The sequence below is a fragment of the Nomascus leucogenys genome, chromosome 3, assembly GCF_006542625.1.
Source record: "Nomascus leucogenys isolate Asia chromosome 3, Asia_NLE_v1, whole genome shotgun sequence".
Lineage (NCBI taxonomy): Eukaryota > Metazoa > Chordata > Mammalia > Primates > Hylobatidae > Nomascus > Nomascus leucogenys.
In genome coordinates this window covers 119,037,871-119,109,959 of record NC_044383.1, presented here as the reverse complement: position 1 = coordinate 119,109,959, position 72,089 = coordinate 119,037,871, and the positions used below count along the sequence as shown (strand labels likewise).

The following is a 72,089-nucleotide window of genomic DNA, read 5'->3' as shown; positions in this document are numbered from 1 at the left end:
TTCTAAGATCTATGTCTTAGGGTGGATAAAATTAAATAAAATAAGAAAATCACTAAAGAAACTTGGGTAAAATGCAAAAGACATCAATTTGATAGTCATTAAATACATTTTGCAAAGCACTGCTTGAAGCGATACCAATATTTAAAATGTAATTCAACTATAAGGATAAGTTAAAATTGTAGCAGATTAGTTAACAAATAATCCTTAAGCAGCTATTCATGCCATGCACTGTTGTCATAGCTGCTGGTGATTCGGGCAAGACTCCCTGTCTACAATGGAGTTTATATTCTAGGATTGGGGTGGGAAGCACCAAAGACTAAACATTAGTTCAGGTATTGGTAAGTGCTACTAAGAAAGCATGCACAGTAACTTGATAGAGTCTAGCTAGGGCAAGTGCAGAAGGAATTGCTATAGATCATTGTTATAGAGCCCTTCTAATAAGGTGACTTCTGAGTAGAAACCTCCTCAAATGATTAGAAGAAGTCATGCAAAGATTTTGAGAAAAAGAGTTTTACAAGGAGCCAAGAACAAAGGCCAAATGTCTAAGCAAGGAGCAACCTAAGTATTTCTTAAAATAAAATAGAGCAAAAACTATATGAATAGCCAAGAAGGTTGGAGGATGCTGAAGTAAAAATGTTGATAACACCCTGTGGTCCATGGCCATGATTCTGGATTGTATTGAAGGCATGTAAGCAAGAATCAAGTCATTCCTGGGAGTTTTCATCGGATTTTGGGTGAACTACCTCTTAACAACCACAAGACCATCAAGGACTTCTGATTTCTTCTTGAAGTTCCTTTATCAAGGGCAAATTCATCTTTCTCTGGTTGTTCTCCTACTCCTTCTTCTGCCCATAGGCATCAGTGCTTTCTTTCTAGTAGCCTTCTTGTTAGAGTCTAAAATCATCCATGCCACCGTTTCACACTTAATGGTCTACAGGATGATCTCACACATTCTCTGGTCTGACAAATTTCAGGAGTGCAAATCTAAACAGAGCTACCTCATCTTGGCTCCACAATCAAAGTAGCTAGCCCAACCATCACTCACCTTTTAGAATTTTTTTTTTTTTTTTGCAGATCCAAATACCGACCCAATGCAGGGGTCAGAGAGGGTCTTATTAAAGCCCTTTCCTTTTGAATTAAGGTGAAGGAAGACTCACAGCTTATCACTTCCTCTCTTCATATCCTGTCTAACCTTTACTCTTTCTACCTTCTATGTGGGTGACAGGTTAAAAAGATCTAGTTTTTGCCCATCATCTTTGAACATTTGATGTTATTCAAGCTTCTAAATCATATTGTCAGTTTACAAGAAACACAGAGGGTCATACTAAACAAGAATGCAATCAGTAAAATCCAGAATGTGAAAAACTACAGGACAAACAACCCAATTTTTTCAACAAATTAATGACAAGGGCAAAAAATAAGGAGGGGAAAGAAATCTATAAATTAAAAGAAACTGAAGAGACACACCAACCAAATATGAGTCATGGACTTTGTTTAGATCCTGAGTCAAACATGCTAACTATAAAAAAGTTATGAGACAATCAGGGAAATGTGAAAACTGCTGGATATACGATGATATTAAGGAAACACAGTTAAACTTTTCAGAGGAATAATGGTATTTTGGCTATGTTTAACACTGAAGTTTTCTTATCTTTTAGCAATACATACTAAGATATTTATAGATGAGGTGATATGATGTCTGGAATTTGTTTTAAAACAATCCACTAGTGGATGGAGAAGCATAGAGATGAAATAAGACTGGTTATGTGTTGAAGCCCAGTTATGAGTACAAACGGATTCATTCTACTATTCAACATACTTCTGTAAGTACTTGAAATTTTCCATGAAAAGAAAAAAGAAAACACTGCTTATGGTCTCATCACTTTCTTTGAATTGTGGCATTGATTGTCTTGATGCCTCCATTGAAATATCTATTTAAGATTTTTCATATGATGTGTTACATATGCCTACATGGCTAATTTGTGGGCTGCCTTGTAGGCTGCTCACTTCTACCATACAGTATTGCTTCTCCTTGGAAACTCTCCTTCGGCAACTGGTCCACTTTCTCCCTGACCCCTTCAAAACAGTGTTGGACAGTCATACCATAATAGAAGCAGCATGATATGGAAAGGAACTCCCCGGATTTTTGGTCTGTAAATCACTTTCTTCTACTATAGAAATTCTGAAATTGAAAAAGTTCTATCATGAAGTTCTGTGTAGGAGACAGCTATGGTTCTTATCAGTCTCAAGGGAGTGACCCCATTTTGAGACCAGGCACTTTAAATTACATCCATTGATGCCTCCACTTTATAGCCCGTTAACATAATATTTTAATGTAGATGATTTATGAAATATCAGTTGCACCTCTGGAGTACGCTGGAATTAAATGTCATTTAGTCTTTTCCTATGATGACATTATGCCACTCTAGACCCTTTCTCTGTAAAATCGCTTCTCTTTTTTAGTATCTGCTGTAAATTTTATGATTGATTGCAGATTTTTGTCTGCAGGGCCCAAAGTCTTTACCCTTCTTTCTTGTGTTGCATTCCTTATTAGGTCACCCAAAAATAACAGTGCCAAAAGCCGTTATGAAGACAGACATTTAAAGGAATTTTAGGGTGAAGCTCATGAAAAGCAAATGAAAAGAAGGAACTACATAATATGCTCTGCTTAGTGTTTCACTTTCTCTAAACTCAAATAGTCTTCTTTTTATAACACGGGTAAAAGAGAGGGCAAATTAAACTTTCTCACCACTATTAAACATTACAAGTTACAGATGTATTTCAACTAGGCATCATTAATATGTCATAAATTATTTAAATTCTCTTTCCCTTCTTAGCAATGGCAAGGAAATCACATACATACACACACAGAGATACACACACACACAGCCTCCAAATGATAGTGAATTCATATCACTAAGTAGAATTCCCCAATATCCTCATTGTATTTCTTTGCACACTAAAATAATGTGTTTGTGGACATGAAGAAGAGACAAGGAGCTATAATCTCATTTAACCAGAATATGTAGATACTTACAACTTAATCTCTTATTAGCAATTGGGAAAAAAGATCAAAGGTTGCCATTGATATATTCGCCAGCTAAAAGAAGGACACAGAACAGGTCATTAAAATTATAGACAAAGTTCGGAAATATAATAAAACTCGCTACCCAAATTCCATTTATAAAGAGCAAATTCATTGGATTAAGTAAAATCTTAACGTGATGAGTGAGAACAATACACCAAATTAGCCTGGTAATACTTTTCTTAGAATTGCAAATCTAACAAATCAGCAGAGGAAAATAGGTCTGATTAGTGAACTCTGAAGAACAATGATCTAAGTGTGTCCTCTAAAGACATTGAGATACCTGGGATAATGTAGTTTTGCAAATTACGAAGGAGCATACATCTGAGAGGGTGCCTGACCAAGGAATAACTACTAATGCTAGAATATCAGCCAGAAGGGGAGAAAAAGAGCACATGTAACAAATGCAATTGAGCAAAAAATAGAGATTACCTTCAGTGACTCACTTTTTTATGGATTGCTTAGACTTTCAAATGATACTATTATAACATTAAATGAATGACCAGCTCTTCATAATAACTATATTTACAGTGCTCTTTATGTATTAGAAACTGCTGTAAGCACTGCACCAATTTTGTAATCTTCACAAAAATCATATGTAAAGGTATTGTTATTATGCCTCATATTACTTGTGATAAACTGAGGCATGAAGAAGTTACTTAACTTGCCTCAGGGAATGGTTGAGTTACAGCTACCATTCCTTACTACTCCTTGCCTTTGAAAAGACAAGACAAACTTACATTAAATAATTAGAGGACAATTATAAATATATTCCAAAAGCTATATGTGCATAACAAGAAAATGTTGAGAACGGATATGCATACATTAGAGAAGGGGCTTGGTAAAGGAGTGAAAAAAATCTAATATGTAATTAGGATAATTATAAAATAAAGTACTTTCACATTTGTCATCTGATTCAGGGGAGAAATAAAACAACCTGCATAAAGATGGTACAGAAAAGAGATATGATAGACCGCAGTCTCAACCTGAGTTAGCAAAATAAATTAAAATAAATGAAAAATGTATACACAGCACCCCAAGAAGTAAGAACCATGAGAATGTATCACCATCGCACTTAGTCCATTTATTTTTTGCCACCATGTGATCTCTGGATACAGCATCTGGAGCTCAAAAATGCTGGTAAATGGCCAGCACAGTGGCCCATGCCTGTAATCCCAGCATTTTGTGAGGCCGAGGCAGGAGGATCACCTGAGGTCAGGAGTTCAAGACTAGCCTGGCCAACATGGTGAAACCCCATCTCTACTAAAAATACAAAAATTAGCCAGGTGGGTGGTGCACACTTGTAATCCCAGCTTCTTAGGAGGCTGAGGCAGGAGAATCGCTTGAGTCTGGGAGATGGAGGTTGCAGTAAAAATTTTCATTTTTACTATAAAAGATCTATTTTTTTCCTCGCTGTGGTCCAAAATCAGTATTAAAGTAGATAAGGTAAGCCCCGAAGGAATGCAAAGGATAGGCCAGCTGTAGCCAGGGCTGTGTTGGGAAACACAGGTTAGAAAGCCTGCGGCGATAATGATCCCATTCATTATCTGACAGGAGAGAATCAGGGCCAGCTAGTGTTCCCTAGCGTGAACTTTTTTCTATCCAAAGTTCTTTTCAAAGTAGTCCGCATAGTGGAAAGTTGTGAAGAATATTTTATGGCCGATGTTAAAAGCTTACTTTAAAAAAAAGTTTAATGAAGGAAAGAATGAAATGTTGTTTTTAAAAAGATAGGATCTAGTTTAGATTTAGGAAAAATTTCTTGGCTATAAAAGCTTTCAATCTCTGTAATAGCATAGCAACGTAAATTATGAACTCACCTTCTCTTAGCATTTTTATGGCTGAAGGAGAAAATGATATTGCTGGCCTGCCTGCAATAGAAAGATGGACTAAATAACTTCAAGGATTCCTTCATGCTAGTTGATTTTGGGATAACTTCAGGGAAGAACAGACACTGTCTACTGTTAGTTTTTTGGCTTAGTCTCAAGTGACTGCAAAGGTTTAAAAAGATCTGAATGAAAACATTCAGATACATGAAGTCATTATGATATCTTAAATATACTTACGTCAAAATCCTTGAGGATGTGAAAATATGTTTCTACTGACCTTCTTGTATCTAGTATCTGCTGGTCCTCAGCAAATTTAGCCGTGGTGTATCCCTAGCACTGAGGCAGAGGTTTCAAATTACTGATGAGGTCTTCTGCCTCTTTAAAGGTGGTATTAAGAGTACCTAGGAGTTCTGAGCAATATCGTCCCTTTTTAGATCTGTCCATTCATCATGATCCCGTGCCAGAATTTGTTAGGTAAACATGATTGACAGACAGCCATCTTTATCCTTTTTATGGCTGGAGGTCAGGCCTGGTGGAAAGTAATGCTTTTTTAATTAGCTGTTAGAGGATTGAGTTTCCTTTGTGTGGATTGCATGCTGCTGCTCTCTCTCTCTCTCTGAATTGGTATCCAAAGTGGGTATCTCTTATGCCTTACATGCTCAGTATAACTCAGATGACTGAAGAACAGTCATAAAAGATTCATATCGGAGCTGTTTTATAAAAATTTTCACAGCTGGCAAAAAAAATAGAGAAAGAAAACATACTTGAAATAACAGAGTTCTCAGAAAGGAAAATGAGAGATTTTTTTAAAGGCTATCTTGGTAGATAGTAGCTGCAAGAGAAAACTGTTCTGTTGCAATTCTTTGGCTGCAAAAATAAAATAAAATAAAATAAACATAATTTTTAACTGTAATGTGCAAAATATAATTTCCTCCTAGGAACTGGTCCTTCCATTTAAAGGTAAAACGAACCCCTGAAACAGTTCTGGTTTGGCAGAGTTTGCAAAAAAAAAAAAAAAAATCAAAGCAAGCATTCGTGACTAATTCAATGGCACTGTACTTCTTCTGCATCTTTTGTGAGGCAGGATGTTCACTTCAGAAAAAGCTAATGATTTTTATGCCTAAAATAACTAATTCAGCAGTATGTGAAACCACTGTGAAATGAAAAATGGGTGTGCACAAAACACTGATACATATTCAAACCACATGCTTTTTATTTAAGTGTAAAATTGTTGGGTTACGAAAGAAACACTCCAGCTTATAATACGAACTTCTAAGTAGTTTCTAAATATAGTGACTAGATACGATGGTCTGGTATCAGGGCTGAAGTTATATAAAGATCCTCAAAGTGAATTTTCAACCTTATGAATCAAAAATAAAATCAATTATTTGTTTGCAATGTATAAATAGATCCAGACTCTATCTCTTTTGTCTGGTTTCATGTCTAAACTAGTCTATTGATTTTCTATATGGCTTTTTGTTTTTAATTTCATTGATTTCTATTCTTTTATTTATTTTCCTCTTCTTGCATTTATTAAACCCAAATATTTCTTATGGTTTCTGAAAGTGAACATTCAGATAGTTGATTTGAGTGCCTTCTTCTTTTGAGATCTTTCTTCCATCATGAACTTTTCTCTCTCTCTCTTTTTTTTTTCTTTTTTTCATTAAGAGGTAGTATGATATTTAAGAGAATGAGATCTGGATCCAAACTGCCTGAGTCTGAAAGTCAACTCTGCCACCTACTAGCTGTGTGATTTTGGGAAAATTACTTAAGCTTTCTGGGTCTCAGTTTCTTAATCTGTTAAGTGGGCTTAAAATACTTTTTGCTTATTAGATTGTTTTAAGGAATAAATGAGTAAATATATGCAAAGAACTTAGAAGTTTTTGCAATATGTGCAATTTGCATGCTATTACTACTGCAAGTGGCATGCGTTTATAAAATGTATATGCTCAACAAGCATATTTTACATTAAATAACCTAACTTCCTTTAAATAACACATCATCATTAGTAAATAATTCCTTGTTTTTTTTCATTTGTGATTCATTTCTCACTGTATAAACAAAATATTGGGTTGTATTTAGGAATGAGGAGGAAAATCTACTTATGATGTTGATGGCGTCTATCGCTCAGTGAAGGTCTCTAAGCCAATCATATATAGTTTCAACCCAGATAGTCTTGGAGAGGTCTCTGCATGTCTTGTTTATGGCAACCAATGATTAATTATAATTGTCTTTATTACCTAACTAAGCTCCAGGAAATTAATTCATTAGTAAGCTATGTTTTTTTCTCTTTTGAGTGACATGGTGAATACATTGTTTAAACAAACAATCACAAAAGCAAATGTTAATCATTCATTAAGAGTCACGACTATAAGACCAGATGAACTGCACAATTTTTTAAAGAATCAAGAATGAACCAGTTTTAGATGTCCCAAAATGATGTAGCTTTGCTGGTTTCATGTGTGACGTTAAGCAGGCAAATACTTCTTCCTACATCTTTCAGCTTTGGACAGAAAAACCGGTCTGTATGATCTGAAACATGAACCACATTTGATGTCACTTGAATTTTTAGCTTGGTAAGGTTGAGTTTTTCCCACAAAGGGTCATAATGGCTGTCAAAAAAAATCCACATATAAAATTTGTTTACCACAGTGTAAACAAGCCATTTAATCTGCAACTGGTCTGGCTGCATGTGAGGACGCTAAGCAAAGCACCAGCAGAGTTGAATGGTGTTCACAGTAGAGATTTGTGTAATTACACAACTTTTAGCCAACACCTGGCATCTTTGCTTGTAATGTGTGTATATGGGAGTAGCAGCCAGGAGTTGTGGGCAAAGACAATCAAAATGAGAAAATCACTATTATTGAGCACTTATTATATGCCAGGTAATGTGCAAAATAAGCCCTCTACGGACCATCTCATTTGTTCTATTGAATGAAAGCAGAATTACAAAAACCTTCTAAAATGGACAATTGTGTGAGGGTTGCAGGTAACAAAGATGAGCTGTTTTGGTCTGTTGGGATATGCATCACTGAATATGATTTTAAAATGCTCATTTGTGGCTGGACGCGGTGCCTCATGTCTGTAATCCCAGCCCTTTGGGAGGCTGAGGGGGACAGATCACCAAAGGTCAGGAGTTTGAGACCAGCCTGGCCAACATGGTGAAACACCGTTTCTACCAAAAATATAAAAATTAGCTGGGCATGGTTGTGGGCACCTGTAATCCCAGCTACTCAGGAGGCTGAGGCAGGAGAATCGTTTGAACCCGGGAGGCAGAGGTTGCAGTGAGCCAAGATCACGCCATTGCACTCCAGCCTGGGTGACATGAGTGAAACTCCGTCTCAAAAAAAAAAAAAAAAAAAAATGCTCATTTGGGAAGGGTTTTTTATGCCTCTGTTTCTCTCTGTGTTATGCTATTGTAGTGCCCTACCTAAAATAGCTAGAGTTCTCATTGTTTATAGGCACACTCATATTCAAATATTAATGAATGTATGCAGCTTAAAATGTATTGCTCTCATTGAAAGAAATCTGTTACAGGGACAGGTTTTAGCTACACATTTTTATTAATCTTAATTTTTTTTGCTGCGATCTAGTTTTGAAGGGAAAATGCTGCCCCTCTGGTGTTTCATCTCATTAAACTACTCCATGAAAAGGGTTTGCTAGAAATGTATAAACAAATGCAGCATTATAGGTCTAATTAGCTGGAAGCATACCTGTATAAATGGAATTTGTCAGTCACAAAGCAGGGACCCTTCCCCCACTTACTTATATAATAATCCTGGCTTTCAGAAGACTAATCTCTACACACCATCTATACAGCATCTAATTTCCTCATCAAATTTCTCTGCTGGGTTTAGCCATGCCTGTCAACTTCCCAGCTCCTTCTTCAATAACTGAGTTTATTCTTAGTGTCTCGCCAATAAACATTCCTATGAGCACACCCATGAAAGAATGAAGTCCAAATTTCTTTATTGCTCCCCCTTTCAAGAAAGAGTTTTCGGCTCACACTCCTGGGAAAGGTCACAGGTAATTTTGGCTGGTCACTTTTGGGTGGCAGATTGCAGCCAGCACTTTGGGCTCTTTTGTTTAATGGTCTCACTGACCACCAAAGGCGCTCACAAGCTGGAGTGAGACCCTTTGGAACAGCGAGGAGGCAATAATGAAGGCAGGACCACCTGACTCAGTCTCCCTTTAAACACAAAGTAAATTGCTTATCTTTCATTTCAGGACAAATGTAGCTGTTCTGCAAACAAACTTATATTCCTTATTGCTTATACACTAACTTTGTTGAATGTCTGAAGGGTTTTAAGGCCACTTTTTGTGATGGAAAAAGGGCCATGGCTTGAAAGCAAACTCCTTTTCATGTTATTTGACAGTAGAAGTTCATTTAAATCTTTCACACTGAATCTCTTTGAAATAGCTGTCTTTCTAGATGCTCAAAAGGAAGGCAGACCCTCAGTAAATTGTAGAAATTCATAGCCACGGAACTGACCATTTCTAAAATAGTCATCATCTATGGTGCTATGAAAGTTGAATCGTATGCCCCCCAAGCAAAGATATGTTGCAATACTAACCCCCAGTACCGCAGGATGTGGCTTTATTTGGAGATAAGGTTTTTACAGAGGAATCAAGTTAAAATAAAGTCAATAGGGTAGGCTGTAATTCAACATGATGGTGTCATTATAAAAAGGGGAAACTGGACACAGGGACACACACATATACATACCGTATGAAAAGGAAGACAGAGATCAGGATGATGCAGCAGAAGCCAGACTGCCAGCCAACCACCAGATGCTAAGAGAGAAGCAGGAAAGAGACAGTCGCAGCCCACAAAAGGAGGCAACCTTGCCAACACCTTGATCTTGGACTTCTAGCTTCCAGACATATGAGACAACTTCTGTTGTTTAAACCAACCAGTGTGTAGAACAGTACCTTCTCAGAGCAGCCCTAGGGAAACTATTAATAGCATAAATGTTAATGATATGTTCAAGGATTTTTTTCAAAAGATGGGTGGAACTGAAAATTCATTCTTTGCCCACAAATAAATCAGTGGTAGTTCTAAAGGTGTGGAATAGATTCTGCTGTTTCATAGGCTTCTTCTTTAGCAAATTAGACATGCTCTTTCCCTCTACCTACATGACTATCTAAATCGGATAAGTGGGCTGGGCACAGTGGGATTCATGCCTATAATCCCAGCACTTTTGAGAGACGGAGGTGGGTAGGTCGCTTGAGATCAGGAGTTTGAGACCAGCCTTGGCAACATGACAAAACCCTGTCTCTACTAAAAACACAAAAATTATCTGGGCATGAAGGTGCACACCCATAGTCCCAGCTACTAGGCAGGCTGAGGTGGGAGGATCACCTGAGCCTGGGGAGGTCGAGTCTGCAGTGAGCTGTAATCGTGCCACTGTACTCTAGCCTGGGCAACAAGTGAGATCCTGTCAAAAAAAAAAAAAATTATTGGAGCAACAAAAGGAAATATAGGCAAATTGGGCTACATCAAAATGTAAATAAATAGATTGCATAAGTCCTCTTATTGCCCTCAAAAGCTAATAAAACCTCTGAGCCAGAGTTCCTCAACCTCCACAATGCTAACATTTGTTGTGGGGGCTGTCCTGTGCATAGTAATATATTTAGCAGCATCCCTGGCCAGTAGATGCCAGTAGCAATTTCCCCTGGGTTGTGACAATGTCTGCAGACATTTTCGGCTGTCCCTTCAGTTGAGAATTGCTGCTGTAAACATATTTCCAGGGAGTAATTGTGATCTTTTAACACACACACACAAAAAAAGAATTATAATTGGCATGCCCTAATTCTCAGGTTTTGTGGCCTTCAGAACCTTTTTCCAAATCTTAGTACTAAAAACCTTGTTTTATTCACAGGCAAACCAATTCTATTCAATTACATTATTTACTAAAGGCCTCTCATTTACATCTCTACGTTAGGATGGAAACTACTTGCCACATGAATTTCTCAAACTGACCTCAGAAAGGTATGGACTAAAAGTTCTTGCCTAGGAAAGCTTGGTGAGCTGAACGGTCTCTGCCTCAAATACTCACCTCTGCCATTGTATTATGAAAGCAGTCATAAACACTATGTTTTCAAATGAACGTGACTGTGCTCCAATAAAAGTTTATTTATGAAACCAGGGGAATGGCTGGGTTTTGACCAGGCTGTAGTTTGCTAACCATTATTCTAAAAAGAATAAATAGCTTTATCTTTTCATGTGTCACTACTGATGCTTTATATGTTGGTGCTTTATTGAAGTCACTTCAGATAAAAACTATGCTGATCTTTTTTCATTAAGCCTTTATATTCCTGTATATGATTGAGAATAGTAATAATCACATTGGATATCTCAATCATGGGATAAAATCAGGTCTGAGGACATCAACCATTCATTACAGTAAAGAGAAAGATGGTTGGTTCTTATGTTTCACTTCTGCTCAGGAGGGCAAATTGGACCTGCCTGGGCTGTAGGCCTACTGTACCATCCTATCCATGGCATGGCTGCAAGGGCCACTGCTAGAGCCTGTGGGTCTTTATGGGCTGGCCCTTCTCCTGCTGACCTAAACAACAGTAAGGACTGATTTCCTGGTCTGACTGCATTGGAAGCCCTGAAGGCAAGGCCTGCATTGCATTCATCACTGTGTCTCTAAGGGCCCAGTACAAGGAATGTCAGAAGCACTCAAGGAATTGTGCTCAATTCATGCTCACAAATCTTTGATCTCCCTGGTACAGACTTAGTGGTATCACAAAAGAGATTTAACCTCAGTGAACAGAATACAGTTTGAAGAACAGAGTTTAGGACACAAAAGTAGTTTCAAAATAACCTCAGTTATTTATTTCTATTTTTAACACCATAATGGGATTTGTAGAACAGAGATACATCTTTAAAATTCCCCTTTTTCCCTGCCATCCATGTCTTTGTTAAATTTAGTTTATTTTAAAAATACACATTAATACCAACTACATGCAGGACAATGTTCCTAATACCAGGAATATGGAATCCTGCCTTCAGTTCAGGAAGATCTCTCATTCTCCTACAGCAAATTTCCCAGAATAAAATCCCCCCAACCCTGGCATTAGTGCCTCCTGTCATCCTTTCCCTTCCCTTTCCTTCCAGTTCTTTGTTATTAAACCAAAAGAGCAGTCTGCTGACAAGCCAGACTCCTCTTTAGAAGGCAGTGCAAATGAAAAACTGGGAACTCACAGGAATAATTATTTAATTGCAGAACAACACATCCTGCATCTTGATGTATGATGTTGTGTTTTGAAGCCCCAAATCAGAATTCAAACAAACTTCTGTTCCTTTTGAAAAACAAAGGACTAGCTACTTGCCCTAAGGCAGAAGAGAAAATGAGATGTTTGACAAGAAGAGGAATATAACAACCACTACTACCATTTGTAATTTGATGTTCTTTATAGTAGGTAATTTGTGGCATGCACAATTTGGACACACTTTTCCCTCTCTTGAGAATGCCAGTCCTGTTGATGTTCAAAACCTAGACACCATTTGTACTGAGCATGAATATATTAGTTTTCTCTTTCTGCATAAAAAAATTACTACAAACTTAGCAGCTTGAAGCAACATCCATTTATTATATAATTACACAGCATAGCAGAATTTCTGTCTGAGGACTCACCACACTGAAATCAAGATGTCAGCCAAGGTCAATATCCCTAGATGGGATAGAAGAGATGATGGGATAGAAGAGGACTCCATGTCCTCTTTCAAACTCACAAGATCTTGACTGAATTCAGTTCCTTGCTGCTGTAAGACTGAGGCCTCTACTTTCTTTCTGGATGCAAGGTCAGCATCTCTTAACTCTGAGAGGCTCCTGTAGGTCTTGCCGTGTGGTCCTCCCAAGGGCTGTTTCAGTTTCACAGCATGGCAGCTGACTTCTTCAAAGCCAGCATGAGCCTCTCTCCAACCTCAAGGAGCACTCAGTCCCTCTTTTATAGCGTTCATTTAATTAGAATAATCTCTGGGGTTGATCTCCCATCATATTCACAAGTTGCCCACATTGAAGGAGAAGACAGTATACAGGAAGTATGCACTGGGGACAGAAATCCTGAAAGGCCACCTTAGAATTCTTCCTACCATTACTGCTGTATGACATTGGCAACAATTTATCCCAAACCACTATATATAAGAGTTTGAGCAGGTTGAGCATCCCAAACCTGAAAATCCGAAGTCTGAAACACTCCAAATCCAAAACTTTTGAGCACCAATAGGATACTCAAAGGAAATATTCATTGAGGCATTTTAGATTCTGGATTTCTGAACTTGGGATGCTCAACTGATAAGTATAATGCAAATATTCCAAAATCTGAAAAAACTTGAAAGCTGAAACACTTCTGGTCCCAACCATTTCAGATGAGGGACACACAGCCTGTATATATACTCTGTATGCATATAGACTATGTATATATATATAGTGCATATACATACAGAGTATATATATATACTCATATATATACTCATATATATACACACATATACAAGTTTAAATATATGCTACTTTTACTATATATAAGATTTCATATATATGTATATATGTGTATGTAGAGTATGTATATATATGTGTGTGTGTATATATATATTATATATATATATTCTGTACAAATACACACTAGCACACATACCCTTAGGAACTCACTTTTAAAGATAGACTCCCAAAATATATAAAATCATGCACATAAGATCCTCAACCATCACACAGAATATTTATTATGTATTTAATAAGACTATTCCACCAAATGGCACATGCATTTAATGCTCTCATTCCACAAAATGAAGTGTACTGTTGAGATAACTATGAAGATGCAGACAGAAACCCAGATGTGCCTTTCAGGCAATGACTTTCTCTTGCCTGGAAAACTACAAAGTAAATTTGAAACCATGGGCAACACGGTGGCAGTCACATGGATAAGATTAAAAAAAAAAAAAAAAGAGGAAGAACAGAAACATCAGGAGCCTTTAAGCTGTTTTCTAAATCCAGAATCGGCAGAATATTTTTGTTGGCAGCATCCCTTATCTCTCAGCAGGAGATTTGACAGAATGTACTCTATACATAACCCGCACAAGCCCCAGATCAAGGGGAGAGTATTTGCATAAACAGAATCCTAGAGACCATGTCATCACAATCTTTCTCTTCCTGCGTCTTCCTTCTCTACCCTACAAGCCGGTTGTATTGAGTTTCCTGGGCTACCTTCCATGAACATCAAGGAATGCAACAGAGATGAATGTTACATCGACACCAGCAGTGCCACCACAAGAGAAACTGTTTGTACACTCTTTTCATTTCTCAGTGCAAGCAAGCATCTAAAGACTTTGCACCTGTTCTAGTTAGCTCTGGCAAATGCAGTCTGTATTTATATTAATAGAATGATGTTTTCATAACAAAATGGACATGTAGGGATTGTGGCATTTACTTTGGATGCTCTCATATGTGTGCAGATTGGGAGAGGGATGACTGTTACATAAAGTCCCATGGCAAGGGAAGAAGACCCACACATCCCACACTGAATCATCAGGGGACAGTTTGAGAACTTTTTGTGGAATGACCAGAAACTCAAGTATTGGAAATTAAATTAGATACTCGATAACGAGGGAAATAAGCTGGATATAAATGGGCTTTTCATGGGTAGTTTGAAGCTATGAACTCTTTCGTGTTCCATCTCCTGTTTCTGTAATTTGTGTCTTATCTCCCCAGAGCAGAGCTGAGAACTGGTGAGATCATTTTTGGCTCCATTCCTGAAAGTTTGTTTTGAGTCACCAGTGTAAATATTGCCCACCCAATCTGTACATTTGCACAAATTAACTGAAACCAGCTACCCAATTCCTTGTTCATATTTGGATCTGTTGATTAACCCTGACAGCTGTAACCTCATTTGTCCAAGCTCTGGCCATAGCCGAGCAGCTGTCAAATTAGGAGGAAGTGGACTCACTGAGGTTGCCTCTACGGACCAGGCATGTTAAAATCAATAGCTGCTCTAAAAGGTTTCAGTTATGATTCTAATTCTAATTTATGTTGTGTTGTGGGCTTTTCACCTAGATCTATAATATGGGCCTGAAATTGGTTGTTTTTGAAGAAAGCAGGGGCTCTCTCACAAAGCGGGAACATAGGTTTTACCTGGAAGACATTGGATCTGCATCGGTTGGAAATGGGTTTTTAGCATGCATTGCAACACAGACATTTTAATATATTTTAAAATATTAGTTCCTAATATTTTTTGGAATCACTTGCCAATTTTTTGGCAAGAGTGATTTTGTTAGTTTTGACAAGGGGCCAACAGTGTCCTGACTAGAGGAATAAGAAAGATCCTCTGACTAGTACTCACTAGAAAATGGAGATAAGAAGGGAGGAAAGAGTTAGAAAACACTCCTATAGGAATGAGGTTTTCCTAATTAGAACACAAAGTTCTTGGGGTGAATTCTGTTCATTTCTATATGAATCTGTAAGGAGGAATTGGGAAGTGAACATTCACAATATCTACTAATTAAAACCTGGATGTTCAGGGAAGGAGATCATTTTCCATCTGCCAAAGTGTTGAAAAGGACCCTGGGATAGGGTCAAATGCAATGTGTGAACTTTCTTGGCAGCATTTTCATCACGGGGCGGTAGCAGGTTGGAGCAGAAGATGGTCTAAGAAAAATCTGGAGACCTCAGTCCTGGTCCCAGTTCTGCCGCAGTCTACTAGTAAGAGTGTTGGAGGAATCCTGTCTCTCTGGATCTCAGCAGACTCATTTATGAAATGAGGACGTTTCTGAGATGATTGCAATGGTCTTGTCCATCTGCAGTGATTAGAGGCTCTCAGAACAAATACATTATTATAAGAATATGCTCCCTCATGGCCCAAAGTGGGTCTACATTCTAATTTTCTAGCTTCAGGGAATTCTAGTCTTTCGTAGTGCCCTGTAGCCTATTATGCAGGCAGGTACTGTCCTTTGGCACCCCCTGGTGGCATCTGCAGCTGTTACACCTGCCTTAATCGTGGGGGCCTCACCGTTAAGAAGGCTAACTGCGGGGACTGGTAGGAGCCCAGGCGCTGTTTACAAGGGAAAAAAGCAATCCAGAATCTCATTGTTCCATTTTAGCTTTTAACTCATCGCATCTTAGAGGCTTAGATAAGCATGTTGATTTTAAAAAGGAGCTGTATTAATCAGACGCTAATAAAGCATCTAGCTTGCTTTAGGTTGAAGGATTTTGCAAATGACCAGGACTTCGGTTTCTATTATTGTGAGAAAATAGACTAAGAAAAGAGGAAGTATTTAGGTATTTAGTGGAAACCAAATGCTTCCTGTGCACATGACTAATTTAAAACTCCCAGAAAATATTGGATAATGTGTACTCTGACATTTCCTAGGTATAGATTAAAGCAATAAAAAAGTATTAAAAGGTTACTGAGCTTTTTCCTACCCCTTTCCTTCAATTTAAAAATCATTTACAAAGGAAGTTCTGAAAGTCAGAAGTTAGATTTTAAAAAAAAAAGGGAGAGAAAGTAGGTTCCTAATGTTATGGAATGACAAGTAAATATATTTTAACTATTGTGAGTCCTTATAATCCAAATTCTATCCTCAAATCACGATCATCTACATGTAACTTATTAATTAGATTATATTTGCCCTAATTGCATCAGTTCTACTGCTTTTGTTTACAATTATCCTCTTGCTGCCACTTTGGAAGGGTATTGAAACTTTGTAAAAAAAAATTGTCTTTGATTTACTCTAAAAGCATCTACAACATTTTTAATTTAAATGATTTCAAATGCCTAAAGTTGTGACTATGCAAAGAAACTAAGCAAATACAGTATAAAGAAAAAGGAAAAAACCCACAAAACTTTAATTATTCTAAATTACATTAATTTAGTTTGATATGATTATAACAACTATAACTATTTCCAGGTAGGGTTAAAAGAAAAAAAAAAAGTCATAGGAAAGAGAAAAGTGAATACTCCCTAAAGGAGAAAAACATTTCTTTGCCATGTTTACTTGACTCCTTCTGGCAAAAGGCTGTTAACAGTTGTACCACACGGTTCAACCAGAGCTTGTCTCCAGAAAAAAAATATATATAATTGCATCTCAGAGATTTGGTTTGGAAAATCTGCTTTTGTTTCCAATGCCTTGTCTCTTTTCAACCACGTTTATAAGCATTTTCCAAGGTCTTTACGAGCACTTTGCCTGCCTCTCCACGCTCCTAAATATCACCCTCTCCTCCTTATGGCCAGCCACGTTTTCAGCCTTGGCCAAGGAATAAAATATCGGTTCACCTCAAAGGCTGCCATTAAATTTACCTCATTTATTGACCAGCAGGAGGTGCACCACCCTACTGAGGTCAGCCTTAGCTACAATGCTGCAGAGCCCATTGGCACCCCAGACTGCTACCCTGTTAAATGACTGGCGGGCCCCCTGGGCCAGGTAAATCCTACTGTTGACATATTGGTGGCAATGCCCTTGGAACACCTTTGATCCATTAGTATACTCTCTCCATTCAACGGTTTATTTTACTGTGTGTTGAATAAAAGTAACCAGGTATAGAGGAGTGAAGGAAACAAAGTGAGCTCCTACTGGAAGAATAAGCCATTTATACTTCTCTGCAGTAGATATCAGGCCTACTAGGACATCAAGTTTAAGGCAAATAAAGACTTGAGAATTCCACTCTTTGGATAGAACCACCATGGGGCCTCTGCTCCCCTTGAGGTGGTCAGTAGTAAACTGCCTACGAACATGAAAGCTCACTAAAAGCCATGCTTTCACTGCTGAATTGCCTTTTGGCATGGATTTCTTTGCTTTTCCTCATCATCGCTTTGTCATTCTGTAAAAATGTGAGCTCTGTCGGCACAGCGAGTGTTTAAAACAGCCTTGAGTACTTGAATACACTGTTACATAGTAATAGTGCCGGTAGTATCTGCTTGTATTTTTTAAGAGGCTGATAAAAGATCATATTCAATATAAGGGGGTGGGGGATTTCCTTTTCTTGATGCAATTAAGTACATAAAAATGTGCCAGATGGGAAACGCTAGATATCTGAATAATCATTTTATTCATAGACCATCAAATGGCATCAGGCAATAATCCCTTAAATGTTCCCATTTTAAACCCTGCAAACATGCCACTCTCAGCCCTGACCTGGAGTGACCAGGTTAGATGGTCAGGGCTCTCAAATCCGAATGCTGATTCAGGCCTTCTCTCTCTGCTGCCAATAATAGTTCGTCTAGGTGCCAGATTTAGTGGTGGTTTCTTATGATGTGGATACCTGTCCAGCAGGAATTGGACTGTGACCACAAGCCATTTTCCTTAAGCCACAGAATAACTGTCAGATGGTAACTGCTGATAGTCACTGCTCGCCAGGCTCAGCAGTTTCCAAGTAAAAGACTTTTGCACTCCCTATTAATCCCACAATTAAACAAATTTTGTCGTTATGTAGAAATTCCCTGGGGTGATAATTCAGTGTTTGATCTTCAATTATTTCAAAACAAAACAAACAGAGCAACAACAACAAATTCCCTTCTTTTCTCCCCCATGGCTTGGTCCTTTTCTTCTTACTCCTGTGTTAATGATTTTCTGTTAAGCCACATCAAATTCTTTTGGGCATCAGTGAGAATTAAAGTTTTTCAAATTACAAGTTTCATTCACGCATTGCGTTCTTCTGAGAGCGAAAAGTATTTTTGAAATGTTTCTTGTACAGGTTCTGTCTTGTGTAGGCAGAGTATAATTTTCCTCTCATTTTGTAGAAGAGGGATCCAAGATACCCTCTCTGGAGTAGTACCATGCTAAGCAGAATGTCATACCAGTAGTAAAGTGCCAAAACAAGAAAGCAAACAAAATCAGAAAGATATTGCATTGCTACTAATCATTTTATGGGATGCTGAGGCCTCTACATGTATTTGTATTCTTGAGTTGAGTCCAGCAGACTTGGAGAATGTGTTTCAGGTTAAGTGTTAACATGAACAGACAGAAGTTTACTCTGGGTAAGGCTGACTTCCTGAAGTAAATTTCCTAGAAACCCCATATTGTACCAATTTCTGTTTCATTTCCCATAAATGAATAGCAAGCATTGTCATGTATGCTAATACCTAAAAAAAACAGTGTTCCTGAAGGTACAAAGTAGCATAAGTTCTTAGTAGTTAAAACGTTTCAAATAATAAACCAAATATAAATATGCAAATATAATTTGTATATGTATATGTATATGTATGCATGTGTGTATGAAGTGTGTATGTGTGTATGAGTGAAAGTATGAAGGAAAACAGTAAAATATGTTTGGAATGATTCACATTTGGACTCTGAAGTCTAAAGCACACTCAGTGAAGAAAGTAAACAGTACATTAAGCTTCCCCAAAATGCAAAGGAAGACTGTTAACCATTTAGAAGCTATTGTACTTTCCTTTGACTGAAATTGGCAGTCTTTCTTGAAAAAAAAAAGTGTCACTATTTGTTATTAGAATAAGCTTGAATCTTCATGATATTTTCTCTCAGAAGCAAATGTGTAATTGTAAAATTTCTGTATGTAAAGCACCCTGTCTTCCTGACCTTGTAGAATTTTGGAACTGAGAGGCCTTGGGCTTCCTGCAGGCTGACTCATTCATCTTACAAAAGAAGACTATGAGGCACAGATGGGTGGAGAGAACTCTCCAAAATTCCATAGCTTGGGTCAAGACCCTGCAGGTTATGGTGGACTTCAGCCTCTCCACTCTTCCCTCACTGGCTCACTATTTCAACAACATCACAAATGCTAAGATGTTGAGATTTCTCTGTCCCTGTATAACACTCATCTGGCCTCTTTTCTTGCATCTTCCCTGCAGAAAACCCCAATTTTAAAAAATTATGAACAAGCTCACTGGCTCCATAGATTCCTTGCTTGTTTCCCAAACTGCTGACTATAATTAATGTCTACTAATACTAACATTGTCTTAAGCATAGACACCCACAAAAAGTTCTTCAAAGTTCTAAACCATATAATGTACATTTTACCTGACAACACTGGAGTAATGAAACAGGGAAACAGATCGAGTTACCATAGGCCAAACTAGAGAATACATTCCAAGTGTTCTGAAAGTTTGAAGACTAAGAATGGGCTCCAAATGCCCTCTCTTCATCCTCCTCTAACACACCAAGACTGTCTTGGAAATCAGTCTGATTTAGAATGAAAAACACAACCAGTTTCTGATAATCATTTCAATTGCTAAGTTTCCTTGGACACATTTTCAAAGTACTTGAATGGAGCCCCACATGCAAATTATCTTCCCTGAAAAGAAAGCCTTTGCCAGCAAGCAAGCTGGCTGTTGAGCTTTTGTGGCAATGGCATAGAGACACAAGGTATTTTTAACATTCTTGTTTTGTTCTTGTCTCAACTGACACTAGTAATTTGAGAGATGTTGAGGGTGTTACTGAATACAAATTTGAAGAAAAATAACTCTTCCATCTATATTATTAGAAGTAGAATGAATATTCAATCAAAGATGAATCAAAAAGCTTAGATTCTGTATATGGGCACTTACCTTCCTGAACACAGACTCTTCCCATGATCCTCTCCTTACATGGAACACCCACAAGAATCACACTGCAATTTGCAACCAATTGTGCTCTGGATGATAGAAATCTGTCCCCACATTCATTTGAAAGCTCCTTTGATAAAATTATTGCATTCAGAGCTAGAGATGACAGCTCTTTTACAGAAGAGAAAACTGAGGTCCTGAGAGCAAAGCTATTTGCCTGAGGGTAAAGAATAAGTTAAGGCTTCATTTAAAGACCCAGATTCTAAACCCTTAGCTAAGAAACCACCTCTCCACCTTTTTAAATGGTTAACACCACCCATCTGTCATACTCAAAAAAGTTTTCTTCTATGTTTGTATTGAGTCGTTCATTCTTAAATTCATTCCTCTTCCTTCCTTCTTCTTTTCCACCTTCTTCTCTCCTTTCCTTCCTTCCTTTCCTCCTAGCTTCCATCCTTCCTCTCCTTGGATTAATATTCATTTACCATATGCCAGTCATTATGATGAGCTCTGGAAACTAAGAAAAGGATATGATCCATGACTCAAAGAACTGTTCATTTTTAGAGAAGACTGACCTGGTTACCAACAGGTCCAAACTCTTTAATGTGGCTTACACGGCCCTTCACTCTCTGATCCCTAACCCATCATCTCTAGCTACTCTCCCTCTTCTCTATACTCCAACCTTACAGGATCCTTTGTGATCACTGAATAAATTCTTCCCAGCTGTGCCATCCCATATGTTCACTTCCTGGACATATGTGATGTCTCTCCCCTACCCTCCTCAATTGGCTGGCACCACACCATCCTTCAGGTCTTAGTCTAGATGCTTATTCTCGGGGAGTTCCCTGAACCAAAAGACCACATTAAGTCTCCCTGTTAATTTGCAAACACTTGCATTATGCCTTTCTATTTCTCTTCACTGGTGAGTTCAATAAGGACAATGATCAGTAACTGACTTATTCACTCTTATATGCCCATTTTCCTAGTTCAGGGCATGGCACCTAGTAGAGACTGAATAAATGCTTATTGAATGAAAGAATCTGTTTAGCATACAGCGAAAACACAAATGAGAAAGTAGTTAATTCTATGTGGGGGAGCAGTCAGTCGGTGTCATCCATGTTTAATTCATTTGAAGGTTTAGGATGAATTTTATAAAATCAAATGGATACATAGCATGCCCAATTTCCCATCTTTCTGTTTTGGTAAAAATAAAAACCAATAAATAAGGTGAGGTTTTGTTTACACTAAGTGCCAATGATTTCACTAATATAGGAATGCAATCCCTTCTCTACAATTCTAAAATCCAAAAGAAAATCTGAAAATAGAAAATTTTTCATAAGTATGGGTAACAAACTTGCTGTTAACTGACATGCTGCTACAGTCTTTATTCTACTTTCTATGAATATTCATGCTTTGCTGCAGAAATATCAATGTTATTAGTCTGTATTTATCCCATTTTGTATGAATGTTTGTTCTGGGCAGAAATGTTTTATTTTGTAGCTCCCTCAGGATGTCATATAAATCCAAATTTGAGACATGCCTGGCCCCCAACATTTCTGAGATGGGAATGTGAACATAAATTGCTATTACCATCTTGTGTTGCATTCAAATTTAGCCCATTGAAATTATCTCTCTTTTTCCAATTTTTTCCCTGATTAAAATGTTTTCCTACTGAGTATAACAGAAGTAAGCATTACAGAATTTTAGAAGCTGAAAGCCCCAGTAATAAGGCCACACATAAGGACCGTTGCTGGAACTGAGGTGGCCTAGGGTCTTAAATGAAGGTCTGGAACCAAAAGGTTCTCTTCAGGCTTCATTTTTAAAGTTTATGGGATTAGTGAGGTGGAATGTTCTTGCCCAACTGCCTCATTTTATGGGGAAAGAAAATTGAGTTCCATGCAGGAATAGTGACTTAAAAAAACAGCGTGTTTACTGGAAAGAAATCATACCTGCTAGGTTCATTTCTTACTAGGGAGGTAACTCATAAACAATGGAAATTATCCTATGAACAAAATGGATAAAACTTGCCTGGATGCTTTACAATGAAGTGGATTATCAATCAAATGAAATATCAGCACTTAGCAATAGCACCGTGGAGGGAGGCCAGGGCTCTATTCTTCAGTCTGTCGTTTTTCACATTTTTATCAGAGGATGAAGTGATGAAGGTAGCAAATTTTCATTTGCCACAAAGCAAGTCAAATGATACAGAATAAAATATTTTTGGGAAAGGAAAAATATGGCTTACAAAAAAACACAGAACTATCTAGTGGTTTAATTAAGTGGTTGGCAAGTTTAGCATTCCCCAAAAGGAATTCATGCACCTTCACACAATTAGCGCCCCCGAATGAGGGAGATATAATCCTTCACTGCTTTATTCTGACCAGACATTCCTGAGTCCTGTGCTGCTTTCTACGAGCCATGCTGTAAGAGAGGCTGAATTCAGAGGACCATAATTAGGAATAGAGACGGTAGTCAAAATTATATTTACTGGATAGCTGAGCAAGGTGGCTCACACCTGTGTAATGCCAGCACTTTGGGAGGCTGAGGAGGAAGGACAGCTTGAGCCCAGGAATTTGAGACCAGCCTGGGCAACATAGGGAGACCCCATCTCCACAAAAAAGTAAAAATCAGCCGGGCATGGTGGCTCACGCCTGTAATACCAGCACTTTGGGAGGCCGACGTGGGCGGATCACAAGGTCAGGAGATCAAGACCATCCTGGCTAACAAGGTGAAACCCCATCTCTATTAAAAATACAAAAAAAGAAATTAGCCGGGCGTGGTGGTGGGTGCCTGTATGCAATCCCAGCTACTTGGGAGGCTGAGGCAGGAGAATGGCGTGAACCCGGGAGGTGGAGCTTGCAGTGAGCCGAGACCACGCCACTGCACTCCAGCCTGGGTGACAGAGTGAGACTCCGTCTCAAAAAAAAAAAAAAAAAAAAAAAAAGTAAAAATCAGCTGGCTGTGGTGGTGCACACATGCAGTCCCAGCTACATAGGAGGCTGAGAGGCTGAGGTAAAAGGATCGGTGGAGCCTGGAAGGTCAAGGCTGCAGTGAGCTGTGATCATGCCACTACACTCCAGCCTGGGTGACAGATCTTGTCTCAAAAAAAAAAAAAAAAAAAAGCAAACAAAAAATATTGGAAATTCTTAACCTCAAGGCAGGATTTCAGGAGGCTGTAATCACTGCCTTCACATAAGGGTTTGTCATGTGAGAAAGGGATTAGATTTGTTCCATGGTGTTCCAATTATCAAAACCTCAAAGAGACAGACCTGGTTCAATACAAGCAAGTTCTCCAAGGAACAGAGCCTTATTGCCTATTGTCATCTCAGAGCCGGTAGCTGAACAGATCACTGGCTAAATGTACAGGAGTTTCAAACTGCAGTAAGTTACGCTTTGAGCAAAGATTTTTAAAGGATGATAGAGAATTGTATCTCAATAAAGCTATTATCAAAAAGAACACGATAGAAGCGAAGAATTTGTCACTTTATCTTCCTTCTCTTCAAAACATCATGACTTAGTATAAAGAAATGAAACAAAATTATTACTGAAAAGCAAACAAAGTAAAAACAAGGTAGTCTAAAAATGGAGTGTTAATGTTAGGCTCTCAACTCTCTGCCCTCAACATGGAAACTGAAAACATGAACTATTGCTTATATATATTACTCCACCAGAGAAGCACAGAATGATTACTAGTCCTGTTGTTTGCCAACTCGTTTCTACAACACACAAAACCAAAGGCTACAAGAGTGTAAGTCTGATAAACCATTCATCCAAACTCCCTCTACACATAACTCTGAGTTACCTACACTAAATTGTATTCAGATTTTGGCAGGCAAACATCTTGGAAATAAAATCGTTTTTAAAAGCACTGATTTTTCCATTAATCTCAAAGCATAAATGGAATTTTTAAATATGTCAATCGAATGTCCACAGTGGGAACTTAAGAGCAACCCACACGTTTCCTTTAAATATGTATGTAAAAAGGGCTCCACGAATAAATGCATAATTCAAGAAATTCAAAGACAGTGAATTTTAAAAAATTTTTAAAAACTGTAGAGAAATAAAAGTGACAAATAATCTGCTCTGTTTTGTACAATTTTTAAATGAGACTGAATAAAAAACGCCACTTATTTGACATGCAACAACTACCAAATCAGTTCCAACACTAAGAATGTTGGCGAAGAAGATCATTTCTGCATCTCAGTCAATTTCTAAAAGAAAAACAGAAACTCTACAAAGTTCATTCTACCCTGACATATTTTTAGATTGTGAAAGATGGCTGAGGGAAAACAGGGCAGCCTTACCGTTATTTGATGAAGGTCATGAGTGGTTAGTAATTCTTTGTGGGAAACGTTATGGAAGATCCATTAGAAAAAGAACAGATTACCATGTTCCTGTTGCCTCAAGATAGGTCAGCAATAATCTGGCCATATTTCCCGGGAAGAGAAGAGAACAGCCAGGCAGAGCCTTCTCTAATGGCAGTGTTTTCAGATGGCCAGAGAAGTGTCTGGGGCTTTCTGTTTGGCTGACGGCGGGGGTATTACAGAGCAGGGTATGCAGCCATGGATCATTACCGATTGGCACACCTATAGAGCGAACTACTGCGGTTCCAGATACGCTATGTTTGCTCAAAGATGTGCTCTGCAATATTCAGAACTGAGGGAGAGGTAATTTATGGCATGAATCCATGTTTTTTGGAATCACTAAATTAAAAATTCTCCAAATATATTATGAAAGTTCTGTAATATGTACTACTAGTTTCCCAAATAAGACTATGTAGGTTTTTGTGTTTCTTTGTCTGAATGATATTTTTTCCCTTTTTTCTTTTTTTTAGTACACTGGGCCAATAATGATAAAAATACACTGATAATATCTCTCCATATTATAGTATTAATTATAGAAACAATGATACTCCAGAAATACATTAGTGAGATGGTCATTCCCAAATACCAGGCCAGACTGGTGCAAGACTATGATAATATTTTTTCTAATACATTACAAAATAAGAAAAGGGTAGAGAATGTAATGGCTTGTTTTAAACGCTGCATATATTCTAAGAGTTTGTTATTTATTCTGATCATATGTCAGTGCTATTTTGTTGGTATTTTAAAACAAAATCCCTCTAAGAATAGAATGATGGGAGTAGGGTGGGTATGATCTGTTATTTTGTGGTCTGAGGTTAGGCATAGCCAGGAAGTGGCAAATCTGGAATTCAAACTCAGGTAACAACATTACAGAGCCCACATTCTTAGTTAATATGCCCTTCTATCTTTTGTACCTCAGTTTCCTCATCTGAGAAATGGAGAGTGATCAAAGATCTCTCTCCAGGGTGTGAACATGACATGAATTACTATCTATAAGGTCCCTAGATAGTGCATGATACAATAGTGCAAGCTCTGTATCACTGATTGTATTAAAACAACAAACAAATAAGCATTTTATCCAAAGTCACACAACTAATAAGAGTTAGACCTGGGACCCAAACCCATTCAGTTTAGCTACAGCCTACATCCTTAATGTACATGCACTACTACCTTGGAATCACACTGATTCACACCATTAAACACAAAATGAGTGTGAGAGGCCACTACTAAATTAACTTAGTAGCATACCCAGTTTCAAAAGTATCTGGGATAGAGATAGTCAACCATGGAAATGGGTAGTTGTCTTGTTAGCAACTAAGAGACTAAAATTTTCATCTGGGTGGGAAGAAAAGTATGGAACCAGGTGGGCTGTATTCCCCACGGGTCCCAGCACTTGTGCAGCTGTTCTGTGAGGCTAAGAGGCTGAAAATAGAATTGAGCACAATTGCCAACATGGCTCAACCCTGCTTCAGCCCCTGTAGAAAAGACAACGTTTATAGAAGGAACATTTATTGATGATTTTTTTAAAACGCTAGATTTAGCATTAGTCATTGATTTGCTTCTAAATATTCAGTCTTAAGAGGGAGAACGTTGTTTCTCAAAAGCAGGTACATACACACAAAAATCATTTCAATCGTCACTGAGGAGGCTCTGTTCATAACAAAAGAGTAGAAAGCATGTTCCTGCAGATGTGAAAGGAAGAAACGAGGTTTTGAGTTTTTTCCCATTATCTTTTAACTTGGGAAGCAAACTGAAGGAAAAAAAAAAAAGATGGACTTTTACAGGTTCCTGGTCCCACATCTCTCTGTGTTTTGTCTATTACTTGAATTTCATCAGCTCAATGTAAACACCACTGCCCTTGCTCCTGCCAGGTTAGGAAAAACAATTTAGCCTTCCAGGAAATCACCAGGACTTTGAACTTATATCTTGATGAGTGAAAATTTGATGGAAGAATGAACCAGAAGGGCTGAGTGAATGTTTTGGAACCCATTATATTTTGTTATTCATACAGTTGATCATACTGGAGAATGATCTTGCCAATTAGCACAGCCCTTGCAAGGCATCCCACATCAGGGAAGCTGGCTGGTTAGCATCCTCTCCTGCAGCCTCAAACCCAAAATACGGCTCAAGTCTTTCATCACTTGTCGTACTTTTGTAAATAAGTCCAACCATATGAAAGGGTTTTCTTTCTTTTGCTGGTAACCATGTTTACTCTATATATACTGTACAACATAAGTTATGACTTTTTGTTTTGGGTTCCTTTTTTAATTAGTTTTTCTGACCAGGGACCCTCTGTTGTTGAAACAGATGTTGTGGGGCCCAATAATAGCTCTCAGCTGCCAAAAGCAAAATATGAAACTGTGCCCAGACCACGCAGAACAAATGACTGTAACGAGGGGATGGTCAAGTCCAAACAATAGAGCAAGTTGACATTTCATATATATAGCAACTTATGTGTGAGCATACACAGGCTGTACTCTCTTCTCTCTTTTGAGTAACTAGCCTGAAAGACAGGTACAAATGAACCCCAAGGGTATTCCTCCCCAGAACAAGAGCACTGATATGTTCGCCCAGGAGCTACAGCTCAGCTAACTCACAAACTGAGACTTGAAGACCTTCCCTCACACTCTCACCCAGTCTATAAAATCAGACAAAGATAGCTCCATGAAACTAGTTCTGTGTTTTGGAATAACAACCAGCTTAAAAAAAAAAAATTAGTAACCTAAGATATAAATGCAACATAGGTTCACCAGAGGAGTGTGATAGTACATGTTTTAACAACAGGCTCTCTACGGGGTGGGGGTGGCGGGGGGACAAAAGTTGTGATGTGTAGCATTTTCCCATTTTCATGGTGTAAATATTCCCACCATGATCAATTTCAGGCTTTCAATATGACATCACTTAATGCGAGTTGGGAAGAACCGTGCAGTAGGACACTATGTAATGGCATCAAGAGTCAGTAATTGAGAAATGTAGTAGAGTAATTAGTAAATAATGAGGTTGAGCATTTATTGCCTTTGTTTTTAATACAGTTTGCTTCATTGCCAGGTTATATAAATTAATTGTTAATTGACTGTGCTTAACAACAAACTCCCAAGACTCCTGAATATTAGGCAATTGGCTCTCACAATCCAGTAGAAGCGGATTCTAGCACATAGCAAGATCACCACCACCACCATATAAAATGTCATTTAATGCTCTTCTATTCTGATTGTAATCCTCAGACCAGCAGCATGGGCATCTCCGTGGAGCTTGTTAGCTCCCTCCTCACACCTCCTGAATCAGAATCTGCATGTGACAGAATCCTCAGGTATTGCTGGGCACATTAACATTTGAGAAACACTGAACTAAGAACGATGTGAGTGGATACTAAATTAGGGAATTTTGAAAATATATACACAGTTGACCCTTGAACAACATGAGTTTGGACTGTATAGGTCTAGCTATAGGTTAATTTTTTTCAACTAAACACGGAGGGAAAAATATAGTTTCAGGGGGTGCAAAACCTGCATACACCAAAAGCTGACATTTCCTATATATATATTATATTTTGGCAGGGCAGACTGCAGACTTTGAGTTTTCAAGGATTTAGGTATACACAGAGAATCCTGGAATCAATCTCCTGAGTATACTAAGGGATGACTGTGCTCACTTTTGTACATACTAGAAGCAAATGGATTTTTCAAGAAAGCCCCTAATAATCATGATGTTTCAAAGCAGCTGCAAAGAACTACTGCAAAATCCATAATGTCCTGATAGTTTTGTTTGGGTGAATTCTGGATAAAAAGTGTATTGGTCTCCCTGTGGCTTTGGAGGCAAGGATTCTGCTGTTAAACCCCTTGAGTTAAAAATCCTCACTTGCTGCCAAATTTAACAGCTGAGGGATAGCGGCAAAATTATTTAACCTCCCAGTACCTCAAATTTCTCATCTGAACAATGGTATGATATTAATAGTACCCATCTCATTAAGTAGTTGTAAGGAGCAATTAAAGTGCTTGCCCCAGTGCCTGGCATATAGTAAGTGCTCATCAAACTTTAGTAATTATTTACATTTCCCACAGGGGAAAAAATTTCAAACCATTCTCTATGTATGAACCCACGTTTAAAAATAGAAAGGTGTGTTTTCCTTGGTATGCTTTCTGAGAATTCTGATTTTGGTAGGAAACTTTTATACCATTTTTATTTCCTATGGTTGGTCATCGAAAATAACAATTAAAATTACTTCTAAAATATGTCCAAATTTCAGAGCGATTCTTTCCAACTGCAAAAGTCACCTGTAGTAGTCCTAGGAAAAGGTCTTACATTCATAAAAAAGAGACTCAAAGAAGGTATGGCCTCATCTGCTCAATTTTGTCTCAGCTGCATGTGCTGCCTTGAACTCTGTAACTGCAGGAGAGTTCAGGAGGGCAAAGAATAAACTGTAAGAACCTGGACTTTAGTGATGCCACTGAGCTCTGCATTACCAAACTTGGACAACTTGGAGCAGCTCCATGTGGGACCTTTTGTTATTTGAGATAACAAATAGTCCTTAGTGTTTAAACTGAATTTTGAGTTATCTGAACTTATGCAAATTCCATCTTGTTAAGGCGAGTTTCAAAGTGGCAGAATGACTTGCCCAAATTAGAAGTTCCAAATGGAGCCAGGCTTCACAATACCCATGTGTTTCAAGGTGCGTTTTTTCTTTTCTCTTTCTTTCTTCTCCTCCTCTCTCATCTCCTCTCCTCTCCCTCCTTTTCTTAATAAACTCACAGATTTTTTGAACAGCCAACATGATCCATTTGTATATGCAATATGTCCAGTGGTATGATCGAGGCCAGAAAGTCCCCAGGAAGCTATAGACAGCTAAGCAGGCATTCATTCCAAATTCTGTGATTTGAGTAGACTTGCCTTGGTAACTATGGGGGAGACAGCAACTGTGGTATAAAATTACACCAACACAAATCAAAAAATTACTCAGTTATTCAAGAAAAGAAATCTATTAAACTGTTTAGTATTAGGAAGGAAAAAACTTATTATTTTTGAATTGATTTGAGTATTTGCAATATTCGGCCAATATTGTTGGTATAACCTAGCCTTTTTTTCCCTGAAATATGCAACCCTGGGATATTTGTTCAACAAAGAGTTACAAACAAAAGCTACATCAATGAAGTTCTAACCAGGAAAAAAAGAAATTAATTCGAGTGATTTTTAATGCAGGGAACTGTTTCCACAGATGATAAAGAACCTGAGAAACCATGCTGAGGACAGTGAGGAAATCCAGAGATTAGTGACAAAAAGGATGTCATTGATTCAATAGACAAAGAAGATGCTATTGTAGAAGCCAGGCCACAAAACTGTTCAGGAGAAGCTGGAATAATAGCAGGCAAGTCCGATAGGAGATAGAGCCATGGAGGATATGCAGTCATTGTTGAAGATGCCACCGGAGGCAGAGAGCTGTCCTGAGAAACACCCTGGCTTTTCTGGCCTGCCCTCAGCTATCTCATCATAGCCACCCACTGGTCGAGCCCAGCTGGAAGCCAGCTGATATCTGCACCCGGGAAATGTTGCTTGCAAAAGTGTCAGGAGCAAGGTCAGGAGCAGAGCACAGCACAGCAGAGCAAGAGTGAGCAACGGATCTGAGGACCACGGACCCAGGACCCTCCCCTCCCAAGGGCTTTAGGTAACACTTTTTTGTTTGTTTGTTTGTTTGTTTGTTTGTTTGTTTGTGACAGAGTCTTGCTCTGTCTCCCAGACTGGAGTGCAGTGCCGCGATCTCAGCTCACTGCAACTTCTGCTTCCTCGGTTCAAGCGATTATCCTGCCTCAGCCTCCTGAGTAGCTGGGATTACAGGGGCACACTGCCACGCCTGGCTAATTTTTGTATTTTTTTAGTAGAGACGGGGTTTCACCATGTTGTCCAGGCTGTTCTCAAGCTCCTGGTCTCAAGCGATCCGCCCACTTCGATCTCCCAAAGTGCTGGGATTACAGGAGTGAGCCACTGCGCTGGGCCCTAGTAAACATTTTAAAACTCCCTGTAAGAAAACTTCTTTACTGATTCAATTTGCTATTACACTTCCTGTCAATGCAGTTGAAAATGTTTCAGAGGAACATGTAGGTCAAAGATATTTTTATTCTACCTTGTTAGGTTTCCAATCAGAATACTTAAGAATTCATTCATTCTGAAGATGATGGTAACTAACTCTAGTCAGCAAATAACAATTCCATTTAAAAAGAAGATTTAGTAATGAGACTATTTTAATCAGACACCAACCTTCCTTCTGGTGGGTAAGTGAGTATTGTCCCAGGCTTAAAAACAAAATAAGGGCAGACACGGAGCACAATTGAAACCATGAACTCATTCTCACATTCTCTCATCAAACCAAAAGGAGTTTTAAGAGAGGAGGAGAAGGAGAAGGAAGAAAGAAAATCTGCATTCAAATCAGGAGCATTTTATCTACTACACAAGTCACAACATGGAAGTTACTATTGAGCTTTGAATTCTCCAATAATTCACATTCTTTCAGTATTTTGCTCTCTGAAAGAAACCTATTTATTTTCCATGGTCTAAATAGATTTCTAGTATCTGGGTTGAAACAAGTGGCCATAAACTGTATTTTTATATATTTGAAGACATCATGTACCTTTTCTGTGTGATATTTGTCTGAAAGCATAGCAACACATTTTCTGAAGATTGAGAATTTTCATTCCTCCCATTTTTCTCTTGCAGGGTGAGTTTGCTGGCTTATAGTCCCACCTTAAAAAGACAGATTCCAGACTCATTCTCGGTTGCAGACTGTGTGGAGAAAAGTCCAATTTTAATTGAAATTTAAATCCCACAATTAGGCTAGAAGAGCACTTTCTCAATGGATTGGAAGGTTATCTTTTTCTAAGTTGTATAACTAGGAAATGAAATGGATCATCAAGCAAATTCCTTAGTTTTTTTCATTGCCCATCAAGGAAATGTTTAGCTCATATATCAATTCACTTTTTTTTTCCTTTTTTTTCTTTTGGTATTAAGTGATTTTTATCTACAAAACAAGATGACCCAAGGCACTACAAAATGACTTGTAAGTTGATATTAGAAAGTAGGGAAAAGAAGGAATTTTAAACAAGATGAGTGGAGGAGATTGAATCCCAATTACTTGAATAAGGCACATACTTTTTATTCTACACAGAAAATCAACAATGTGTGTGTTAAAAAAATATCCCATGTATTTAGTGAGTGTTTGGAAATGAAATGAGAATATTAAACTTTATAAAGTGTTTGGTTGGTTGCATTAGATGGGTACCACTATTTCATGAGATGGATTGATGAAACACCTTTATTGCTGTCAGAACTCAATACAACAGTTCTCATCGAGCAAGAAACACTACAGAAGTATTGTTTGGCAAGAATTTGAAGTCGTGTTTCATATCAATAGAAATTATGCCTAAGGGCTTGTGTGTAGATTATGTATTAATTCCAAAAAAAACGTGTTATAGCTCTAGCTGGAGAAGACACTCAAAACCAGGATATTGAAACACTTGAATGTTCACAAGAATATTAGTGTATAGATGATTCCCAAGTAGATTGAGAAGAGAAATAAGGAACAGGCCTCCTGTAACACTCTGAGCTCTTTTCTAGAACAGCACATAATGTAATGATCTATTGTTTGTCTGTCTCCTCTACTAAACCTTCAATCCCTTCAAATTAGGAGTCATATCTTTTAATCTTTATCCCTAGTGCTGGCATACTCCAAGACACATTGGGAATTTTAATCATGGTTTTGAAATAATAGAATGACAAAACAGTATAATGTTCACTTGCATTAAAACCTTTTATAAATGTAATTGGAAAGGAGTAATGTCATGGAATCTAATTCTCAGATTTGATCTGAAATATTGGCCTAATAAGGGAGTGTCTACATTTGTTCTATTTGCTGAGGGAGTTTTCACAGCATTATTGACATTGGCCATGCAAATTAGCACCATGGATAAATATACAAAATTTGATTTTGCTTTGTTCAAGGAAATAATCAAATTTATAAATTGGGGCAAAATCTTTACTTAAATTTCTTATCTTGGTTTATGAATCAGTAGGATTCATGACTTGTAATAAGATATTTGGAGCCACATTGTAAGTCATAATAATTGGACAATGCAGATCATTGCCATTTAGAATGTATAAGTAATTCAAACTTTTAAATTGGTACAACATGGAAAAATTAATATTGCTATAAATTTTTATTCAAAAGATTTAGACTACATTATTCAAATTACAATTCTAAATGCTATTTTCCTATCTTCTTTGATGTTTAGTTTCCTAAAGATTTACATATTACATTTCTTGAAGCCAAAATGTATCATATTGCCTATGCTGTGAAGAGTTTCTCAATGGCTTTTAAAAATGCACAGCATTGAGTGCCCAATGGTGTGGGTATTTATTATGCACCTGAAGGTCAAATTTACTATTGTTATTTGGTTATTTCAATGCCTAACTTTTCCTAAGCTGAGAAAAATAGGTTTCCCTATTTAATATGGTCTTATTTCCACTGCTTTCCAGATTTCTGATGTTACAGTTACACAGTGGAAATTCTGTTGTTTTTCCATATTTTTTCCCCACTACTGTTTTTCTTTTTTATTGAGGTAAAATATACATGTATAATTTACTACTTTATTTTTTTTTGTTTTTTTGTTTTTTTGTTTTGTTTTGTTTTGAGACAGAGTCTCACACTGTCGCCCGGGCTGGAGTTCAGTGGCACGATCTCGGCTCACTGCAACCTCTGCCTCCTGGGCTCAAGCGATTCTTCTGGCTCAGCCTCCCGAGTAGCTGGGATTACAGGCACGTGCCACCACACCCAGCTATTTTTTTGTATTTTTAGTAGAGATGAGGTTTCACTACGTTGGCCAGGCTGGTTTCGAACTCCTGACCTCAAGTGATCTGCCCACCTTGGCCTCCCAAAGTGCTGGGATTATAGGCATGAGCCACCGTGCCTAGCCCAACTTTACCATTTTTAAGTGTACAGTTCAGTGGTAATAAAATCATTTATATTCTTTTTGCTGCCTGCATGCCCCACTGTCTCCTACCCTTCCCAGATTCTGGTAACCACCATTTCACTCTTTATCCTCATAAATTTTACTTTTTTAGCTCCCACATGTGAGTGAGAACATGTGATATTTGTCTTTCTGTGCCTGGCTTATTTTAACATAATGGCGTCCAGTTCCATCAGTGTTGCTGCAAATGACAGGATTCTGTTCTTTTTCTCTATGGCTGGATAATATCTCATTGTATATGTGTACCACATTTTCTGAATCCATTCTTTTGTTGATGGGCACTTAAGTTGATTCCATATTTTGGTAATTATGAATAGTGTTGCAATAAACATGGGAGTGCAGATATCTCTTTGATATATTGATTTCCCTTCTTTTGGATATATACTCAGTAGCGGAATTGCTAGATTATACAATGCTTCTATTTTTAGTTTTCTGAGGAACCTCCATACTGTTCTCCATAGTGGCTGTATTAATTTACATTCTCACCAAGAGTGTACGAGGGTTCCCCTTTCTCCACATCCTTTTCGACATCTGTTATTGCCTGTCATTTTGATGCAAGCCATTTTGACTAGGGTAAGATGATAGTCCATTGTGGTTTTGATTTGCATTTCTCTAATGATTAGCGATGTTGAGCATTTTTTTCATATACCTTTGGCCATTTGTATGTCTTCTTCAGAGAAAGGTCTGTTCAGATCTTTTGCCCGTTTTCTAATCAGATTATTTGTGAGAGTTTTTGTTTCATTTTGTTGAGACAGAGTCTTGCTCTGTTGCCCAGGCTGGAGTGCAGTGATGTAATCTAGGCTCACTGCAACCTCCGCTTTCTGGGTTCAAGCAATTCTCCTGTCTCAGCCTCCTGAGTAACTGAGATTACAGGCGCCTGCCACCATGCCTGGCTAATTTTTGTATTTTTAGTAGAGAAAGGATTTCACCATGTTGGCCAGGCTGGTCTTGAACTCCTGACCTCGAGTGATCCATCGGCCTCCAAAAGTGCTGAGATTACAGGTGTGAGCCATTGCGCCCAGCCTATTTGTGGGTTTTTTTGTTTTTTTTTTACAGTCGAGTTATTTGAGCTCCTTATGTAATCTGGTTAATAATCTCTTCTCAGATGGGTAGTTCGCAAATATTTTCTCCTGTTCAGTAGATTGTATGTCCATTTAATTATTTCCTTTGCTGTGCATACTACCAGCTTTTAAAATGATTAAATCAATAGTCATAGGAAGTAAATACAATAGTCACTATATGATAGTTTTAATTGCCAACTGTATGGAGAGTTGATCATCTCTTCCTGCCTGCCTTCTAGGAAGCCATTGTAAGGGCATTGGCCTTGCTCCTAGCCCCTGGTTGAGAGCTGGCCTGGGTGACTTGGGTATCATGATATTCTAATCTGCCTCAGGTAATTGTATGAAGTGAACACCTGAGCCAAGGATAATTAAGTCATATGCCTTCCAATAACATTTGACATGGCCTAGATTGAAGGGAAAAAATGATGGCTATGATCATTCAGATTTCTTTTCTCAGTGATTTTAAGTAAGAAGAAATTCCCAGAGAGCAGCTAAGTCCATGAGCCAGTTAACATAAATTCTGAAATGGCACCAGGATGCTGTGGATCACGACCAGCCAAAGCCATGTGTAAGCCAAAGTAATGTTAGAGCAAAATATGTGAGCCATAAAAAAGACGACAGAGTGGTTGCCCAGCAGGAGCAGAGATGGCCCGAGACTGCACAGCCTGAAGGAAGCCTGGAAAGTACTGGCCTCAGCATTGCCTCCTTTCCATTTCCACTTCATTAGTTCCAGCCCATGCACGAATGTCTTTCCAGCAGTTTCCCACAAGGAAAATAGCTTTCTTACTCTTCCGATGGTAAACATAAGACATCAAAAAACAAACAAACAAAAAATTTAAATACAATAAATAATTTTTAAAAATAAAAACCACTGTAATGCTGTGATTGTTTTATTGACTAGCCATCTGGGCTTTTCTTTAGATATATTTTGTTATTCACATATGATTTTTCACAGCTGGTTTGTAGCTTGCATTTTTGACTCAAATGTCATGAACATATTTCCATGCTCATAAATACAGCTTTGCAGCATTATTTCTAATAGTTCATAGTATTCCACTGTATCCATATACTATAATGTCTAACAGAAATGGCTTCATGATAGACATTTATGTTGTTTCCAATTTTTCTCTACAATAAATAATGCTGAAATAAATCTATTTGAGTATTTTATATATACATATATATCTTATAGATTTATTTTTGTCTATTTTTGTAATTTAAAATTTTCAAAGTGGAATTATTAAGGTGCCCACTCTTTTTTATTGTTGATTCAATGATATGATTAGCAATTTACATTATGAGCCATTCACTTTCCTAAACCATTGTTAACACAAAGCATTAATCTTTTCCAGTCAGAGAGGTGAAAATTGCTATCTCTCTTTTTAAATTTGCCTTCCTCGAATCATTACAATGGTTTTGACTATTTGTGTTTCTCCTCTTGTGAGGTTATTGTTCATAAACTTTACCCACTTTGCTACTAGAGTGTTATTTTCTTATTGATTTAAAGGGTTCTGTATATATTAAGATCATTAATACTTTGTTTAGCATATATGTTGTGAATATTTTCTTAGTATGCTAGTTGGCTTTTAAATGGTTTAAAATATATTTTGCATTCAAAAGTTTAAGATATTTCATAGTCAAAATTATCAATCTTTTATGATTCCTGGTCTTCTTGTCATACTGAGAGGAGCCCTCCCAAGAATATAAAAATACCCATGCTAATTTTCTTTGAGGATATTTATGGATTCATTTTTTATGTTTATATATTTGATCCCATCTGGAATTTATCTTCGTATGATTGAACTAAATATTCAGTTTAATTTTCCCACAATTTTATAGAGTTAGCCCTGCATCACTTCTCGAATAGCGTATTGTTTTTCCACTGGCTGATTTAAAATGCTACTTTTATCATGTACTAAATTCCATGATATACTGGAGAGACTGTGTAGCATAGTAGCAAAGCAGTTTGACACTAGAATTAGAAAGGTTTATGTTCACACTGACTAACTGTGTAACTTTAGGTGAGATACTAAATTTGTCTAAGCCTCAGTTTCTTTGTCTAAAATGTGGGGATAATAACGACTCATAGGACTGTGTGAGGAATAAGTGATAAAAGGTATGCAGAACACCCAGCCCAGAATTGGGCATTATGAAAATTTCAGTAAAATTAGTTACTAGCTGTACCTGAGCTTATCTCTCTCCGTAGTCTAGGCTGGAGTGCAGTGGTGTGATCATAGCTCTCTACAGCCTCCAGCTGCTGACCTCAAGCAATCCTACTGCCTCAGCTTCCCAAAGTGCTAGGATTACAGGTGTGAGTCATCACACCCAGCTTGATTCTTCTTTTTTTTTTTTTTTTTTTTGAGATGGAGTCTCGCTCTGTCACCCAGGCTGGAGTGCAGTGGCGCGATCTCGGCTCACTGCAAGCTCCGCCTTCCGGGTTCACGCCATTCTCCTGCCTCAGCCTCCTAAGCAGCTGGGACTACTTTTGTATTTTTAGTAGAGACGGGGTCTCACCGTGTTAGCCAGGATGGTCTCAATCTCCTGACCTCATGATCCGCCCGCCTCGGCCTCCCAAAGTGCTGGGATTACAGGCGTGAGCCACCGCCCCCAGCCGATTATTCTTTAGAAAACTCTTCCCTTGAAGTAATTTGAGTGGCCTAGTTAAAACAGTAACAATTACTTTAAGCACATACAAATTTGGTATAATATCTACTTCTTAGAGTTATGGTGAGAGTTAGATTCTAATATAAATAAATTGCCTAACAGAATATCTGAAATATAGAAGATATTCAATAATTGTCAATATTTTGATTGTTATGATCTCAATTTATTATCTATCATGGTATTCAGGTAAATTATTACCATAATAACTTCATGTTCTAAAAAGTAGCAAGCAGAATTCTGCAGTTACTAATTACTGTACAAAGGATGAATTCCAATAGTAAACTTAAACTTAACTACACACAAAAAATCTTAAGATCATTGTGTTAGTCCATTTGCCTGCCTATAAAGGAATACCTGAGACTGTATAATTTATAAAGAAAAGAGGTTTATTTTGGTTCACAGTTCTGCAGGCTGTACAGGAAGTATGGTGCTAGCATCTGCTTCTGGTAAGGGCCTAAGGAAGCTTCCAATCATGGCAGAAGGCCAAGGGAGTGCAGACCTATCAAATGGTGAGAAAGAGAACGAGAGAGAGAGGGGAGAGATGCCACACTCTTTTTAAACAACCAGACCTCATGTAAACTCATTGCCACTCATTATTGTGGGGTAGGCACCAAGCCATTCATGAGAGATCTGCCCCCATGATCCTAACACCTCCCGCCAGGCTGCACTTTCAACATTGAGGATCACATTTCAACATGAGATTTGGAGAAGACAAACATACAAAGTATATCATTCTGCCCCTGGTCCCCCAAATCTCATGTCCTTCTCGCAATGCAAAATACAATCATTCCTTCCTAATAGTCTTCCTCAAAGTCTTAATTGGTTCCAGTATGAACTCAAAGTCCAAAGCCGCAAGCCTCATCTGAGACTCAAGACATGTTTCTTCCACCTATAAGCCTGTAAAATAAAAAATAAGTCATTTACTTCCAAGATACAAAGGTGGTACAGGCATTACACAAACATTCTTGTTGCAAAAGGGAGAACAGGCCAAAAGAAAGAAGTCACAGGGCCCACACAAGTCTGAAACTCAGCAGGGCAGACATTAGACCTTGAAGCTCCAAAGTAATCTCCTTTGACTATATGTGTCCCACATCCAGGACACACTGGTGCAAGAGGTGAGCTTCCAAGGCCTTGGGCAGCTCTGCTCTTGAGGCTTTGTAGGGCACAGCCCTCATCACTGTTCTCATGGATTGGAGTTGACTGCCTGTGGCTTTTCTAGGCTCAGGGTACAAGCTGCTGGTTGCTCTACAATTCTTGAGTCTGGAGGATGGCAGCCCCATTCCCATAGTTCCACTGGAACATGCCCTGGTGAAGACTCTGAGTCAGGGTTCTAACCCTACATTTCTTCTCAGCACTTCCTCATAGAGGCTCTCTGCATGGAATCTATCCCTTAAGTAGGCTTCTGTCTGAACACCTGTGCTTTCCCATATATCCTCTGAAATCTAGGTGGAAGTTGCCAAGCCTTCTTCATTCTTGCATTCTGTGTACCTGCAAGCTTAACACCATATGGAGGCTGCCGTGGTTTATGGTTTGCACTCTCTGAAGTGGCTGCCTGAGCTGCACCTGAGGCCCTTTGAGCCAAGACTGGAGCCAGAGAGGCCAAGATTGGGGGAGCAGTGCCCAGAGACTGAGCAAAGCAGCAGGGTCCCAGGCCTGGTCCCTGAAACCATTCTTTCCTCCTCGACCTCTGGGCCTGGGATGGAAGGGGCTGTCTCCAAGCCTTCTGAGATGCCTTCAAGGCCATTTTCCCATTGTTTTGGATGTTAGCACTTTTAGTTATGTTAATCTCTCTAGAAAGTGGTTCCTCCATAGCCCTCTTAGATTCTTTCCTTGATAATGGCCTTTGCTTCTCTGCCACAAGGCCAGGTTTTGACTTTTCCAAGTTTTTTACACTTTACTTTCCTTTTAAATATAAGTTCCAACTTTGTCATTTCTTTGCTACTATATCTGATTCTATGTTGTTAGAAGCAGCCATGCTGTTTCTTGAATGCTTTGCTACTTAGAAATTTCTTCTGCCAGATACCCTAGGTCATCACTCTTAAGTTTAACCTTACACAAAGCCCTATGGCATGGACAGAAGGCAGTCAAGCTCTTTGCTAGAGTATAACAAGGGTGACCTTTGCTCCAGTTTCCAATATATTTCTCATTTCCAACTGAGACTTCATCAGCCTGGCCTTTGTTGTCCATATCACTATCAGCATTTCAATCACAGCCATTCAATCAGTCTCTCAAAAGTTCCAAACTTTTCCTTTTTTTCGTGTCTTCTTCTGAGCCTTCCAAAGTCTTTCAACCTCTGCCCATTACCCAGTTCCAAAGCTGCTTCCACATCTTTAAGTATCTTTATAGCAACACCTCCTCCTTGGTATCAATTTTCTGTATTAGTTCATTCTGCATTGCTATAAAGGAATACCTAAGACTGGGTAATTTATAAAGAAAAGAGGTTTATTTTGGCTCATGGTTCTGCAGGCTGTATGAGAAGCATGGCACTGGCATCTGCTCCTGGTGACTGTCTAAGGAGGCTTCCAGTTATGGTGAAAAGTAAAGGTGAGGCAGGCATATTACATGGTGAGAGAGGGAGCAGGAAAGAGAGGGGAGAGGTGCCACACTGTTTTTAAACAACCAGATCTCACATGAACTCACTACCACTAATTACTGCAGGCAGGGCACAAACCATTCATGAGGGATCTGCTCCCATGACCCAAACACCTCCCACCAGGCCCCACCTCCAACAATGCAGATCACATTTCAGTGTGAGATTTGGAGGGAACAAACATCCAAACTATATAAATCATACTACTAGAGATGCAGGTTTAGTACCACAGTAAGTGCATTGGAACACGTTGCTGGAGTAGGCAAAAGATGAGGAGAGTGGACATTTCAACTTTCATTACTTCGCTGGCCCAAGATAAAATTAAAACTTAGTACTAAAATTACAAAGATTTAGGTGGTACTTTTACAGACCTTTATCCAAAGATATGTACACAAGGATGTAGATGGAGGGAAGATGTGCAGAGCATTTGTTATTTTTTTTGATACTATGTCTAAAGGGGTAAATAAGAGTTTGCATACGGCCAGGCACAGTGGCTTACTCCTGTAATCCCAGCACTTTGGGAGGCCAAGGCGGGCAGATCACGAGATCAGGAGATCGAGATCATCCTGGCTAACACGGTGAAACCCCGTCTCTACTAAAACTACAAAAACAAAGTTAGCCGGGTGTGGTGGCGGGCATCTGTAGCCCCAGCTACCTGGGAGGCTGAGACAGGAGAATGGCGTGAACCCAGGAGGCAGAGCTTGCAGTGAGCCAAGATTGCACCACTGCACTCCAGCCTGGGTGATAGAGCAAGACTCCGTCTCAAAAAAAAAAAGAGTTTGCATACTTTTTAAGGATGCTGCTGGACTCCAAATTAAACTTTGAGAAAACTAATCAATGGGCCATTTTCCTGGGAGTAAACAGATCTCTGGGCCCAATAATGAATATAGTTTTTTTTTTTTTCATTTATTCGTTCACTCACTAATACATTCAACAACCAGGGTCTCCTCTCACAAATTATTTTCTATCATTAGGAAAAAATAAAATTCTACTGTCCTCCTTTACCTCTGATAGAGGAGAAAGGAAATAATTTCAGAAACCTAGTCAAGATAAATATAAATTTGTATTATTATTTTTAATGAGTCTTCCAGGGGAGGGGAGTTTCTCATCCAAACCTCCCACACAAAATACCTAAAGTACAGTATCTTCTCACTACAGGCATAAATCTACTAGTTAAAAGGGAAAAATGCATAAACAAGAAAAAAATGCCAAATTATTTTTGTTTGGTAATTTCCTATTTTAGCAAAAGCATTATAACCAATTGGTGTCTGATTTTAAGAGTTTAAAATGCCTATGATACACTGCATAATATGCCATCTGGGTAATTCTGAATGTTACAAGCAGTCACCTTACTTTTTGGTTCTGAGGTTATGTTCATGAAGAGAACTGCAGTTGGTATCACATTGCACAAGCTCCCGGAGCTTGGGGGAGAATAATGACACGAATCAATAATGCTGTCTGGGAAATGGCTTAGAATAAAATATTACAGAAGGGCACGAACATCACCCAGGGGGAGACTTTGGTGCTGATTAAATATGGCTGCCTCAGCTCTTGTCCATACAGTGACAGATGGGGAAGGAGTGCTTACTTTGGCTTTTGCTACATTTTTCTGAACTAAGGTTACTCAGGTAGCATGAAAATAGGGTGGTGCATGCCAGCTTATTTAGCTTTGCTGCACCTGGACGCCCCCTGAAGGTCAAAATTGCACACATAGGAAAAGAATTTCTTCAGCACTTTTAACTGAAACCATTACTTACAAATCAGTTTCCAACTCTATTTTTTTCAAGGCATCTTTGTAAAAAGTAGTTAATACACAAAATAAAGCATTCACACCTAGACTTCTTCTTTTCACCCCACACCCCAAAGGAAACAAAAAAGATAGTTCATTTGTTCAAGCTAACAAAATAAATCATGTATGAAGAATTAACAAAATACTCCAAAAGAAATTTGGATTTTAAAACAATCTAGATAAATGTCAACTTTGAATCATATTTGAATGCATGAAAAAAGAAATAAACAAACAAATTTGCACTGCCAGGGCCAAGAAATCATTCTTTCTTGTTTTCTCCATGTGTGAACTGCTAAGTTTTGGAAACATATGTTGCCACAAAAAAAGAAATACAATGTTCTCCATTCCATCCAACTCTACTATGAACTTATCATAGTGCTAAGCTCAAAAATTCAATACCATTTATCCTACAATAAAGTTTATTTTGGCCTTTCACAGAGGCAAAACAAACAAACAAAATTTATTTTGTCCCTGAGAGTAAAAAATGTGGGTGGCAGAGACATTAGCCATTAGTAGTACAGACACTGAACTTACTCTGTATGTAAATGCCTGTGTCCCTGGGTACTCTGTGATTGGAGAGACAGGTCCAGGAATGCTTGCTGCCAACTCAGCTCTGTTATAAATTTGATTGAAACCATTAGCTAGAATATAATGAATTCCATGTGTCAGTCTTATTTGGCATTTTTTTTAAGATAAGATTTTTAGAACACACAATTGTGATAAATCCATTCCAGATAATTTATGTTTTTCTCTTTTTCAACTAGGATTTTTTTCTCACATACATATTTTAAACAGTCAAATATGTACTTACATATTAACTGTCTGTCGGTTATGACCTTGCTCTATAAATTTACACTTCAGATCACATTTTCCAGTATCTTTCTCCTTGGGAATGATTGAAGCATCTAGGAAAATAGATAACTTTTTTAGGCCACTGATACCTAAAAATTTTTTGTTGAAAACTAGAGTTACTTGAAACTTTTTCTCAAATGTATTCCCTGAATTTTTTTTTTTTTGCTCTGTCACCCAGGCTGGAGTACAGTGGCACAGTCTGGGCCCACTGCAACTTCCGCCTCCCGGGTTCAAGTGATTATCTTACCTCAACCTCCCAAGTAGCTGGGATTATAGATGTGCACCACCATGCCTGGGTAATTTTTGAATTTTTAGTAGAGATGGGGTTTCACCATGTTGGCCAGGCTGGTCTCAAACTCCTGACCTCAAGTGATCTGCCCACCTCAGCCTCCCAGAGTGCTGGGGTTACAGGCATAAGCCACTGCACCTGGCCTGAAATGTTTAACTAATTGAATAGAAAGTATTTTGTGCAATCTAAATCCTGAAAACTCAAGCATAATAAGTGTGTATTTCAACATTTTTATGTTCTAAAACCTTTATTTTAAAGCAATGACCAGTATTCAAAAGTTTGTTTCAGCCAGTACCATATATGAAAACTGAAGAAGAATCTACTATAACTTGTAAACACTAAAGTATCCTAAATCTAAATTAAATCAGCCACTCCCTAATGTTTCCAATTCAGATAGGTAAAGATACTAAATCACATCTTTTCTTTTTCTTTTTCTTTTTTTCTTTTTTTTTTTTTTTGAGACAGAGTCTCACTCTGTCGCCTGGGCTGGAGTGCAGTGGCACGATCTTGCCTCACTGCAACCTCTGCCTCCAAGGTTCAAGCAATTCTCCTGCCTCAGCCTCCCGGGTAGCTGAGATTACAGGAGCCTGCCACTACGCCCAGCTAATTTTTTGTATTTTTAGTAGAGACAGGGTTCCACCATGTTGTTCAGGCTGGTCTCAAACTCCTGACCTCGTGATTCACCCACCTCGGCCTCACAAAGTGCTGAGATTACAGGTGTGAACCACCATGCCCAGTCTAAATCACATCTTTTAACAAAAGATTCCCTCCAAGCGTACGGTCATGGTCTTTTAAAATATGTACACACATACGTACACCAATAAAAGGAAATACAGACCTCTCCTGCACAACTTCCATAATACATTCTTGAGAAACAGACATTCTTTGAGAAAACAGTAACTGAAAGTCAATTTCCCATTATTTGTAGTGGAAAAAGTTAAAATGTGCTATATACTAACCCCAAACCACCAACTAAAGTATTAAAACACAATAAGACTCCTCTATGTAAGTAACAAGACTCCTCTATATAAGTAACAAACTAGTAAATTAGAATATAAACTGCTTAAAACATCAATTTTTAATTATCAAAGAATTAATATTGCAGTTAACACATGCAGTTGCTTTGTGTGGAGTACCATGGCCTTAACACCAGCAGCCTTTTACATGCCATTCTGTTACCAATGGTCTTTGGAATATAATATGAGTTTTTCCCATAGACTAATGAGTTTAGGGGAACAATTATTTTTCCTTTACAAACATCAGCTAAATAATGTTGTTCTGAGGAGATATGCATGTTTGGTGATTGAAAAACAGAGGTCTTTTAGGAAAAATGATCATCAGGGAGACCTCTGACAGAGTGTGCCTATGTGGCCATTGTCACTCAGTAATGCAATCAGCTGCCTCAGGAGGAACCGTTTTCTCTCTTCCTGGAGAGCAGCAAGCCCAAAATGGATGACCCCACGATTGCAACAGCAGCCAGCCACTGTCATCAGTCTTCGTTTCCCGGAGTAGTAGTAACACACTGCTACAAACTTGATGGCTGAAAACAACAGAACTTTATTCTCTTACAATTCTGGAAACCAGAAGTCCTAAATCAAGGTGTCAGCAGGGTGGTGCCTTCTGAAGCTGGGAGGGAGAACTTGATCCATGCCTGTCTCCTGGCTTCTTGTGGTTGCCCACAACCCTTGGCATTCCTTGGCTTAGGAACACATTCCTCCAATCTCTGTCTCTGACTTCACGTTCCCTTCTTCCCTGTCTTCTCCCCTCTCTTCTTTAAAAAGGACACTGTCCTTGGATTTAGAGCCCATCCTAATACATGATAAGCTCATCTTGGATTCCTTAATTTAACTACATCTGCAAAGACCCTTTTTCCAAATAAACTTGCAGTCACAGGTTCTGGGTGGACAGACCTTTGGAAGGGAGAGGGACACATTTCACCCGCTCCACCGTTCAAGGTTGAGTTTGTCTGATGTCACCTCTACTGGAAACCAGACCTGCAGGGGCAAGGCCGTCATTTGCCACAATTCTCCTTCCTCTACTTCAGCTACTTTAGCTCCTACCTCTGTCATAATTATCATTAGCTGAGTTTCTTTTTAAAGGAGAGAGCTGAACTTCACTTACATCTTTACAGGAGATAATCTGATATAACTAATTCTGCAGGATTTCTTTAAACTACCATAGTCTATACACCTAAAAATTAGCTGAAAAGGTCAGGGGCCCGAGAGTCTGGTATGAGTGACCCTGTGTCAGGCACCATGCAGGGGTCTCTGTGGAAACGTGTCAAGAATTCTTGTGGTTTTTCTGATTTCCTTGCCTAAAAACTGCTTCTAATTCACCTCCATTAAAGTGGTTAAATAGAAATCATTCTGACTGAGAAATAATGTGTGGAAAAAAAAAAAAAAAACAAGGAGTGATGCAAAGAAATGACATCTTTGATGGCACTGCAGATTTTATCACTTGCAACTAAGATGACAATTAGAGTACTTGTAGCCCACCAAGAAAATGAGCTAACAGGCTTGACCCAGTTTTTATTCATGTGTAAAGTAAAATTAGTTCATGGTGTTTACAGATGTGGATGAAAAGTTTATACATTTTCACAAGCACATACATTTATGTATATACTATCTGTGTATAATTTATAAACAAATATTCAGTGATGTCGCTGTCAAAGCATTTTGTTCTTATCAACTGATTTTCCCTTTCTGAGATTCCCCTGCCCCCGCTTTTCTCTTTTTCCTCTTTTTTATTTTTTTTAAATAAAGTTTTCTTTCAAGTCCTCTACTGTTACAGTGTTTCGGCCATCAAAGTCCTCTTCTAGCCATTTTCATTTACCTTGTGACTCTGACCCTTTGTGAAGCTGAGCATTTTCGGAGTAAACTGATCCCGCGGGTCCCCAAGGATGTTATTCTCATTTATTCACTCAGCCCTTTGAATGGAGCAGCCTTCACTTGGCAGGCGTTCAGCAGACCAAGATTCAAAGAGCACACAATCCTTTTTCTTCCATGGGCCTTTCAAAACACGGCCCAAGGTTTGTCAAGGAGCTTTAATGGATGTCAGTCATTTAGCATGTTACATTTTATTCATGGCTGCCAGTGAACGTGGTGAGTAGAGAAGGAACAAAAGAAAACAGACAGACAATAGGGGAAAGGGATAATTTTCTGAGCCTTTTGTGACGTGACATCATAGAGGGCATTTCTGAGCTGCCATTACTCATGATGGGGGAGTTAAAATAGAAGAGTTAATGTACTTGTATTTAAAGCCCCACCGAAGCCTCCCAAACAACTTCAGAGCCAAGGTTTCAGGAAATCAGGGATCAATTTGAAACATAGATGCTCTGGATCTGAGACAGCTGCGGTGTGGGGCGGCCCTATTTTTTCTCCCCAGGTGGAGTGATGGAGGGACGGAGTCCCTCTTGTGCCATCTGCGTGGTCACCTCTGACACCTGCCTCTCGTTTTCTGAATTTCAGGATGTTTGGAGGACCAGCAGTAAGACAGGGAAGCTCAATGACAGTTCCAGCGGGCAGAGAAGCAGGGACAGAGGCAAAGGCTTGGGGCTGTGCACCTCTATACCTGCCAACTGGTGTGTCATAGTTGGGCTAAAATTACTGGCTGGTCAGTTATCTGATTAAAGAAAGCCTTTCATTTCAGGCTTTAAAAAAAAAAATCCAGACTGAAATTTAAACCTTCTAGTAACTTACCAAAACTTTTTTTTTTTTTTTAACTTGGGCATAATCAACATTTGGGGGGAAATGATAAAAAGGCACAGAGAGAAACATTTTGTTACTGGCTACAGGCCATAAATTGTTCTCAGATTCTTTTTCTTCCTTTTTTTTTTTTTGTTTTTGGTCCAAAAACAATGTTATGTACGTGAAACTAACTATTGGCATCAGATTTAATCTTACTTATCTTCACACACATACACATACACATACACACAGACACATGCGCACACACACACACAGCTACGAGGCCAACTGTATTTTTAAATTAGTGGAATCAATTGATTAAATAAGGTACCAGTGTTCCCCAAAAGCAATTCATTTTTTATTAGTTTTACAATTGCATTGAAATCCCTTTAAATTATAGAGTTCATGAATTATGCCTCTGTCAGGCAGCATCAGAACTACATTTTTATGGCTCTTGGATTCCACAGAGGCTGTTGTGGTTTGAAAATAACAGAACAATGTGCTGCTGCTTCACCAGCCAGTTAATGACCTGCCTCATAGTTAAAGGCCTCAAACCACACAGGGCAAGCTGGGCTGAGCCACCCGGGCCAAAGCTGCCTGGCTGGATCCAGGCAACAATAGGGAAAACATTCCAAATTTCATTATTCAGCCCATGCTGAGTTGACTTCTTGAAATTTTATTAATAATTTCTCCACAGGTTAGGCTGTCCTGTTTGCTTTACCAAAAGGACATTGCAAAGTTGTAGAGTCAGTAAACAGCAAAGCACAGGAAAAAGGTGAAATGCCAGGCTGAAACCAAAAGCACTCTCAATCTGTACACTGAAGACTGGGGGGTTTCAAGGGTAGAAAAAAAGCGTTCCCCTTTGTTGGGAAAAGAAAAGAAGAAAATGAGGAGGAAGAGAACAGATGGGGGAGCTGGAGAAGGGAGGAAAAGGAGGAGGAGGAGGAAGATGACGATGGAAGAAGGGAAAAAGCAAAAGAGGGAGGAAGGGAAAGACTTGTCACCATCTCTCAATTCATAAATGTAGGACCTATCTTTAGATATCAGCATGAGTGAAGGATTTACAGTAAAGAATACCATAGTCACTAATATATATACAGAAAAAGCTTTAGAAAACTGTACAAAGATGGATGCTGACAACAGCAATTTTTAATCTGTTCTTTTCATGTAATGTTTCTACCCTACAATTCCCAAGAAAACACAACACACCTTTGCAACACGATTTTTGCCATCAAGGCAAACATTATTAGTGTTTACCTCTGACTCTGTTTCCAGTACATCTTTTCCCAGGCAAGGTACAAAGCAACAACCTGGTTGACGCATGTCAAGCTAGATCACGAACTATTGCAGTTAGAATCAGAAATAAACTTCGGGAAAATATTTCTGCTATGGTTGCTGAATGTGACTTTGATTCAAATGTATTTTACTGCCACTTGGCTACCGATCTTGACCCCTTTTATCCCAGTTAAGAGATGGTAAAAGGAAGAAAGATATAAAATACATTGTGTGTGTGTGTGTGAGAGAGAGAGAGAGAGAGACAAAGAGAGAGAGAAAGAGAGAGAGAGAGAATTTTTCTAAATGCATAAAAGAATCCTGAGTGGGTCATCGCGGATATGAAGATGGACTTCAGTTTAAATTTAAAAGAGAAAATTTTGCCCTAGATCCTGACTATGCCTCTTACAGGGAGCACACGAAAGGATCATCATAGATTCTGTCTCAGACTCCCAACAGCCAGCAGCCCTCACCCTCCCTCCTGCTGCTCAGACAGGTGGGTACACAGGTCACTCCTGGTGGCCAGCAACTTGCTACTATTGAGTCAGCCTGTTCACGAATAACTGTAATTGTTAGAAAAGCATTTTCTTCTGGGAGCCTAAACTTACCACTCTGTGATTCCACCATTCATTTTAGTTCTGTAACTCTGTGGAAAAGTCTACCCCCTCCTCTACCGAACAGCCTTTGAAATTGTTAACACAGCTTGTCATTTTCTCTCGCTAAATGAACACATTCCCCCAGTTATTCCTTATATGATATGGTTTCCAGACCCTTCACCGTCATTCCTTTGAACATGTTCCAGTCTGCTGTCAACTTCTCCCTAAAAATGCAGTGCCCCAGAACTCAGTAGAGCACTTCCTGTGTGACCAGCAGCAAATGAGGTTAGACTAATAATTTCCTTGATGTGGACACTATATTTCAACTAATAGACAATAAAACTGAGTTAGGTGTTTAGCAGTAGGTCCACACTCTTGAGTTAGATTAACTTGCTTTAAAATATGTAAATTTACCTTCCATATGCTACCAAATCAAATATTCACTATTCTCCACACAAGAAATTGATTATTTGAAACTAAATGTAAGATTTACGTTTATCCGGTTGAATTTCAACTTCTTTGTTTCAACCACTCTTTCTAGCTTATAAAGTTATTTTAATGAATTATTCTTTCCCAACAAATTAGCTAATACTCCTCATTTTGTATCACTTGCAATTTTGATAAAACTTCCTTCTTTGTCTGAGGCATTGAACAAAAGAGGGGAGTACAAGTGCTTTTACAGATAAAGAGTTTCAATAAAGAGCCTGACACCTAGCATTCAATAAATGTTAGCAATGCTTATCATAAAAACCTTTCAGAATCCTTCCTCTGGCAGGCATCCATTCCTTCTCTCAAAATAGTAACTTACTGGCCAAATGCGCTGGCTCACACCTGTAATCCCTGCATTTTGGAAGGCCGAGGTGGGCGGATCACTTGAGGCCAGAAGTTCGAGACCAACCTGGCCAAGATGGCGAAACCCCATTTCTACTAAAAATATGAAAATTAGCTGGGTGTGGTGGCAGCCACCTATAATCCCAGCTACTGGGGAGGCTGAGGCAGGAGAATCACTTGAACCTGGGAGGCGGATGTTGCAGTGAGCCGAGATGGTGTCACTGCACTCTAGCCTGGGTGACAGAGCTAGACTCTGTCTCAAAAAGCAAACAAACAAAAAAACAGTAACGTACAGAAACTTGGAAAACAAACAACAGCAACAACAACAATAACAACAAAAGAAATCTTATAAAGAAAAAGGAGAAGCAGGAACATGAAAATAAAGACTCTCCCAGCATATTTGCCCTTGAGAAGGCAACACTGCCGTAGCCCATGGCTGGGCAGCTGGTGACAGTCAGGAGTCTGGGACAGCTCGTGTCCTCAGAGTTCCCTCTGAGATGTTCTCTCATTTGCTCCTGGCTTTTCTTCTCCACTATTTTAGTCTAAAAAAGAAAGAGCTAGTAAATTTGGAGTGTAAGTCCAAGAGTTTGCATTTTATTTCAATGAACAATGTTTCCATCGTGTCCACATCAGTAAAATGGTGGTTAGAAACAAATGTTATAAGAATTATTTATTTGTGGCTTAGGAAAATAACCAAATAACCAAATATGTTTTACGGTGGCAGGACAACATACGATAGAAGGTTTCCTGCTGACTCCAGTTGCATCTATAAGCATTTGCTTGAAGGCAATTCCCTTCAGTGAAATATACAAAAGGATAATATTACACATTTTTGAAATATATGAAAAAGTATTATCAAATCCACTGAAAAAGACAGTTCTGAAATCTGGTAACAGCTGTAACTTTTTTCTTCTGTTTCCTCAATATATCTACATGTATTCTTTACTTATAAAGTAAATAAATCAGCCATGCACAGTGGCTCACACCTGTAATCCCAGCACTTTGGGAGGCTGAGGTGGGTGGAACACCTGAGGTCAGGAGTTTGAGACCAGCCTGGTCAACATGGTGAAACCCCATCTCTACTAAAAATACAAAAATTAGCCAGGCGTGGTGGTGCACACCTTAGTCCCAGCTACTCGGGAGGCTGAGGCAGGAGAATCACTTGAACCCAGGAGGCAGAGGTTGCTGTGAGCTGAGCTCACACTACTGCACAGAGCGAGACTCCATCTCCAAAAAAAAAAGTAAATAAATAGTCTTTATAATGTAGGCTTCTGGTGTACATTAAATGATTTCAAATAAATGAGGGCTTTATAAAGCAACATACTATCTCTTCTTTTCTTGTCTATGTTCCCTAATTGCCTATCTGTGTTGTGGAGAAAGGCAAAAATAATAATCATTTTCAGGAAAACAGGATTTATAAAATAGAAGAAATATAGATTTTATATTTATAAATTTTAGTCCTTCAAAAATAGCCATATATTCTATAGCAAAATTAATGTAATCTGGATGCTGGAAGCAAATTGAGGAGGTGGATGATTTTGCATATCCGATGGTAAGTGTAAAATTTACATTTCTGCTACCTTCTCATATTTTTTATTATTTTAAGGTACTCAAGGAACTCATTTTTAAGAGACTGATATTTTTGCTCATATCCATATTTTCCATATGAAAAATAATTTTATATGAAAAAGTTCTAATTATGTTACATTTGAATTCATCACAGTGACTTCTTAATCAGTTTATGAGAAACAAACAGGCATACATCAACACCCTCAGGTCTGATAAAATAATGTTAAAGAGTTGTAAAAATACAAGGAGGTGATCTTTTTAAGAGACCCCCTTTGACTCTGGAAATATTATGTAAATAGAAAAACAACTTTAAAAGATCCCCATAATAGAGAGATATGGTGAAAAGGGCCCTTAATCAGACCACGGCCACATGTCATGTACATGGGGAACAGGCTGTGCCCTTGTTCTCTGCCCACTTCTATAGTCCATGAGTGACCAGGCTCCCCACTGTGACTTGAAGGTCATTAATTGTGTTCTGTCTTAATCACCAACCCAGGGTCCTACAGTTACTGAGGCATGAGTGAATGAATGGGAGTGAGTGGAGAACAGGAGTCCTCACTGGCACAGGTCCTTCCCCGCAATGGGAACACCATCAACTGAGAGATGAAGCATCTGACAGATGAGGCTGTTCACTGCACTGGCTCCTGCCTTCCCTTTCTAATGGTTTTGTATATGTGTGAGTGACTTTGGTTATTGATTCTTTGAAGGTTAGCTGACATCAGATACTTTAAATATCTGCCCACACAATGATGGCTGAGAAAACCAATGAGAAAGAAATTTTTCCAAGTTAAGACACTTGTCAAACACAACTAGCATTAACTAGACATCATTGCACTAGGGGACCACTTTGGTTTTTAAGCCTCTTTGAGAGACAGAGGACAAGCCTTTGTTAGCTCTACTTCTGCTAGAAATCTGCTTCAGACCTGCTGATGTTATTTTTTCCCTGACTCTTCTGTAAATGTTTTAATATTATCAAAAAAAAGCTTTCTGAAGAATTATTTACATTTTTCTTCATGAAGATAAGGGACGTGATTTGTTCATGACTTGATGTTTACTTAGCAATTTCTATATTCTAAGCATTTTATTCTAGAGTTCAAAAACCTCTCCTATAATTTTTCTAAATGTTTCACATGTACTTTTCTTTTATTCATTGGAATATTCCCTTCTTTTCATTTAACATAAAAACAGTCCACATACCCCACCCTATCTCCCAAAATAGAATAAACATTACTTTTTTGAGAGTTTGCAGAGCACGGAGATGCTTCTATTTATTACTGCAATGATTTTATAACATAGATACGGTATTTGTACTCACATCATGAAATAGGACCCTGTGTTTCAGAGGGTTTGAATAACTTTCCCAAGATTACACAGCTAAAATATATGGAGCTAAGAGACAAAGTATAATTCTGTTCAGAGTAATACTGATTCCCTTCTACACTTCCTCCTGTCAAAACAGCTTCTCAAGCTCTAACATGAGCCTAGATTTAACACCAGCTTTCCTTAGTACATAAGGATCCTCAACTCATCAATCAAGGCTACAGTGATCATGCTCTACATAAGAAACACCTGTATCTTCCACTGATATGGTCAGGGGTGTGCGTGTGTGTGCGTGTGTGTGTGAGCGGGAGGGGTAAAGGGCAGGTGTTATTTTGGTATTACTTAAGTGCACTGGCACTGATGGTTACGTGCATTAAAAAGCACACACAAAAAAGTGAAAACATATTTTTCTTCATTGTCAGAAGAAAAAAGAACTATCCATGTTACCTCAAAACCTATATGGACATTACAATGTCAAACTCACATTTTTTTTCTAACATCCATTTGATTAGATCATTTTAAAATTTATTCTGACTACGGCACCATGCTTTTATGCATCATTGTATATTTGAAATTAAAGGGTTTACTGAGTTGGCAATTATAGGGAGACTTTAGGCAAAAAACTAAACTATTATACAGAAGGCCCAAATTACAGTAGTGTCCAGTTGTACACCGATTTTATCTAGACCTCAAGGACCAGCACTAGACCTTAAAATACCAAACTTTTGGCAGGGCGCGGTGACTCACGCTTGTAATCCCAGCACTTTGGGAGGCCGAGGCGGGCGGATCACGAGGTCAGGAGATCGAGACCACAGTGAAACCCCGTCTCTAGTAAAAATACAAAAAATTAGCTGGGCATGGTGGCAGGCGCCTGTAGTCCCAGCTACTCGGAGAGGCTGAGGCAGGAGAATGGCGTGAACCCGGGAGGCGGAGCTTGCAGTGAGCCGAGATCGCGCCACTGCACTCCAGCCTGGGTGACAGAGCAAGACTTCGTCTCAAAAAAAAAAAAAAAAAAAAAAAAACCAAACTTTTATTTGCATAGTCAGTTTTGAGTTAATAAGAAAGATCAAATATGCACTGTATACAATAAAATCTAAGAGAATGTTTGCATAATGTCAGCAAAATGATTGTCACAGTGACAGAGTAAAGCTACTATTAGAAGAATTGTACTTATTCATTTAACGTTTAAAGTTGTCATATGAGGTGAGTATTCATATACGCATTTTATAGGTGAGGAAACTGAGGCACCGAGTGTGTTGATAGCTTGCTCAAGATCACACAACTAGTAGGTAGTGAAGCCAGGATTTTGACCTAAGTAGCTTGTTGTAGAGTCCCCGTGTTTAACCACTACACTACTTTGATAACACTAATATTGTTATTATTATCCTTTTTTTTAATACCAAATCTCACTTTGTTGCCCAGGCTAGAGCTGAGTGGCACAATCATGGCTTACTGCAGCCTTGATCTCCTGGGCTCAAGGGATCCTCCCACTTCATCCCCCTAAGTAGCTGGGACTACAGGTATGTGCCACCATGCCTGGCAAAAAATAATCTTAATAAAAATGTTCAGAGTCCACATCGAAAAAACATCAAAATTCCACTTAAAGATGTATTAGACTTGAATAAATAGAATCTTAACACATTTTTGGTGAGTTTTTGGCTGGATGTTTTACCTGTGTAACTCTTTTATGTTAATGACTTCAATGTATTTTACATTGAATGCCATATGAAAATTGCTATTAGTACTTTATTGCTGTTATGTTCTCTTTTAGGATACCTCAACATTTGAATTTTACCATCATAATATGACTCAGTTTTCTTAGTTTTTGTCATTTTTAAGATTCTGGCAAATAATTTTAAATAATTTATTTGTTACTAAAATTTGATATATCCTTAATGATCATTCAGCATATTATCAAACTATATAACCATCCTAAAATACTTGATGAATAAATTAATAAAAGTTAATGTTTCTTAAAAAAAAAAAGAAAAGAAAGAATGAACAGGTTCTCCAGACTCTGTTGGGTCCTATGCAGGTTGTCATCAGCACAGTATCAGTTAATGGCAAGAAAATATTGTCTTGCCATTTAATAAGGTATTACTCTAAATTCTGCTCCGTGCTAGATTGAGTTATTTAGCACTAGAAGGCATTTAATAGCATCTCTTGGATCTATATGTATGTAAAAAAATAACCAGGGCCCTGAATAGGTTGTTTAAGAAAACATAGATGATGAATGGTTTAGCCAGATCCCAAACCAGGACCTCGGATTCCCAGTCCAGTGTTTTTTCCCACTGCACCAGACTTATGTAAAACTCTAAGACACATACTTTAAACAGGACATGCAATTTGGAAAATTTACTTTGAATTATAACCTTGTGCCCTCATTATTTTCCACCACTATTTATCTTTGTATCTTTCTCTATCCTGAGGGTTCTCTCTTTTGGATCACTGTTATCTGATTTTTCTAAACATTCCTCCTTGTCTTTCACTTTCTCTTCATAATTGCTTTCCATTTTTAGGCCCTATCTCTACTTATATCTTTACTCTGAGTTTACTCTTTCTGTATTTTTTTGAAAATCCCAAGAGGAGCATTGTTTTGGTTTTGAAGTCACCAAGTAACATGTCTTTATAATCAAGAACTTGGATGCTACTTACATATTCCAGATATCTACAGTTATCCTTGAAATTGATTTCCCCTAATTTTTATAAAGTTATCTAAGCCCTTTCATCCCTTTAAATATCTGTTTTGAAATTTGCTTTGTAGGCTACGAGAATTCTGTAGATGAAAAAAAATAGAATGAGTGCGGTTAGGATAAAGAACAAGACGTTGGCGTGTAATCAATATGATTCAGCGGATAAGTAGAATTTCCGATTGTTATATCAGTTTTAAACCAAATTATGCATCGCCCAATTCAGGAAGCTTGATTCTTCCAACATGCTTGAACTACTTTCTGGCAGAGTTAGATGCTTTGAAAACAGAGCAAAAACCAACAGAGTTTATGGTGTGGTAGAGTCCTATGGCCTCAGAGTTTCTGAAAAACAAGCATGGGCCTTTTAAAGACAAGGGATTTGCTCCACTGGATACATTAATGCTTACAAATGTACTGTTACCATGCTTGGGTAGCCAATATTTCATATTTTGACAAATTCACACAGTTCAGAATTAGGATCAGCAAAGAATTTTGAAGGAGACAACCCTGAGTACAAGTTCTTAGAGTTTTATTTAACTTCCTGAGCCTCATCTGTAAACACCACAAGGTTGTTATGACAATTGAAAGAATGTCTACAAAGTGCCTGGCACACAATGGGTTCCCAGTGAGTGATATGATGATCATGATGTTACTAAAATCCCCTATTGATTAAAAAAAAGGGAAGAGAAAACCATGCGTCTGGATAAATCCTCCCAGCAGATATAATTAATACCACATAACTTATAACTGTAAAAATTTTAAAGGATAACAACAATTTAGAAATTAGATTGGTGATTCAGTAAATAAGCCTGATAGGAGAAAAAGAAAAGTACTCTTAGAAGAAAACCCATAAAAGTTAATCTGATCAATTTATAATGTTTATATTTGCCCTTGATGTAATCAGTAATTTTAAAAGGCAATTTTAAAGAACTTCGCAAAGAGTCATTACTATGTTAAAATTATTTTTCCCAATGTCTTTCATTTTGCAGTATGCAATTAAGAGATTATAAACCATTTTTTAAAATTCACCATTTGTAAAGTTTTATTATACAACATTGTATTTGTTTTGTGATTCTAAACAGTAAATGATCCAGGGAGAATCTGCCGCCTGGTAAGGAAAGGCAGACATCTACTCTATGTATTATGGTTCATACATAGAAATGCTTTATACTGCACTCAGAGACAATTTTAGAATAATCAAAAATCAGACTGACGAGCAGGATAGCAAACCCCTGTGGAAAAGCAAACTGGTGATTCCACACAGCAAAACTTTCTCAGGTTTTCAGTTATGAAAGCAAAGTTCTCTATTGTTGCCATGGGTCCTGTATTTTATTTGTCATCTCTAAGGCAGACATCACTTGACAGCAGCTAGTGGGCCCTCTATAGGTGTTGATGCTTCACTTGCTTACCACAGGACAAGGGCCCTCCAGAAAGGGAGGCACGCTGGCTAGGTGGAGATCCTTTTGTGCCTCTCGCAGACTCAGCACGAGGTGACTGATGCTAAAAAGAACAGCGATAACCCTTTTCTGTTTCCCAAAACTAACGTTGTTCCTATTATTCTAATTTTGTTTACTTTAAAAATTAAAAGTAGTTATTTGAATCAAGCAACATATTCCCAAAAACAGATGAAGTGGACATTTTAATACAGACTGCAGTAAAAGAAACATTGTACTGTAGCTCCCTCACATGGATGTTAAGTGCTGAATAACAGCCTCCAGATAATTATTTCCTCTATCCCATACTCTTCTCCCTTTTGGGGTGCTGCCCAGGTAAGCAGCCAGTACTAAGTATCTGATAACATGCCTTGTTGGGCCATGTAGAATAATATTTTCTTCCAAGCCCTGTAATTTTGCCACTCCACAATCTAAGGCTCCACGCCCAGCACATCTTGTCTCTTGGGAAACCCACAGCGTCTCAGTGGCCAATAGTTATACTATTTCTACTTCTTCCAAACCAAGACGAAGATGATTTGAAATTTCTGTTTGTTTATTGCCCGCTGAACATACATTCCAAAAATACTGGAGAAAATACAAAGATGAAGTATTCTCTGAACTAGAAGCCAAATGTCTCCTCAAAGCCAGTTTTACTGGTTGTTTATATTATGTTTGTAAAGATTATTTTACGGGAATTAATTTACATTCACCTCTACTATCAAATTTAGTAAGTGTTAATTATATTTCTTATATAAGAGGAGGCAAAACTTTAATTTTTTGCATATTCTCTGCTAGGTATCTTTATTTTAGACACATATTGAATTTTTGTATTTACCTAAACACTCTTAGCCCTATTTTAGAGATTAAAAACTAAGGTTCAGCTTATATCCAAAAGACAGGGAACAACAAATGCTAGCAAGCATGTGGAGAAAAGGGAACCCTCATACACTGTTGGTGGGAATGTAAATTAGTACAAGTGCAATGGAGAACAATTTAGAGGTTCCTCAAAAAACTAAAGATTGAGCTATCATATGATCCAGCAATCCCACTGCTGGTTGTATACCCCCAAAAAAGGAAATCAGGATATGGAAGAGATATCTGCACTCCTATGTTTGTCGTGTACTGTTTGCAATAGCTAAGATTTGAAAGCCACCTAAGTGTCCATCAACAGATTGATGGATAAAGAAAATGTAGTCCCCATACACAATGGAGTACTATTCAGCCATAAAAAGAGAATGAGATGCAGTCATTTGCAATGGACCTGGAGATCATTACGTTAAGGGTAATAAGCCAGGCACAGAAAGACAAACATCACATGTTCTCACTTATTTGTGGGATCCAAAAATCAAAACAACTGAACTCATGAACATAGACGAGTATAAGGATGGTTACCAGAGTCTAGCAAGGGTAGTGAAGCGCTGGCAGGGAGGTGGGGATGCTTAATGGGTACAAAACAGAAAATAGAAAGAATGAATAAGGGCTGGGCATAGTGGCTCATGCCTGTAATCCTAGCACTTTGGGAGGCTGAGGCAGGCGGATCACTTAAAGTCAGGAGTTCAAGAACAGCCTTGCCAACATGGTGAAACCTCGTCTCTACTAAAAGTACAAAAATTAGCCAGGGATGGTGGTGCGCACCTATAATCCCAGCTTCTCTGGAGGCTGAGGCAGGAGAATCGCTTGAACCAGGGTGGAGGTTGCAGTAAGCCAAGATCATGCCACTGCACTCCAGCCTGGGCGACGGAGCAAGACTCCATCACAAAAAAAAAAAAAAAAAAAAAGGATGAATAAGACCTACAATTTGATAGCACAATAGGGTGACTATAGTTCACTAAGAACTTAATTACACATTTTAAAATAAATAGTCTAATTGGATTATTTGTAACTCAAAGGATAAATGCTTGAGGGGATGGATACCCCATTCTCCATGATGTGCTTTTTTCATATTGCATGCCTGTATCAAAACATCTTGTGTACCTCATAAATACATACATCTAGTATGTACACCACAAAAATAAATAAAATTCTAAAAATTGTTTAAATAAACTCTAAAAAGTCAAGTTTATTAAAAATAAGTACTCACACAAAAATATTGCTGCTTTGATGCTAAGAATGAAGTTTAAAGTTTATGTTGCAAGATGTCTCACCCTGAAACTTTTTTAAAAAATCTTTTTCTTAAACTGCCAGTGACTTCTCCTAAATGGTATTTGGGAAAAGGTCCATGTTGCTTGGGTTGTTGAGTTCTCAAAGGAAAGGTGAGGGATGGAAAAAATTCTCGGTGTTGGTTTTTTCTTCACAGGCTAGCGGTAGAGAGAAAAGGAGAAGTAGAAATTAGTATTGTCTTGATATCAAATTGGTATTTGATAATTGTATGCTTATGTTGAACAAAATTTGGGGCAACTTAGCTTCTCACATAGTGTTCCAACCAACTCAACACCTTCCCCACTTCTGCCTAACTGTTCCCTGGACCTCACTAACGCTTTATATGAAGTATATACCTCAGTTTGTGACTTAGAGTACTCCTAAACAAACCTTTCCGCAGATCACATTTGTGTAAATCAAATCACATTCATTATCCTGCAGTAAGTGCAGTCTAAAAGGACAGATTCCTCAGTGCTGTGCTTAATCACACCCAAATTTACAAACCCAATAAATCAAGACATCAGTGCATCTGATTGTCTTCTGGTGTAGAACACGTGTGCATTTGCTCCCTAACAAGTTCATGGTGCTCCAGTACTTGACAAAATAAGTCTAGGAGCCACAAAGAAGACTCTCTGAGGAACTGCACACTTGAAGAGAACATGTGGGTGTGAACTTGAATCAGCTGGAATACTGGGGGTCAGGAGGAAACGAGGAATGAGACTTGTGTTGGGACTTTGTGGGAGTTCTGCAACTCTTCAGAAACAGCCTCCGAAACAATCCATTTTATTTCAGTAGAATTTTCTAAATCTCTGAATTTCCCAAGTAACTGACTAATAAGGTGATAATGATAGCTATTAGACAAACTAGGGTAAGGTATAACTTTTAAAGTTTCTCTCAATTATTGAGCATTTTAAATGCCCATTTTTTTCTGCCCCAATTCAACTCAAGAAATATAAACACCATGTCTCCCAGATGACATATGTAAGTCACATTCGTTATGTCCCCAAACACTTAATAACAAGCCTTCAATTTCACAGCAAGTGGCAAAGTTGATGGTCAAATGTTGTTTTTATTTTCCTCCTCCTGGTAGATGCTTGTGTGAAGTGATGGAACTCCTTATCCTACCTTTTATATGCCGTGGCATGTGGGAATGCAGTCATAGCAGAGACGACTTGAGTATATTGAGTGAAGGACCTTAGCTACAGAGAGGTAGAGGACTGGTGAAGGAAACAGGAAAATTAGTAAATGGCCTTCCACTCCTGCACTCTGCACTCTAACTTTCAGGGAAAAGTAGTTGTAGCCAATCTCTCAGGGTATTGGTTAATTCTTCCTTCCAGTTTAAATGGTTCGTGGGTCAACTGTTGACCCCTCTACATAAGACAGCCTTGAGCAATCGCCTCCTGAGCAGCAGGCTGGGTAAGGTTCCACATTCCATGGTCCTTTGCTGGAGGAGTGGGACACAGGAAGAGAGACAGAAAGCATAACAGACTGCTTGCAGTCCACTAAGCCAAGACCACTTTTGCTTCTGCATATCTCAAACATCTGAAAGCCTGTGCAGGCTTCTGTTTACAGGAGAAACTATCAAGGATGCCAGCAAAATACACACCAGTTTCCTAATTTCCAATTGTCTATGGCAAAGTAAGAGCTTTCCATTTCCAGCACCAAAATACATAACATTGCATCTGATGTGCTGCTTATTTATTCTCTTTAAACTTCTAATTCAGAAGCTCAACTTGTCTTAAATGGCTTAAAGCCCAAACCAACACAGCAGTTACAGCTCTCTGACATATTGTTTGTAACCAGAAAAATCAGCAAAGCCAGAAGCTTTCTGCTGTGAGCACTTTTGTTTCCCTCTTTTGTTTTATTAACCTCTCCACAGCTGGTGCAGTTGAAAACACTCTTTCATCACATGCTTAGCAGAAGTTCAAGTGTAGCAGAGAATGCAGCCAAGAATCTGTCTGCCGGATTCACTGTCAGAATGTCATGTTTCACTTCTAACTTAACTCCTATCTGATACAGATGACGGAAACAGACAAAGCAAATCTGCAACAGGAAAGGCTCTCTCTCTGGACCCTCTCAAACTGATTAATAATCCAAGGATTCGAGGACAAGTCAAATAGCAGAGTAGTAATATTTTCACTTTAATATAAGAATTCAGGATTCACAGGATTTTCTGCTTGTCCATCCTTTTGTTTTTTTTGATGTAGTAAACAGTCTACAGATCACAAAGCTGCTGAATTATGAAGCAATAATGCACTCTTGTCTGACACTACTTAGAATTTATAAAATAGATTAAAAATTAAAATAGTATCAAAAATTTACCACACTTCCTGTTTCCTTCTTTATTTTAACGAAGCATTTCTATTCCTACTCTTTGTACATCAATATCTTTTTTGTAGGCTAGGAAGTATTTATCAGAATTGGTTACTATTCAGGTAAATACACACATATACTATTGCTACAAGGTGATTATTGGCTGTTGGAATTTTTTTTAATAAAATTAGATGAGTACTCAAGTTACTTTTCTTGGAGAGAGGATACATTTTCAGCAGCATTTCCCAAACTGCCTGGCTTGGGTAAAGGTTTGCCTTTGTTATAACAGAAGTATTTTAGCTTCTTTCCTAATATGTTCATAATTATAAAAATACTTCAAATTTAGTGAATTATTGTTGGTTCCATCTCCCAAATGTAGGAACGCACAATCCTTTTTCTGTTGTGACATTCAATTCATAAGCACATTAACAGAAATTAAGTATCTCCTAACACTTGAGAAAAGGTAATACCTAGGTGATGTCTCAGCCATCTTATCCTTTCCCCCAGAACTCCCAAACTGCCTCAGGACCCAGGAATCAAAGTGTTAGCACCTGGCAGAGCAGGAAACTTAAAGAACTTCAGAAGTCCTGCCGATGGTCCAAGTTCCTGCCATATATATTTCTAAATATTTTTAATATCACTGCTAGTATCACAGTGGAAATATTCATTTTACAAATATTTATTGAGGACCTATGACATACCAGATACTGTTCTAGGTCCTGGGAATGCTAGCCCTAAATGAAATAGAGAAAATACCTGCAATGAAAAGAAGTGGACAGATTCTGGTTGTGTTTTTGAAATAAAGTAATCAGGACTTGCTGATGGATTTGGTGTAGGGAGAAAGAAGAGAGAGAATTCAAGGAAACCTCATAAGTTTCTTACTCAAGCAACTGCTAGATGAAGGTGCTATTTATTTACGTGGGGGAGAATGGGAAGGAGTGGTTTGCAAATGTACGCTTCACAGTAGACTTGAATTCACAGAAACATGTATGGTGAAGCCTATGAGAAAACTTTCAAAAGAACACAGAATCACCTACCCTAGCTATGTGCCAATTCTTCATCTATAAATCTGGGACATTAATATCTACCACACATAATTCAAGAGGTTGTGGTAATAATCCCACATGGTAATAGATACGAAGTATTGTTATTGTTGGAGAAACATGGGTCACTATCACTAACACCATCACCCAGATTTCTGGGAACCATTATATTTGGTTCTTCTAGGCACTCACCAGATAGGAATGTGGGTGGTGGAAGCTCATAGAACATAGAAGAGTTGTAACACTGGAAGGTAAGATCAGCAACTAAAATCTCTCCAAAATCAGGAGACTGTAGAGATGGTCTGTACTTCAATTACAACAGTTCAGAAATGGTTTCTCAACCAATCACTTTTTTTTTTTTTTTTTTTTTTTTTGAGATGGAGCCTAGCTCTGTCACCCAGGCTGGAGTGAGGTGGCACAATCTTGGCTCACAGCAACCTCCAACTCCTGGGTTCAAGCAATTCTCCTGTCTCAGCCTCCCAAGTAGCTGGGATTACAGGCACCTGCCACCATGCCTGGCTAATTGTTTCACCATGTTCGCCAGCCTGGTCTCGAACTCCAGACCTCAAGTCATCCACCTGCCTTGGCCTCCCAAAGTGCTGGGATTACAAGCGTGAGCCACCTTGCCCACTTTTCTTTACGTTAATGAAAAACTGGACCAATTTTGACATGTTTTACATCAGATAAATAGTATTAAGATAAATTGCAATTGGATAAATTGCAATTAAACTGTCTTATCTAATATAATTATGAAAGGCAAGATAAAGGGGAGAGAAAAGGAGCAAATGATGTCATTCATATGCCTCACTCATTTTCACGTTTCCCCACTCATGCCTTTGGGCAAGTTGAGTCTTTGCATCTATAAGACATGCATCATGAATGCACTGCTTACACCTTCCTGAGTTGTGGAAAGAATCCAAAGAAACAGTGCATGTGAGCATGCTATTCAAATGGGTGTTGTTATTTTACCAGCAGAACATATAGAAGGTATACAATGGAAAAACTATTTGCAGGCTACAGAGAGTTAATTATTTGTTTTATATCTTCTTACTTCACCCCATGGCAACCACAGCATCTTGTATGTATTCCAAAGCATTTACCACCCTTCAGTGGATTAAACGAATTATTATTGAAGGTAGCAGATGACAAAAATATCATGTGTCTAATACACTGTACCTAGAGGCTTAAGTTCAAAGCTTTGGCGCAATTCCTAAGGTACTTTGCACTTTCCACACCATACCAAACAACCCTTAAAATTCTAAGTAGTTCAAATTCTATGCCAATATTTCTCAGCTTCCTCTTTTCCCTTCTGTTAAGGAATGAATAATTTAACTTTCTGAAGCTTAATAAAAAGTAGGCAGTGTCGTATAGTGGTTGAAAGTATAGAATTAGAGTTAGGCTGCTTGGGTTTGAAACCTAGTTATATGACTAACCTTTAGCAAGTTATTTAACCACTTTGTACTCATGCAAGATGAGGAAATTGATAATACCCATTCCATTTCCAGGGTTGTCATTAGGAGTAAATAAGTTGTTACTTATTTAAAGTGCATAGAACAGTGCTTGGCACCTAGCATGAATTCAGTAAGCATCAGATGACACTATGTCCTCAGAATATGATATGGCATCTATAATAGAAAAAAAATTGGGGGTGAGTCTATTCATGTGACTACATCTTAATACTATTGTGTAGAAAATTACTATGGAAGATCCTTGTCACTAAAACAAGAAAGATTTAAAGCTCAGTTAGAATGTTTACATACAAAATGGATTGATCAAACAAACATCGTGAGATGTATACTAAGTGCCAAGGATTGTGTCCATGTAGGGAGTATAAAAGCAAACATACTCAAACCCTGTCCTTGAGAAATTCACACTGAAGTCAGAAGAATCAGTTAGAATTATTAGAATTAAACGATTTATTTGTTTATGCTAACCTAATTCCAAACTTTCTTACATAAGTAACACAATGTGAAAGGTGCTAGAACAGACAGAAGCACAGAGAACAGTGTTGTGGAATTCTGAGCAGGTGGCATAACTTGGGGGAAGCCATTTGCAGAGCTGTGAAAAGAGGAGGAATTGAAACTTACCTATGGTACTAGATAAAATGGATTAAAAGCACTTCTAAGAAAAGACGATGCTAGGTCAGAGTCTTAAATGATAGGAAGAAGCTTTATTAGATCAGACAGAATTGGGGAGCAAAGGATAGGTATTTACAGGTCAATAAACAAGAAAACGCATGAAAGGATGATGTAACCTAGGGGTCTGTGGAACTAAATATGGCAGAAATGAAGAGTGCGTCTGCACACATGGAAGGAGTTGATTGTGGAGAGTTTGTCAAGGGTCAAACTATGCAGGGTGGGGTACATTAGGTTTAGAAGTGTGGTCTTAGTGCTGAAGTAATGAGATACCTTTGAAGGATTTGAGCAAAGGGACATTACTATCAGATGTATGTTTCTGAAATATCTGGCTCTGACTCTGACAACATCCTTATCCCATGCCCAGGCTTCTTTACTCCCCTTCTCCTGTTCTATATTCCTCTATGGCACTTAACACCACTTGATACATTATTTGATGTGTTGGTTGTCAGTCTCCCCCAACCAGAAAGTAAGCTTTGTAAGGGCAGATAATAAGTACCTTTCTTGCATTAAACATTTAATGAGGAAATAAATAGCTGGCATATGGGGCAGATTCCATACAACTTCTTACCTTCCCACTCACCCACTTATTTAGTTTACTTTTCTTCTGGAGAGTGAGCTTTTTTGGTGGAGTAGCCAACATTCTGTTAACATGAGAATTAAAATTTTAAGCAGGACCAGGTGCGGTGGTTCATGCCTGAAATTCCAGCACTTTGGGAGGCCAAGGCAGGAAAATCATTTGAACCCAGGCATTTGAGACCAGCCTGGGCAACATAGCAATATCCCATCTCTATAAAAAATGTAAAAATTAGCTGGGCAAGGTGGTGCACACTTAGCTACCCCAGAGGCTAAGGTGGATCCCTTGAGCCCAGGAGTTCGAGGCTGCAGTTAGCCGTGATTGTGCCACTGCACTCTAGCCTGGGCAATAGAGTGAGACCCTGTCTCTAAAACAATAAAATAAAGTAAAATTTTAAGCAGGATTCTCATGGTTACTTTTTTCAAGTAGCATTAAGAGAAGCCACTTAAATATCAATAATCCACTGTGACTATTTCTTCAAATAAAGGGGTTAAGCATCTAGCATTATCCAAAATAGATCTCAAAGGCCATGTGCTTTAAAAACAGGTAGAAATCGTGTGATAGAATAACATTATTTAACAACATTTTATTTCAAAGAAGTTAATAAAAGCTTATCATTTCTACAGTATTGTTTTACTTTAATACCTTTAAGAAGAAAATAGTGCAATGATTTCTGAATTAGGATGCCTTGACAGTGAGAGTCTTTTTGTAATCTATAACTTTAATCCCTTAAATGTACATTAAGCCAGGTGAGGTGACACGTGTTTATAATCTCAGCACTTTGGGAGGCCAAAGTAGGTGGATCACTTGAGGTCAGGAGTTCACAACCAGCCTGGCCAACATGGCTAAACCCTGTCTCTACTAAAAATGCAAAAATTAGACAGGTGTGGTGTGCACGCCTGTAATCCCAGCTACTCAGGAGACTGAGGCACGAGAATCACTTGAACCTGGGAGGTGGAAGTTGCAATGAGCCAAGATGGCTCTACTGCACTCCAACCTGGGCAACAAAGCAAAAACTCTGTCTCGAAAAAAAAAAAAAAAGACAAAAACAAAAAACATTAAATTCCTTAAATATATAGAATGCCTGCATACTTAAATAATTATTTAGTTAATTATATTTAGTAAAGTTTTAACACAGGCAATTCAAGAGGGCCATCTAAGATCCACCAGGTTTTCCTGAATTAGGCATGCTTTCATCACTTCATTGTTTCCTGAAATTTTCTTACCACTTGAGTGAAATCAATTGGATTTCACTGTGCCGTACGCATCATGAGTCTGAGCTGCTTTGGGACCTTTATTTATTTCTTGCCTTTGATCACCAGTCTTGTCCCCTCATTTTGAGTAGGAAAATTCCATGCTTGATTCTGTCAACCCACATCCTGCAGCCCTGAAAGCACAGGATGTAATTTTCCCTTGCCATCTCCAGAGCATTTTAAGCTGCTCATGTCTCGCTCCTTGATGACTTCCAAGACCCTCTCTCTGGTTGTATCTCTTGAAAGAAGCCAGCTGGGGCTTCCCTGGCTGTCCCCATTGACTGACCCTGGTTTCTCCTATGCCTGTCCATGCTAGGTCTCATTTTACCAAGTCTAAATTTGGTAAACCACAATGGGCCCACTCTCCGTCGTCAGTTCAAAGCAGTCCCCTACTTATCATTGCTGTCACTTGCTTAATATTTAGGGGACTACTTTAGATTTCTTTTCTTTGGGAAATTGCTCGGCTGGAATGTGATCTCCAGAGTTTAAAATTCAATCCATTGCTTGCTGTGACTCAGAAGCAATTACTACTCCCACCCAGAAGAAAATTTTTCTGAAATAAGTACCCTTTAGAAAAGACAAATTTAAGAAAATTGTCCTTTTTAAAAGCCAAGGAAATAATTTAAATACTATTACTGAAAGACTTTAAAGCAAAATGTGTGTCTTAAATGTTGAACAAAAAAATTAGGTGTTTAAATTCAATCCTGAAAATTAAAAATAACAAAATAAAGAAGGAAGAAAAAAGAAAAGGGAAAAGATTAGAGGTAAAAATAGAACTCCAAAAAATAAGTAAAGAGTACCTTACATTTTTCCATGATATTAAGTGACTGTGCTGATGTAGCTTTTGAAATGTCAGGAACTGCAAAGGGTCTGGGATGTTTAGACCCCACTTGTAAGTTAACAAGTTAGCTAGACACAGTTCTGTAAGTATTGTCAGAGAACATGAGACTTCTGGGCCAGAGACAAAAGGCTCTGTTACTCACAGCACAGCAGGCAACATGAGCTTCACACTCCCATTAGTTCCACCTTTTCCCCAAGTCACATGGGAGTGATGCAGGTAGACCTAGGTGAGTGCTACACACAGAGTTAGTTGGCATGTGTCGTAACCGAGGAATTCCAAACTTAAGAAAACCCGAATCTAATAAGGGCTGCTAACAAATCTGCTTATCCTTTTCTAGTGAGAGCTATTATCTTTATTATCCTAGTCAGAAACAAAATCTTCCATCTATCCCACAAGGATCTCTATCTTTCAGGGATGTTTGCAAACATGCATGGCCAACAGCCTTGAAAAGGTAGTCTGAAACAAAAACTGTCAGAAGATATGTGGAAATGATATGAAGAAGTGACATAAACAATACCCGTACCTTGATGTCGTTTTTAGAAATATAAAAATTTTGCTGAAATTTTATAGGAACTATCACTGAAAATTATAAAACTTCATTACAGAGTTCATCAAAGCACAAACATAACCACCATTAGTTCAACAAATATTTTGAACCTCAAAACTAGCAAAGAGTCATTAAAAGCAATTTTTAAATATGACATATTAGGTACTTTTTACATCTGGCAAAACATAAATTTACTTCATAAGACAGGATGTTCAACTAATCTATACGACCTGACATTAACGCATAAAAACATCCGTGGGCTGATACAAAGTAAATGAAAAATAAGGACAATAGTGAGGATTTTTACAATTATGTACATTTCTAGGGGTAAGTGTTTTTATCTTTATATACAAACTTGAGGCCGGGCACATTGGCTCACGCCTGTAATCCCAGCACTTTGGGAGGCCAAGGCAGGCCAATCACTTGAGGTCACGAGTTCGAGACGAGCCTTGACAACATGATGAAACCCTGTCTCTACTAAAAATTTAAAAAATTAGCCAGGTGTAGTGGCACATGCCTGTAATCCCAGCTACTCAGGAGGCTGAGCCAGGAGAATCACTTGAACCCGGGAGACAGAGGCTGCAGTAAGCCAAGATCGTGCCACTGCACTCTAGCCTGGGTGACAGAGTGAGACTCTGTCTCAAAAAAAAAAGAAACTTGAAGAGAAAACCTACTACATTAAAAATGTAAAGTTGGATATACAATGATGGTTTTACATCTTTTCCTTTTCTCTTATAACTTGAGCACCATCTGTGTGCTCCCCACTTTTAGCTAGCATGTCTCTTATTTCACTGAGAAAAGAGAATTGATTAAATGAGAACCATGTCATTTTCCATCAAATTTACCAGCCTACCTATCCATGTCTGTATCCTTTGTCTTCCTCCTATTAAAATGAATTGAATCTTCCTTCTCTCTTTTAAGGCTATTTTATACTCCAATCTCACCCCTCTTGAGCTTTTTCAGAGACTTTTTCTTGCAATTGTCCCCTGCCTCTCTCCCGTATCATCAATTCTTTCATTGTTACGGGCTCATTCTTATCACCATGTAAATGTGCTTCCAAAATTTCTTGAGAAACACCTCCCTGGGCCTCATATCCTCCTTCAGCTTCCCCCCAGTTATGTACTTCCTCAAAAGAGTTCTCTAAATAGTCATTGTCTCTACCCCTCACCTTCCTGTCTCCTCACCCAGTTATTCTTCCATCCACCACTTCACTGAGGTCACTATTGTATAAGGCAACTTTGTTGGTAGCATATAGATGAAATTCCAATTCATGACGCTAGTTTATAATAAGTAAACAATTGTACTCAAAAACATAACAATCAGCTGTCTAATTTATAAAATACAGACAATCCTGTCTTCTCTACCTCACAAGGTTGTGAATCAAATGACATCATGAAAGTAAATATTTCAATAAGCCACAATGTACAACATATGTAAGTGTTATTATTTTCAAAGGCATGGATTTTTATAGGTCTTATCAAACCCTACTGTAACCTAAGAAACTGGAAAATAGTACATTGTCTACAGACTTTTTTTGAACAAATAAATGAATGAACCGAAACTCGCGGTTTTGTGGAGAATTCTGGCTGGAAATGACCAGAAGCACCCAACTAGAGTGATGTTAAAGAACATAGCAGAACCTAGAAACTATACTTTTTTTTTTTTTTTTGAGACAGAGTTTCGCTTTTGTTGCCCAGGCTAGAGTAAAATGGCGCGATCTCAGCTCTCTGCAACCTCCGCCTGTCAGGTTCAAGAGATTGTCCTGCCTCAGCCTCGCAAGTAGCTGGGATTACAGGCATGCGCCACCACGCCCGGCTAATTTGTTTGTATTTTTGGTAGAGATGGGGTTTCTCCATGTTGGTCAAGCTGGTCTCCAACTTCCGACCTCAGGTGATCCAGCCGCCTCGGCCTCCCAAAGAGCTGGGATTTCAGGTGTGAGCCACTGAGCCCAGCAGCACCTAGAAACTATAGGCAAAAAAAGTTATTCCTTCCATAGTAACATGCAGAACACCCATCTAACACCTTGAATAACAAATAAGCTCTCGTTGTGTTCAAGAAATTATCTGAGCCTTCAAAGAACCGTGCTTGTCTAAGTTCCCATTTAACTGAGAAGCTGTCTCACACAGTCACACAGCAAATAAAGATAACAAATACACACACCTCTGTATTTGTGTTTGTTACACAAAAAAGAGGTGATTTTTGTGCTTAGCCAAGACTCAAACATCAAGGCCATCAACTAAAATAGCCAACATAAAACATGATAAACTCAGTAAGAATATATTTCTTATCATCTGGTAAGTCATTGCTTTAGGATACAGTTAAAATAAAATAATGAACATCTTGAGGCCCTGAGCTACATACATCATAATAGCCTACTTTGCAAAACCACACTTAAATTATCATGGTCTACCTATCAAATATTTAAATTTTGGTGGCCCACATTATGATATCCTCCAAGTCTTTGAAAACTTTTCCACATAGTCTAATGAGGCCCTTGGAGGCATGACTGGTCAGCATCAGATTGAAAATAAATTTGCTGTTTCCAGATATTTCCTTCAGGATTGGCTGACATCAGTCTACCATGTAACAGTTTACCGGGGAGAGCAAGAAAGCTTGACTTAAGAACAGCCCTGCCGCCAGAGTAAACAGTGCGACAAACCAAGGAAATTTAAAGCACATGCCTTATTGTCAAGTTTAACTTGTTTGACACACCCAAACAGCCATCCTAGCTTCTAAAAACTCACTTCTGTTTCAATAATTTATACTTAATCATAAAGATAAAACAAATACATTTGTTCACATAAATATACGGTAATTATAACTGTTGCCAGAGAACTCAATTTGTCACTGTTCCTATGTACTATATGGGAAATTGTTAGAAGTAATAATAATGACAGAGAAACATCACAGAGAAATGTGACCAAAGCAATATCAGTCAGGAGCTAAGTATGACACATTCTATTTCTTTCTAAACTACAGATAAACCTGTATGTACCTAAAATATAAGGTGATATCGTTTTGCCAATATATTCTCTCTTCCTACATATCTTACATACCATCCTCCTGAGTTATAGTGTACAAATCTTTGAAAGACATGAAGAATTATAGTTGAAAATTATAAAGAGAAAAAATGAATCACAAAGATTATAACATGAAAATTATTTCAATAGTGGAAAAATATATTTATATAGAAATGTTACTATATTAAATAATATCTATCTTATTCTTATATATACACATATGTACATAAAAAACTAGAATAAAATACACTGTAAGTTTTTTATGGGGTTATGCTGCAGTGACAAATAATCCCAGAATTCCTTCATCTGTTATACCTTCATCTGTTATGTATTTGGGAGTGATTTATAGTGATTTATACTGATAAAGGTTTAATTCTTGCTCTAGTTTCATGTCAGTTGTAGCTCTGTTTTGAGCCTTCTTTGTTCTACTTATTAGTACAAAGTAACAGCCATTTTTCAGTACTTTGTTCTTCTCATGGTCAAGAGAAAAAAGCTAAAGGGAAACCAACTGCTGACTTTTAAAGGTTGCACTCAGAAGCAGCCCATCATTTCCATCACATCTCATTGGCCAAAGCAGGTCCCATAGACAAGACTCACTTTACTGGAGCAGCAGGAAAAATCCCCTCACAGGGAGGACCCCACACATCACATGGAGAAGTAGCGACTACTAGAAAAAATAATATAATTTACAGCAATAACCATTATCTATTGGTGGTGATATTAGGGCTATTTTTCTTTTTCTTCCTTATACTTGTATATTGGTTCCTTTTCTATATAATGAACATGTGTTATTTTTAAAAGAAGAAAAAGTAAATGTCACACACAAAAAGAAATCTATTGAATCATACCACATCATTCACCTCCCACTTCACTTTCCTCCTGTCATCTGTGATGAAGTGTGTTCTGATATATCATTGGCCGTGGGTGTTGATCTGTTGGGCTGTCCATTCTTTCTCACTGAGTCATGTGTAGGCTTCCTTTTCATGCCACACAGCACTATAAAATCGACCTGCGAACAATATCAATTACATTACTGAAGAGTGGATATTGGTGCATAGCCCAGTGGTTCTCAGCTCAGGACAATTTTGTTTCCCAGAGGTTATTCGCGATGTCTGGAGACATTTATGATTGTTACAACTTGAGGGCAGGAGGTGCTTTGGTATCTAGTGGCTAGAGGAAAGGGATGCTGCTAAAGGCAGCCCCCCTCAATGTAAAATTATCTGGCTCAAAATGTACAATAAGTACCAAGGTTAAGAAACCATGTGGTCCCGTGATAACATAATTCCTACTTTAAAAGACCACTGAGAATCTTGCAAGTGCTTTGACACTCAAGTCCTTCAGCCTTCAGGCCATGCATAGTGATTTCCTAGAGGCTGACTATCACATAAATGTGATCTATGGCTGAAGATGGTGCTGGGAGCTGGATTTATTGACAAATCAAAGCACACAATCACATAGCTTAAGGACTTTTGCCATCAGGACTTAGGGGTTAATACTGAAAATTATTTAGAAATAATGTCTGGGTGATGACTGTGAGATTAATTCTTAAGAGAAATTGCTCTGGTATTTTGCACAGGAAATTGTTGCTGACATGAGGAAGAGTATTTGGAAACAAGCAAAGAATGTTGTGACAGTTTGTCAGTCATGAGTAACTGGAAATCATACAATTATTACTGTCATTTGTGTACATGTCTGTCACTTTACCTTCATCTGTTATGTATTTGGGAGGTGGAGGAGAACAAGGGTGAGATCACCGCAATATTTAGAGGTATCTTGTAACACTTGTATTACA

At 38.3% G+C, this 72,089-nt stretch overlaps 1 long non-coding RNA gene across 1 annotated transcript; it reads right to left on the bottom strand.

Annotated features, from left to right (window-relative positions):
* Positions 1–58,476: 58,476 nt before the first annotated feature.
* LOC115834459 lies at positions 58,477–71,311 on the bottom strand. Its single transcript, XR_004029360.1, has 3 exons — positions 71,146–71,311; positions 59,694–60,012; positions 58,477–58,726 (listed from the first exon to the last, which is right to left on the bottom strand). It is a non-coding gene; the product is annotated as an uncharacterized LOC115834459 (long non-coding RNA).
* Positions 71,312–72,089: the final 778 nt, after the last annotated feature.